This window comes from Nicotiana attenuata, chromosome 2 (genome assembly GCF_001879085.1).
Source record: "Nicotiana attenuata strain UT chromosome 2, NIATTr2, whole genome shotgun sequence".
Taxonomy (NCBI): domain Eukaryota; kingdom Viridiplantae; phylum Streptophyta; class Magnoliopsida; order Solanales; family Solanaceae; genus Nicotiana; species Nicotiana attenuata.
In genome coordinates, this window is record NC_031990.1 from 77,273,659 (window position 1) to 77,345,747 (window position 72,089).

Consider the following 72,089-nt stretch of genomic DNA (forward strand, 5'->3'; position numbering starts at 1 on the left):
GGCATTCATCTTTACAACCTCAAGGAGCAGTATGAAAAAAAGTTCATTCTGAAATACCCCGCCATAGTTAGTTTTATGCAGTCTAAACTTCTATCTGATGACAAATCGAGAGGCGGGAAATATGCCATGGTCATAATTCCAACGCTTCAACAGACTCACTCACTAGAGGATCAGGGAACGATGGCCATGCAGGCTGCCAATCCCAGAGTCCAGTTCCGACTGAGCAAGTTCTCAATCCACTCTCATTCATGGATTTTATAGTTTGGAATTGCTAGGATTCCCATTATGCTAAATTTAGGCACCACTTTAGATCTCTGTTGGACAATCATAGGCTAGTTTTGGCTATACTCCTGGAGACACACATGCAAGATCACATAGTGCTTCGCGACGATTTCCAGTTCAGTAGCATGTCACAAGTGCCTGCTGATGGACTCATAAGTGGTTTGGTCGTGCTGTGGTATGACACACTAATTATTGTAGAAGAGCTGAGGATGTCAGAGCAAGAAATTCACTACCTTGTCCAGGTATGCCCAGCCACTCCCAAAGGGTTATTATCTGCTATTTATGCTAGTAGTTATTATGATGTTAGACATATACTATGGAATAATTTAATATATTTCCATGATAACTATGTAAATGGCCCTTGGCTGATAGGTGGGGACTTTAATGAAATTCTTAGTGCAAATGAAAAATTTGGATGCCTGCCAATAAGTAATAATAGAGCAGACAACTTTGGTAATTTTACTAATCAATGCAGTTTGATGGATTTAGGGCTTAGGGGTAGTCATTACACTTGGACTAATAAATGCCGTAATGGAAATACAATCTTAGAACGACTCAACCGTATATTAGCTAATTATGATTGGCTTAATATATACCCAGAGGCAACAGTAAAACATTTACCAAGAACTTAGTCGGACCACTGTCCGCTTTTAATAACCCTGGAATCTAGGCGCCCTCATCATAAAAAGATTTACCACTTTGAGACAATGTGGACATCTCACTCTCAATTCCATCAATTAGTGCATCGAGTCTGGGGCATTAATTCAGACCTCATTCATATGACCAAATTATTTCAGGAAGAAGTCCTTCACTGGAATAAATACACGTTTGGAAATATCTTCTATCGTAAACGTAAGTTATTAGCTCGACTTACGGGCATCCAATCTTCAATTCACTATCCTACTAGTACCTTCCTTCAAAATCTAGAACAACAACTTACAAAAGATTATAGAAACATTTTGCGGTTAGAGGAAGATTTTTGGAAACTTAAATCTCGTATCGCATGGCTGAATGACGGTGATGCCAGCACTAAATGTTAGCATATGAACACACTTCAACGTCGACGAAAAATAGGATAACGACTCTAAAAGACTCCGTAGGAAATTGGACTTTCAACACTAATGAAATCCAAATGCAAATCTTTGATTACTACCAACACTTGTTTTCAACAGAACATACTTTTTCTTCTAAGGATATTCTACTGCCCCATTCCCACATAATCGAGCCTGCTGACTTCTAACCATTGGATTCAGCTCTTGAGGATGTTGAAATTATTAACGCCCTCAACAGGTTCAAACATTTCAAAGCTCCAGGTCCCGATGGCCTACATCCTTACTTCTATAAAAAATATTGGCATGAAGTAGGCCCTAAAGTTAAACGTTTTTGCCAACAAATTTTCACCGACAAGGTCATTCCCTCTGACCTTAATCGCACTTATATATGCCTTGTCCCGAAAGTCAAGCATGCACACACAATCCAGCAATACATGCCTATAAGTTTGTGTAATACTATCTACAAATTAATTACTAAAATATTAGTTAATAGGCTAAAACCCATTCTTCCAAAAATTAAAGGCCCAACACAAACTATCTTCCAACAGGGAAAAAGAGCTTCAGACAATGCAATAATAGTTCAAGAAATTATTTCACACTTCAATAAGATGAAAGGCAAATCGAGTTACATGCTTCTTAAGTTAGACCTTGAAAATGCCTTTGATCGTCTAGAATGGTCTTTTGTCCGGAAAACACTCTTATACTTTAATATTCCTAACTCCTTAACGGAATTAATCATGTCCTGTATTACCACTACAACTACGTCAATACTCATTAATGGAATACATACTTCCTACTTTTCTCCTTCACGAGGCATTCGTTAAGGGGATCCCCTGTCTCCTTACATCTTCATTATGTGCATGGAAATGCTTTACCGCATGATTAATCAGTCAGTAGACCATCTAAACTGGCATCCCATACGCATTTCCAAACATGGCCCTCATATATCCCACATTTTCTTTGCTGACGATATCATGCTATTATCAAAAGTAAACACGCAAAGCTGTCATGCTATTATTGATGTTCTAACTCATTTCAATTAAATATTTGGTCAAAAAATAAACTTTCTAAAATCTAAGTTCTTTTTTTCTAAAAATTGCTCCACTACTAACAAAAACATTGTACTTCAATCCTTTTAGATGAAGGAAGGACAATCTTTTGGTAAGTATTTAGGTTTCCCAATATTTACTAATCGACTTCGTAATAGTGATTTCCAGTTTATTCTTGACAACTTTAAAAGTAGACTAGCTGGATGGAAGACAAAATTCTTATCTATGACGGGACGAACTACTTTTATTAAATCTACACTAAATACTCTTCCAAACCATGCTATGAAATATATTCATATTCGGGCTACTATCATTAACAAAATGGAACGCAACCAAAGAAATTTTCTTTGGGGAACCACTGAGACGAGAAAAAAATTACACCTCCTTAGATAGGAACAAATTACTACTCCTATGATAAGGGGGGTTTAAATATACAAAACCTTAGAGCTAAGAATTATGCCTTATTAGCAAGCCTCACTTGGAGGAATTACAGAATCCTCACGCTCTTTGGGCAATGACTCTTAAATAAGTACCTACCTCGAACAAAGGTTGCAAATCATTCTGCAACTTGGCGTAATATTTTAAAGAGATGGAATCACTGTCAACGAGGTATTAAGTGGAAAGTGGGAACATGGAACTACATTAAGCTATGGGCTGATCCATGGATTAACACAGGAACAACTTTAAGATCAAACAGGACCACAACCACAGTTCCATGACACATTTACACTCTATAGTGTACTAAAAAATCAAGCATGGAACTCGGCAAATTTCAGTTTTGAAATACATGAGGGCATAGAAAAGTATATTAATAAACAATAACTCTTTATATATACACAGCAACAAGATCAACTGATTTGGGGTCTAACAAATAATGGACAATTCACAGTGCAAACTATGTACAAGGAGCTCACTACCAATAGTTCCTATCTCCCACATACAACAAATGATTTTGCTTGGATATGGAACCTACCAATTCAACCGAAATTTAAAACTTTTCTGTGGCTGCTTCAACATGATAGATTACCAACACTTTACTACCTCAATCATATAGGTATATCTACGACACCAAATTGCTAAGTCTGTCATGCTACTCAAGAAACAACAACCCATATCTTCATCAACTGCTATCAAGCCAAACAATACTGGGACTCCATATGACTGCGCGAACACATTAACAAGCTGTCAGTCACAAATTGTTACATCCCGTACTTTAATATTAGGATAAGTCGTAGTAATCCATATGAGCTCGAAGGGATTAAGACCATTCATGAGATTATAGAGGATTTGTGACTATGTTATTGTAAGACCCCTAAGTTTAGCAACCTTGATACCGTTATATACATTTGATATGATATTTTGAGTGGCATATTTTTGTAAAAAGTTTGAAATTATGATTTTTTGTAGTTATTAATATTACTACTTTCGAATATGCTTTAAATTTCCACATATATAATATGAGAAAGTTTATGAGATTTTTTTTATTGTAAAGATAGAGATTATTTTCTCACAAGAAAAGAAGGTTATCTTTTTACCATTTAAAGAATTAGCATACGAAAATTTGTACTCTTTATATGAGATTAGAAAAATTTTAAGTTGAGAAAATATATGTATTTTTACATAGATGTTTTAATGAAATAATAATGTATATATTGATTTTATATGATACCACATGACCATGATAGTATGTTAAATAAAGTGTGTTAAAAGTGAGTAGTAGTTTANGGACTTTTTTCTGGGACACAAAACAGAAAGATCCTCAGCAGCACTATAAGAACTTTCTATCTATATGCAAAAACTCCAAAGGCAACCCAACGTGACTCCGGAAGCAATCAGGCTATTATTGTTTCCATTCTCGGTGACAGGAGCTGCTCAGGTTTGGCTAAACTCGCTCCCCATAAACTCTATAGAAACTTGGGATGAGTTAGTCAAGCAATTTCACAACAAGTTCCACCCGCCCAACAAAACTGCTCAACAAATTGATGAGATCGTAAGTTTCAAACAGAAACCAATGGAGACACTACACGAGACATGGGGCAGGTTTAAAGGGATGTTGGTTATGTGTCCCTACCACGATGTTCCAGAATAGATGTTGGGACAACGGTTTTGTGTCATGACACGTAGACTGGTCAAACAGTCAAAGAATTAAGGTTGGTTAACAGATACGAGCAACAACAGATACGGACAAGTTAAATGGAGAAGGCACGAGCAGTCATACAAGTAATTCAACGCTCGTACCTATTCAAGACATTTAAAGGTCAAAGATCGTGAAGAGTCAAAGGAATGAATCTGACAGCAAAAAAGAGCCCAGATACAGCATTTAATGAGTATTAAATACTGAAAACGTTAGAAAATATGTATTTAACATATATGATTGCATAACGTAACATTTAAAGTCATTAATTGCCCATAATTATCTTATTCTGACAAAGGTAAAGTCTGTATTCCCAAAATGGCTATAAAAGGGAAAGTCACAAACAACTGTAAGCACGAAGAAAACACTATTGGAATATACTTTGATTTACTTGCTTTCTGATCATATTATTCACAAATTTCTTTCTTTATATACTCTTTTCCGATTATCAGTAACCCCTGTTCTTCTAAATTCAAGCTTTGACCTGAAATCTAATTTTTGGTTAAACAAATTGGTTCTGTTGCCGGGAATCTGATAATCAATTATATCTCAGCTTGATTTTCTTTGTGGAATCAAGTTTGTCGAACAACAATGACAATATTCAAGGAAACCCAATCAATCAGCAAAATCAGGGAGATCCGCAAAATGATCAAACTCCACGAGACTCACCACTACAATCTCGTGAAGGCACTCCTGAAAGATCTCACACAGAAGAACGAGGTCAATTTGAAAATGCTGAAGCTCTGGATGATGCCTTACAAAAACTTATCGCTACTCAGGTCAACAAAGCTTTACAAGCTTTTGTTAGTCAATTACCTGCTGCTCCACCCATACCTACTCCAAATAACAATACTTTGGAGAACCCTCGTTCTGGACTGGTTAATTCAGGCAGCAGTGGAATCCCCAGTGAAACACAGGAGGGAGACCCAGGCAATCCAATTAATTCTGATTTGCAAAATCTAGTGCTAACATTGCAGAAACAGCTTAGGGAGCAAAACGACCGCATAGAACAAATACCTAGAGTACCACCCGTGATCAAGGGAGTAGATATAGATAAATATTCTCAACAGCCATGGAAGCCAAGTGCCGCCCCTCTCCCAATTCCCAAGAAGTTCAAGATGCCCGATATTCCAAAGTATGATGGGACAACAGACCCACAAGATCATGTTACTGCATTTACAACAGGAGTCAAGGGCAATGATTTGACTAAGCAGGAGATTGAATCGGTATTAGTCAAAAAATTTGGTGAAACACTCACCAAAGGAGCGTTAACATGGTATTCTCTTTTACCTAAAAATTCTATAAATTCTTTTGCTGAGCTTGCAGATTCTTTCATCAAAGCACACTCGGGAGCTCAAAAATTGAAAAAAGAATGGAGGATATCTTCAAAATTAAGCAAGGAGATTCAGAGCTGCTTAGAGAATTCGTGGATAGATTTCAACGGGAAAGAATGACATTGCCACGAGTACTTGACAATTGGGCAGCCATAGCCTTCACCAGCAATTTGAATGCGAAGAGTTCAAAAGCCACGAGGCGACTCAAGGAAAGCCTTCGAGAATTCCCAGCAACAACGTGGAATGATGTCTACAACAGATACAGTACAAAGATGAGGATTGAAGAAGACATTATTTTAGGACATAAAACAGAAGAAAAAGTAAGCTCAAGGCGTATCGAAAATGAAAAGAGATCCAGTAAAAACAGGTACAAGCCTTACATGGGACCTGCGGGAAAGGACTCACTGTCAAGGCAAGATAATCAAAGGTACGATCACAAACCTAGAAATAGGGAATCAGGCTCTTCATCAAGGTTCGGGAATGATCGGAACACACGCGGGTCACGAGATGATGGTGGAAGTCTAAAGGCAAGGTTCGGTGGTTACAACTTCAATGTAAGCACCTCTGAACTCGTAGCTATTTTAAGAAGCATGGGAGATAAGGTACGGTGGCCAAAGGAAATGCGATCGAATCCAAACAGACGAAACCCTGATCATTGGTGCGAATTTCATAACGATCACGGGCATAAAATAGCAGATTGCAGGTTTCTGCAAGGTGAAGTTGATCATTTGCTAAAACAGGGGTATCTCACTGAGTTATTCAGTGAGAAAGGTAAACAAGCATACATGAAGAACAGGCAAGAGCCTCCAAAACCACCTTCACCCAAGAGAACTGTCAACGTTATAAGTGGGGGTGAAGAGATCAACGATGTATCATATAAAAAGGTTTCAAATGTAACAATTACCCACGGGAAGCGGCCTCGACATGTACTGGAAGAGGAGAATATTATATTCAACGATGCAGACGCCGAGGGACTCTTAACTCCGCATAACGACGCACTGGTATTATCTTTACTTGTACATGACACTAACGTGAAACGAGTTTTGGTTGATCCAGGAAGTTCAATATCATTTTAATACGAGTATTGTGCGAGATGCAAGCGGAGGATAAATTGATTCCAAAAGCACATACTTTGTCGGGATTTGACAACTCTAGTGTTGTAACAAAAGGGGAAGCAATACTTACTACATTAGCAGAAGGCGTCGTTAAAGATACCAAATTTCAAGTCGTAGATATGGAAATGGCTTACAACATGATTCTTGGGAGGCCATGGATTCATGAGATGGATGCTGTTCCTTCAACCTTACATCAAGTTATTAAATTTCCATCTCCATGGGGAATACGTCAAATCAGAGGCGATCAACAAACATCTAGAAACATCAATTCCGTTAGCAGATTCAACTGTTAAGGTTGAAGACAAATAGCAATTGCAGAATTTAGGTGAGGGNTCTTCTTTTGTATAAATCTATTACAAGGAAAACAGTTACGAGAAAGTTATAGATGTAATTCAAATACATGTAAAACATTACTCAAAACTTGTCAAGGTTCAGAAATAAAAACTTGTCAAATTTATTGCAAAAAACATGTGTGTTCCTATTTCTTTTATCGTATGTAACACCATTATGAAGTTGAGACGTCTTCTTCATTAAGTGTCAAAATATAAAAGGGCCCTCTTTTATACGACTCATGTTATTTAGTCATGGGATTAACAGAAGCATTTTTCAAAGAACAAAAATGCAGACTATTCTTTAAGTCCTTGAAAATAAAAAGGCAAGAATAGAACAGACGGAAGTTTAATGATAATAAAAACTTCTTAATATTTAAAAACTAAAGACTAAGTATAAACTTAGTCATCGAATTGTTTATACAAAATGCCCCATAACAAGACTTGGGGACTTGTACTTCTAAAAATCAACCCTCAAGTGCTAGCCAAGGGTTTGATTACAAAAATTCTCAAATGAATCCAGGAACTTTAAACACAGTTTTCCAAACAGGTACCTGCAAAAAGGGAATTTAAAACAGATGTAAATTTTTTCACTGAGAGGAAAGGACTGAAGAAGGATCATCAGTGGGCTCAACTGGAACAACATCGCCAACAGAAGCGGGTTGATTTTCAACCATTGGAGTATCAATAGACGAAGTTTCAACTTGACTTGCAACAAGAGGCACGGTTGAGCTTGAAGAGGGTGCATCACCCGAAGCAATTTTAGTGTTCATGGGGACTTCAACTGCATAAGTTTCAGCCAAGGGAGCCTCACTCACCGGAACTTCACCCACGGGAACATCAACTCCGGGAACTTCAGTTTCAAACACTTCAATCGCGGGTGAAGGGAAGTCCAGTGGTTGTTGAGATTTTTCAATAGTCTCCATCACCTTAGCTAACCCTGACTCCAGATTAAAGTTTTCTTGGCTAGCTTCAACTAAAGCATCACGGCGGGTGTTCAGAAAAGCCCAGCTTACATCAATTGCAACCTTATCTTCAAGAAGCTCATAATCTCTTTCCCAAGCAGCAATTTCATTCTTGAGACCTTCATTTTCATCCAAGGCTGAGTTGTAAGAGGATTGGAGAGAGGCATGAGATTTTTCCAAGCCCTACATCTTGTCTTTAGAAGTTCGCAGATTTTCTTGTGTCTGAGTCAAATTCTGTACCAAATCTCCAGCATAAATTTCTTTTTGACTTAAAAGAGCTCTCAGCTCTCTAATCTCTTCACTTTCCTTAGATTATTGTTCTGAGAAAGAAGACTCGAGACGCTCTCTTTCTTTCTCTGCCTGACTTGAAGAAACCTTGACAACCGCAAGCTCTGAAGTTAATGCTCTTATCTGCTGTTCCAGATTATTCTTGTTCTCTTGCAAATCTTCAATAGTAATTTGAGCACTATCAAATTGTTCCTTCCAATTGAAAGTCACGAGCTTCCCTCTCTGAATCAAGAACAGCCTTTTCAGAGTCACGTGCCACCTTCTCTAATAAAGAAATTCTGCTCATCAGCTCTGTACCAATAAGGTTGGCCTGAAAATGATAAGGGAAGAAAAATTAGAATTCTAGAAAATTCTGGCAAATTAAAGAAAGAAGGGACATACCTTCAAGGTGGAATGAACTATGTCATTCATCAGAGTCAGACAGCTATGGCTATTCAGTTTTTCTTTCTCAATTGGGCCTATTAAAGGTTCAAGCCAAACATCCGCCTGACCGGATTTCCTCAAAAGGCTGTTGTTAGCAGGAACTTCGATAGTCACGCTCCTCATAGCAATCCTTCTACTTGTAGAACCCACTTCTGTGTTGTGGACAGTAGAGGGAGGAGCGGTAGAAGAAGTAAAAACAGCATAGGGAGGTTCGGAAGCAGGTGGAATAGGTACGGAAGCAGATGAAACAGGTAAGGAAGGAACCAAAGGCACGACAGAAGAAGGAAGAGAAGGAACTGAAGATATGGGAGTTAAAGAGGAAGATAGGGGAAGTTCATCTAAAACAGGTCCTAACTCACCACTCTCAAAACCACTAATGAAGAGCTGGTTAATCGACTCATGAGTGTCATGAGGGGTGGCAACGTCATCATAAGAGACAAGATTAACAAGCCCGGTAGGAGAAAGATGATGAGAAACTTCAGCTTCGTCAGAGACGATACGTCTCTTTACTCTTGGCCTTGTCACCAAGGAACCATCCTCCTCTTCTTCGTCGGAGCTATCATTGTTTGTGGTTTTTCTTTTCAGAAGAATACCCTGGGCACTTTCTAAGGAAAGATGGGTTCCTTAACGAGAGGCCGCAACTGCTTCAGCAGTAACACCTCGAATAGCAAAACCTGACAAAGAGAAGGTTGAAAGTTAAAGCAACCAAGGGAAAACTTTTACGTATGAGAAAGACAAAAACTCATACCCTGAGTCTTTACTTTCCAACCATGACGATTGGAAATAAATTTCCAAGACCTAGCCTCCATAGGCGCGATCTTCAACAATTTATCTACCCAACCACGAAAATTGGGAATGTTCTCCACAACTCCCATGGTTGCTAAAAAAAAAAAGAGAGAGGGAAACAAAGTTAAAGAAATTGATAAATTCGAAGGAAAGAGGTACGAGAGAGATAAGAGACTTACGTGCAAAGTTCCACTTCTCAGGGAAAGGAACGTTTTGTTCACCCACTAAACCAACTGTGGGGGCAGCAACAAATCGGGCATACCAGCCACGATCCTTATCATCTTCTGGGCTCACCAAAACCCTCTTACTCCTAGCCACTAAGGTAAAGACGCCATTACGAAAAAGTCTAGGGGAGTATAAGTGAATTAGGTGAGGGAAGGTGAAATTAACGTCTGCCAAATTGGCCAGATGCCTTAAACAAGCAACAACCCTCCATACAGAAATCGAGAATCACTGGATCAATAGCTGGTTTAAAACCAAGAGTAAAAAGGGTATGTGTAAACAAAAGAAAGACCAGTCATATAGGAGGTAATTCTTTGAGTTGGATTGGGGATTACAATGGGAAAATCGTTACTCCAGTGACAATCTTTGCGGACTATGGGAGCTAAAATCTCTGTAATCAAAGTGGAGTAAGCATCGGTATGATCTAGACCAGAAACTTGGGTTTGAAGTGATTGTCTATCGTGGTGAAAAGATAAATCGTTAGGGACTATCTCTTCCACCAAGGGCTCCTGTAATGGTTCAGAGGCCTCCTTGCTCTTAGAAGATGATTTTTGGGTAAAAGAACCTCTAGTTCTAGAGGAAGAACCAGGGCTAGGAGAAGGCATGGCAGAACCGCCACCACGAGAGGATCCTAAGCTACAAAGTCTCCCACCCCTTCTATGTCTAACAGGGGCATTGGGAAAATTGTCTAAAATAGGAACTCTCTTAAGGGTTAGGGTTCGAAGAAGACATGATGAGGAAGAAGAAGTAAATAGAGATTTGCACAGTTCAAGTGTTCGAGGAAAAAAGTTTTATGTGGTAGAAGGTGAAAGGTAAAATTGTATTTATACTGATGGGTGACCGTCAAAAGTAAAAATGCAGTAATGGAAGGGTCACAATAATGGTAACTGGTACTTCATGAACAGTGGAGCCGAAAAGAAAGCCTGAGAAAGTGTTGTAAAGCTGTGGAACCAATAAGAAGATGACACGTGTCTAAAGCATTAAATGGAAGTTATAATTGAAGAGTCAACTCTGTCAGAGCATTAATGGTGACAAAAAATCTCCTTTAATGAATTTCACTTCCCAAATATTCAAACTGATGAATAAATGGAAAGTGGGGGGACTATCTGTATTGGGGAAAATTGTAGTTATATATATATGGTGACGTGTCATGACACGTAGACTGGTCAAACAGTCAAAGAATTAAGGTTGGTTAACAGATACGAGCAACAACAGATACGAACAAGTTAAATGGAGAAGGCACGAGCAGTCATACAAGTAATTCAACGCTCGTACCTATTCAAGACATTTAAAGGTCAAAGATCGTGAAGAGTCAAAGGAATGACTCTGACAGCAAAAAAGAGCCCAGATACAGCATTTAATGAGTATTAAATACTGGAAACGTTAGAGAATATGTATTTAACATATATGATTGCATAACGTAACATTTAAAGTCATTAATTGCCCATAATTGTCTTATTCTGAAGGTAAAGTCTGTATTCCCAAAATGGCTATAAAAGGGAAAGTCACAAACAACTGTAAGCACGAAGAAAACACTATTGGAATATACTTTGATTTACTTGCTTTCTGATCATATTATTCACAAATTTCTTTCTTTATATACTCTTTTCCGATTATCAGTAACCCGTGTTCTTCTAAATTCAAGCTTTGACCTGAAATCTAATTTTTGGTTAAACACTTATGTTCTTGATTCCCCATGTGTCATAGTATTCTATCATCTGTTCATGAGTCTCAGAAAATACGTAAGTTGATAAAGTTTGTTTTATGATATTAATCAGAGATATAATGGTCTTATGATGTTCCGAGAGATTTTATTGACGTACTTCTCATGCATTGCATTTATTTATACATGTACATTGACCCATGACTATACGGCGTTATATACGCGTATATATGTATATTATATGTATATAGGATATGGGAAAATGGTTACGGCGTTATATACGCACCACCACCTGATCAGCTGGGATACGTTGATGATTTTACCCACAGTGGCCGAGATGATATGATGGGATGCCCTCAGAGGCTTGATGATGTTATGAACATATGTACCTATGCATGACATGACATTCATACGCATATGCATGACACTATAAGTATTTCATGATTTACATATCTATCCAGACTTACAGGTTGAGTCCTTTATTCCATGTTTCTTCCATGCTCTTTATATATTTATTTATATGCCTTACATACTTAGTACATAATTCGTACTGACGTCCTTTTGTTGGGGATGCTGCATTCATGCCTGCAGGTATAGATAATCAGTTTGACGAGCCCTCATAGTAGACGAGGTTAGCATTCAGCGAAGGATCGGTAAGACTCCAACTCGTTCGGAGTGCAGCCCAGTCTATGAGTCATCGTGTCAGAGTTTGACTACGGACTTATGGGTAGGCCGGTGCCCTGTCCTGTTTGATGTTTAGTACTCTTAGAGACTTTGTAGACAGCGGTTTATTTTGTACAATATGTCAGGGGCCTTGACGGCCCATATGTATTCATGTTTTAAGAACAATGGTTCATTGATACAATCTGATAGGCTGAGCGAGTCCCTCAATAAACCTCCTCTTGTCTCTCTCGATGAGGAGTATAAGAAGAGCATGACGATCCAAATCAATAAACCTAGTCTCGTACTGGGTGACAATCATAGAAACCTGCTGAAGATGCTCGAACCGCCTATGGTATTCCTCTCTCTGAGTGACAGGAAGGAACTTCTTGAGAAATAGCTGAGAGAACTGGTCCCAAGTCAAAGCAGGCGACCCAGCTGGTCTGGCCAAACAAAAATCCCTCCATCATTTCTTGGCGGAACCTAATAGACGAAATGCAGCAAAGTCGACCCCATTGGTCTCCACTATCCCCATGTTCCGTAAAACCTCGTGGCAACTGTCCAAATAGTCCTGGGGATCCTCTGAAGATGTATCGCCATAGGTAGTAGTGAAAAGCTTGCTGAACCTGTCCAATCTCCACAAGGCATCAGAAGACATAGCTGATCCATCAGCGGTCTGTGCTACAACACCCGGCGGAACTACCCCAACTGGCTGAGTTGTTGGAGTCTGAAACTGGGGAGCCATCTGCTCCGGAGTGTGAGTAGCGGGAGTCTGTGATCCTCCCCCAGCTCGAAAGACGGCTGGTGCTACAGGAAGTACTCTAGCCTGAGTAACACTCTCCATAAGGCCCACTAGAAGGACCAGAGCATCCTGGAGTACCGGGGTAGCGATGAACCCCTCTGGAACCTGAGCTGGCCCTGCTGGAACGGTCTGTGCCGGAACCTCAGCATCAAACTCTACCTGAGGCTCTGCTGGTGCTGCTTCTCGAGCTTGGGCTGAGCCCTGCCCCTGCCCCTGCCTCGGCCTCGTCCTCTACCCCTCGTAGGAGCTGCCACTGGGGGCTCGGGTTGTTGATCAGCTGATGAAGTGGTACATGTTCTCGCAATCTGCGAAAGAACAGAGTAGAAGTTCAATTAGCATTGATAGATCAAACCGCACGACAGAGATGAATAGAAGTGAAATTGTTCCTAACTCTGTAGCCTCTGGGGATAAGCACAAACGTCTCCGTATCGATCCCTCAGACTCTACCAAGCTTGTTCGTGAATTGTGAGACCCAGGCAACCTAGTGTTCTGATACCATCTTGTCACGACCCGAAATTTCCACCATCGGGATCGTGATGACGCCTAACTATTAGAATGCTAGGCAAGCTAACAGATACAGTTCTAACACAAACATCATTAACCAAAACAGTAATTTATAATAATTAAAACTAAGCAGATATGAAGTGCGGAAATTTTTGTAACAGTTTAAATACTCTAGTACAAGACTATCCAAAAAATCTGGTGTCACAATCCACGAACGTCTAAGAATTTCTACAAACACTGGTCTCAAGGAAATACATTTGTTTTTCGAAATGAAAGAAAACAGGAATCTAAAAATAGAGGGAAGGGGACTCCAGGGTCTGCGAACACCGGCAGATCTACCTTGGGTCTCCTGTGGACTGAAGGCAGCAACCTAAACTCTGATCAGTATGGTCCAGTACCAAGATCTGCACAGAAAGTCCATAGTGCAGTATAAGTACAACCGACCCCATGTACTGGTAAGTGCCGAGCCTAACCTCGGCGAAGTACTGATAAGGCTAGGACACGACAAATAACATAAATCTGTGCAGTTAAACAATATACTAACATAATAACAATTAATAGAAGCTAAGCAGAAATTAACGGGAAGGGGCAACATGCTATGGGGGGGGGGGGGTACCAAAATAAAGAATCACAACAGTAGAAGAATTTAAACAGCTAGTACACTTTAAACCGGTAATAACAAGTAAACACAGCAAACAGAAAATGCACGGCATCACCCTTCGTGCTTTTACTCTCAATCTCACCAGGTATTCAATAATAGAAACGTGCACGTCATCGCCTTTCGTGCTTTACCACTCAACCTCACCATATGAATAATAAAAATGTGCACGGCATCACCCTTCGTACTTTACCACTCAACCTCACCATATGAATAACAGAAATGTGTACGGCATCACCCTTTGTGCTTTATCACTTTTCCTCACCACATAAGTAATAGAAATGTGCACGGCATCACCCTTCGTGCTTTATCACTCTTCCTCACCATAAGAAACAACTGAAACAATAACAACCCGGCAAGGGCATCATAATTTAACAACTTCGTTTCATCACTTACACAACACAAATCTCAACTTGAGCCAATACTCAACCAATATCCAAAACCAGGAAAAACATAATAAGATTTGTTTAACATGAGTAATAACCAGTTTAAACAGGAACAGAACGTATAAAGAAACACAACGGTTACAAGTATAAGACTCACTCGCATGCTATGACCTGACAACAACGTATAGATACTCGTCACCTCACCGATACGTCGTACTTAACAACTAAACATATAGAAAATAAGGCAAAACAACAAAAATTGTCTTTTTAAGCCAAAAATCATCTTTTCTTAAATTTTTCACATTAAAGCTTTCCGGTTACGCGCCCGGATTGCACACGCAAATCGAGAAAAGATAAATAGAAGTTTTTAAGGCCTCAGAACACGAAATCGGATTCTAAAACAAAAGATGACCCTTTGGGTTATCACACCTTTCCACAAGAAAAAAGATTCCTTTATTTCATATTATTTATGCACAACGGGGACCACAGAATTTCTAATTTTCAAAATTAGTATCCACCATAATTAATTACGAATTATTCCACTAAAAATTCGTACTTGCACTCCTTACTCAATTTCGAAATTCATTCATTAAATCTTATTTAACTCCCCATGTTAAGATTCTTATACTAATCAATTAAATTAAATTACTGACGATTTAATTTATTGATTATTTTCTTTAGACTTTCGCCTAACTTATTTCATGTGTTGGATACAAAATTCACCGACCGGGTTTACACATGAAAACTTTTAAGCTTTCATAAAGGTGTATCAACAATCTCTGAACCGAGACATGGATTCCATCAACTAACTATTACTTTGCCAATGTACATTTTTATTGTCCAATTTACCAGGCATATTGACCCACGAAAGAATCTCGCCTTTTAATAAATTAAAATAATAATAATATACACAACTAATAATGATTATATCAATATTAAGAGTATAAGTACATTTAATGGCTAGAGAGTTTATTTTATTAAGTCAGTATAAAATACTTATCTCAACATGGTCCGTTCAATACATAAAAAATGTACTAGCACAAGAAGTTAGAATTAAACCATTCCCATAATCAAGATAAATTATATTTAATCTTGTGCTACAATCATTGCTGATGATTTGTCCAATCCCATCATTAGATTGTGAACTCAAACATTATACTTATAAGAACCAATGATTTAATCTTCCGTGTATAAACTAAACTATATACACTAAATCATCTACTATATAAGTAAAGGACACAGTATATGATCTATTTAAAACTTTATTAAAACTGAATATAATTATTTCATAATAAATACTATTTCTAAACCTAACCCATAGTTAATAGTATATATCCCAACAATTTTTATTGCTATTGATTCAATTTTTCCCCCCGTTTTTTACATATATTTTAATCATGCATATATGATAGTAGAGATTTTTCATGATTCAAAAAAATGACAAGTCTGAATTCCACCATTAATATATTTCATGGATTGAGATTTTAGTTACTATTTTTTCCAGGATTTGAATTGAACATCTTATTCTGCTAACTACTACTGCAACTATTTTAAATATGGAAATATCTCAAGAGTCTGATTCTTGATAAGTGATGAAAATGAATTTTTTTCTCAAACAGTTAATTTTTGTAAAAAAATGGATAAATTATTATTTGTTTTCAAAGACTTTCCGAATGAACATTTAATTTAAGCTCATCCACCATGGGTAAGTTAATCATTTAAATAGAAACGAACAAGAAAAATAAAAAAAATGAACATTTAATTATCAGAATGTTTTTTGAGACACCAAACTTTCCTGGAACTCTAACATGTTGATATACAAAAAGGAATTGTTTATGCTAAGACAAATTACTTTTTAGCATACCTTATTATGTTTAGAGAAGTTATTTTCATGTTGCTTTTGTTAAAATTTTACTTGGTAATTAGTAAAAGTTTCTACTTACCAAAAAAAAAAAAGGTTACATTCTTGGCATTGACTATTGATTCTAATGTATTTTGTTTACTCATAATGCATAATAAAGAATTAGTAAAAATGTCAGTGGCATGTTTTACTGGACCAGGATTAGCTATATTATACAAGAAGGTGCGTAAAGGATTAGAAAATACAAAAATATTATAAACGTACATAAAAACTAAAAGTTGTGCTACCTTTTGTAGTACTAAGGTTTTGTTGAGTTATACATATAAAGTAGGGGATGAAAAAGCTGGCGTGACACATCTCTTTGGCTTTTATACACATATATTTTTTTTCTTCTGGTTTTTTCGTTTTTTACTTTATTTTAGTATAACTATTTATTTACTCAATATGAATTATAGCCTTCTTGATAGCTCCAATAATTTCTATCATAAATGAAATAAGGGAAAGGAAAGAGATCTTTTGGTACGTTACTTATTTTTGCAATTACTCAATATTTACGACCTCTGTAGTACTATCACAATTATAACTTTTAAGACTATGACCTTCATTTTAGTAAAAATAAATATGGCACCCAAGAGTCAGTCCCTTCAAATAGTCCTGTTCTCAACTATGTTTTTCATTCCTTTTGGCATCAGATCAATCCCTTTGGAATCTTTTTTTTTCTTGCTCTTTAATTTTTTTGTAATATTTTGACTTACAAGATTATTACTCTGGATGTAACACTACTTTTGTTTTCGAAGATGTATTAATTTCCTTATAATAATTATTTTCAAATGTTATTTTGTTCTCTTGAAATTTTAATTTGGTGGATGTAATTCTTTTACTCTGTTTTGTTTTTATATTTTATTGATTCAACAATATATTGTTTGTAGCAGATTATTATGGTTTTCAATTGATGTTGCTTTCTTCTTCTTTGTTTCGTTCTATTTTGGACATGAAAGTGGAACATCTATTTGATTTTTGATGATTATGAGTTTATGAAGTGAAAGCAAGTTTGTCAAGGTATTATAATCTTTAATGCAAATTGTCTTATGTTTCTTTTTGATATAATTTATACATCTTATTTTCTCCATTTTGGAATACATAAATAGCTAAAATACTGTCACGATCCCAAAACCAACCCGGTCGTGATGACGCTTATCATGGAACTAGGCCAGCCGACACATTTCCAAAGTAGTTCACATTTCATTAAAACTTAAATAGCAACCTTTTTCAACTGAAATTCCCATAAAAATATAAAGTCATATACCAAAATAAATGCGGAAAATAAAAGCCCGACCTCGAGTGTCACTAAGTCATGAGCAATGCTACAAATGTTCCGAAACATAACAAGACCAAAATAGTCTGAAAATAGCCAAAATATACTAGAAGGAAGATAAAGAAGGAGAAAGGCGGAACTGCAATCGCCAGACAGCTACCTCGCTATCTCCGGTGATAACCCGCGACTAGAATAGTCAACAGCCGCTACCGTGCCCTGAGGTACCTGGATATGTGCACAAGGTGCAGGGGGTAACGTGAGTACACCAACTCAGCAAGTAACAAGTCCAACCAATGGACTGATAGGTAGTGACTAACTAAACCTCAGCAACTATAGCATATTTAAATAGTACAGTAAAGTAGGCATGCTGGCAATTCAATTATTCAACTCAATAGTAAAGCAAAATACCAATCCGAACAGTGTGGATTATAAAGCTCAGCAAAACTCTACATGTAAATGCCAGAAATGTATGAAAATGCACTGTGTGCTCCTACTCTCAAGTGCTCAACCAGTCGGTACCACATATGGCCATTCGACCCAAGGAAATCCATCCCGGAATATATACAACACTGACTACAAGTCATCCAGTACCGAGGAAACAAGGGTAATCCAACCCTGAGGAGAAATCCATCTCCAGGTATAAGTACTTCGGACAGATCCATGCCCAGGGAAATCCATCCCTCAATAACATCATCCGCGCTCACTGGGGTGTGTAGACTCCGGAGGGGCTCCTCTCAGCCCAAGAGCTATAAGAAGCTAATGAAAGCATAATCAATAATCTGCTGCGATATGCAGCCCGATCCCATAACTGTCACTCATAATCAGGCTCTTGACCTCACTCAGTCATCACTCTCCAGTCTCACACACACGGGCTCACAGTGATATGAAACTAGCCCGAAACAATGATATGATGTGCCAAATAACAACAACCAAGACTGAGACATGATATGATATGCATGAACAAGACTGAGTACAGAATATCAATGAAACTAATGAGATGCCAGCAAGAAACGACCACTCAGGTCTCAACAGTATCGGCATGAAGCCCTAACATGGTAATTAGCCTGATTTACAGCTTATTAACTTAATCTCATAGTTACAACACAGATATCAACAAGAAAGAGTTACTAAGCGGTGCCATGGAAAGAACCAGGCTACAATTCACATGGTGCACGCAAATTCCCGTCACTTGGAATTTGCGTCACCTCAATACGAATCATATAGCACGATGTTTGGGGTTTCGAACCCTCAGAATCAATTTTAGAAGCATTACTTACCTCGAATCAAGCCAAAACCTACTCCGCTACGCCTTTGCCTCTGGAATCGGTCTCCAAATGCTCCGAACCTAACTAAAATCAGTATATTATCATCAATATACGCCAAAGAAATGAAATCCACACGAAAATTACCAAATTAGACAAAAAATCACGAATTTGGCTCAAACCCGGCACCCGAGCCCACGTCTCGGAATCCGAAAAAAATTACGAAACTAGAAATTCTTTTCACTCCCGAGTCTATATATACCAAAATCACCAAAATCTGACCTCAAATGGTCACTCAAATCCTCAATCAAAACTCTCCAAAACTCAAGCCCTAACCCCTTCAACTTCTCCCCAAATTCCCACTAATTCCATGTTTAAACAGTGGAAAAATCATCACAAACACAAATAATAAAGCCCAAGTAACATACCCAGCTGACAACCTTCAATTCTTCTTGAAAATCACTGCCTTAAGCTCCAAAATCATCAAAAAATGGTGAAGAATGGGCAGAAATTCGCGAAGTGAGGCTTTTATAGTTTCTGCCCAGAAGACTCGCACTTGCGGTACAAATGAGCGCACCTGCGCTACCGCATCTGCGGTCAAACAAGCGCACCTGCGGATTCCACTTATCCGCAAGATTCCGCATTGCGGCTACACACTCGCACCTGCGGCCTCGCTAGTGCGATCAAACCGCCGCACTTGTGGTCAATCTCCAACAGGTCCAAAACCGCATCTGCGGCCTCCCTCTCGCATCTGCGACCTCGCACCTGCGGTCCCCAATCCGCAGGTGCGGAAATAACAGAAGCAGCAACTTCAGCTGCTCAATCCAAGTTCCAATCTTTTCGTTAACCATCCAAATTCATCCCGAGGCCCTCTAGATCTCTACCAAAAGTACCAACAAGTCATATACCACTATTCAAACTTATTCAAACCTTTGGAACACTCCAAACCACATTGAAACACCAAATCAGCCTCAGATTCATGCCTAAGAACTCTTAAACTTCCGAATTCCGCAAACGATGCCGAAACCCGTCAAACCTCGTCCGAATAACCTAAAATTTTGCACACACATCACAAACGACACCATGGATCTACTCCAATTTCCGGAATCCCATTCCGACCCCGATATCAAGATTTCCACTACCGACCGGAAAATACCAAATTTCCAATTTCGTCAATTCAAGCCTAAATCTACCACAGACCTCCAAATTATATTCCGATCACGCTTCTAAGTCCAAAATCACCTAACGGAGCTATCCGAACCATCAAAATTCACATCCGAGATCTTCTACACATAAGTCAACATCTGGTTGACTTTTCCAACTTAAGCTTCTAAATAAGAGTTCCTCCCAATAATATTGCTTACACTCCCGCACGAACTTCTTTTTTTGATAAGCTTCCAATTCGTTGGGGATAAATTCACTAACCAAGAAGTTAGCGATGTAGGCATACCAAGGAGTAAAGGTGCTAGACAATGCCAGTATGTGTTCATCTGGGAAGGAATCATCAATTTCAAGATCTTCTTTTGGTCTCCCTGCCTCTTCAAGCCTAGATAGGTGATCCACAACTTGATTCTGTGTTCCTTTTTGATCTTTGACTTCAAAGTCAAATTCTTGTAACAAAAGAACCCACTTAATCAATCTTGGTTTAGCATCCTTCTTCGCCATAAGGTAGCGAAGAGCAGCATGATTGGTGGAAACTGTCACTTTGGATCCCAACAAATAGGCTCAGAATTTTTCAAAAGCATAGACAATAGCAAGAAGTTCTTGCTCCATCACAGTGTAATTCATTTGTGCGCCATTGAGTGTCTTGCTTGCATAGTAGACAGGATGAAGAATCTTGTTATGCTGTTGACCAAGTATTGCTCCAATGGCTACACCACTAGCGTCACACATGAGTCAAATGGAAGAGACCAATCAGGTGTGACAATAATAGGTGTCGTGGTGAGCCTTGCTTTCAATTCCTCAAAAGCTTTGAGGCATTTCTCATTGAACTCAAACTTCGCATCCTTTTCAAGGAGCTTGCACATGGGACTTGCAATTTTTGAGAAATCTTTGATAAACCGCCTATAAAAACCGGCATGCCCCAAAAAGATCCGAACACCTTTTACCGAAGTGGGAGGAGGAAGCTTGGAAATGATCTCGATCTTCGCCCAATCAACCTCTATCCCTTGTTTGGAGATTTTGTGGCCCAGAACAATACACTCGTCCACCATAAAGTGACATATTTCCCAATTGAGCACAAGGTTTATTTCCTCACATCCTTTGAGCACTTGCCGAAGGTTGTCAAGGCAATGCTTAAAGGAATCACCAACCACAGAAAAGTCATCCATGAACACCTCTAGGAAATCCTCCACCATGTCCGAGAAGATTGACATTATACATCTTTGAAATGTAGCCGGAGCATTGCATAGCCCAAATGGCATCCGTCTAAAAGCAAAAGTTCTATACAGGCATGTGAATGTTGTCTTCTCTTGATCTTCTAAGGCGATGTTGATTTGGTTATAGCCAGAATAACCATCCAAGAAGCAATAAAATAACCTTCCCGCTAGCCGATCAAACATTAGATCAACAAAAGGCATAGGGAAATGGTCCTTGCAACTAGCACTATTGAGCTTCTGGTAGTCCATGCAAACTCTCCACCCGATCACCGTCCTCGTTGGGATGAGCTCATTCTTATCGTTCTGAATGACGGTCATGCTTCCTTTCTTTGGCACACATTGCACCGGACTCACCAGGGACTATTGGCAATGGGGTAGACAACCGCGACATTCAACCATTTAATAGTTGCTTTCTTCACCACCTCTTGCATGGAAGGGTTTAACCTTCTCTGATGCTCCACGCTAGGTTTGCTTTCTTGCTCCAGTTGTATCAGCGAGAATCCCTCGGATGTCCGCTATTGTCCACCCAATGTCTTGTCTGTGCTCCCTCAAGATATTCAACAGTTGTTCAACCTGCACATCATTCAACAAAGAAGAAACGATTACAGGTAAAGTGTCATTAGAGCCAAGAAATTTATACCTTAAGTGCGGTGGAAGTGGCTTGAGCTCAAGTTGTGGCGGCTCGATAATTGAATGCTTAGCGGGAGGAGTGACTCTATTCTCTAAGTCAAGAGAAAGTTTCTTTGGTGCAAAAGTGTAGGACCCATTCCCTTCCAATGCATTCACCAATTCCATGTATCCTTCCATATCTTCACCATCAAAGTTTACCAAAATAGCCGCCAATGCCTCACCAAGGCATTCCTCTTCCATCTTCACCTAGACTGCATCCTCTACCTCATCAACAACATTAATGATTGAGATACTCTTGTATGCACGCGGCAATTTCATACCCTTACTTGCTTGAAAGGTAACCTCTTCATCATTAACTCGGAACTTGATCTTATTTCGTTCCGAATCCATGAGTTCTCTTCCGGTAGCAAGGAATGGTCTCCCTAAGATGATATGGATTTCTTTATAAATAGCACAATCAAGGATAACAAAGTCGTTAGGGAGGAGGAACTTCCCCACTTTCATAAGGACATCATCAACAATTCCCACCGGTCTCTTTATTGAACGGTCGGCCATTTGCATCCTCATATTTGAAGGCATAGGAATATCTAACACCTCTTGCTTGTAAATAGCAAGAGGCATTATGTTTATGCTAGCCCTATTATCACAAAGGGCTCGTGCAAAATTGCGCAACCCAATAGTGCATGGGATGGTGAAAGCTCCCGGCCCCTCTTTCGTTTGGACCGTGGTTGTTACAATGATTGAACTAACCCGGTGAGTCGCATTCACCACTTCATTATTGGTGGTTCTCTTTTTAGTGATTAAGTCCTTCAAATACTTAGCAAAAACCGGCATCTCTTGAAATGCTTCCACAAATGGAATGTTTACCGATAATTGCTTGAGAATGTCATAGAACTTTTCGAGTTTGGTATCATCAACCCTCCTAGAAAGTCTTTGAGGGAAAGGAGGCGAAGGCCTAGGAATTGGTGCTAGTGTTTTTGGTGCCTCTATTACCTTTTCCTTAACCTCCTCATGGTTCACTTCTTGAGTTCTCACCTTCTTCGGGAGTCTTTCAACTTCAACAACAATTGGAACCTCAACTTGTGCCTCAACTTCTTGTTCGGAATCTTCCATTTCAACCACTTGTTCATTCTCTCCTTGAAGTAGTTGGGCCACTCCCACTACCTTTTGGGTTTGCAATTGTGTCACTTAGGGGTGTGCCCTTTTGCTTCGGATTTTGCTCTCTTGAGAGATCTCTCATTTGCATCTCCAACTTTTGAATAGATGCGGTATGAGAGCCCACAAGCTCGGTCATATTCTTTAGTGAAGTGTCAGATCTATCTTGATTTTGCAATACACGTTCAAGCATGTTTTCCAACTTGGACTCACTCGAAGAACTTTCTTTCCAATGTGGAGAGTTTGAATATTGCCCCTTTGGAGGAACATAGGGGTTGGAACTCCGATTTGAAAAATTGTTGTTGTTGTTACTCCAATTTCCTTGATTTGAATTACCTTGTTCATTTTGCCACTGTTGGTTGCCTTGCCCGTGCGGGTTAGGCCTCCATTGGTTTTGTTGTCCTGAACCTTGGTAGGTTTGCCTTTGATGACCTCCTTGAGAGTTGTTGACATAATTTGCTTCCTCGTAATCCTCATTTGACATGGGTTGAACATCTTCCACCACGTTCACCTTTATTGTTTGGCTTTCAGTGAACATCTTTGTCAACACATTGACGTTGGTGACAAGCCCGACAATTACTTGATCTCTTTCTTGGTTCTCCTTAATCATGTTGGTCAAGGAAGGAGTACCAAATAAAATTCCACCTGTGGTGTCCTCTGAGTGCCAAGGATGGTTATGTTTTGCCATTTTGCCAAGGATTTGTGTGATCCTTGCAAATGTTTTATCCATAAAGGATCCATCTGCTGCATTTTTGGCTATGGATTGATTCATAGGATCCAAGCCCATGTAAAATTTCTCCAACAAGATAGTATCCAGAAAACCATGATTCGGAGACCTTACTAAATATAGCTTGAATCAATCCCATGCCTCATGTAGATGCTCTCCTGATAATTGCTTGAAAAAGAAAATTTTATCCTGGAGCTCAGACTTCTTGCTCTGCAGAAACCATTTTGCTAGGAAAGCTCGGACAAGCTCGGGCCAAGTATGAATGGAATTAGGCGGTAGATTTTGGATTCATTGTCTTGCCTCTCTAGTTAGAGAATACTTGAACACCCTCAACCTTAGGTCATCATCTGAAACGTGATTCTGCTTGTGCATCACACACACACCCAATAAATTTCTGTGATGTTGTGTCGGATCATCATCTGTGGAATTTCGAAAAAACCCCTCTGCCTTGAGTATTAGGATTAGACTGTGTTCCACCTTGAAGGTAGCAACATCAACTCTAGGAGAGACAATGGCATTTGTATCCTCAATATACTCATCTATATCAAATATTCTCTTCTTCCGGCCGGCCCATGTTTACCTAGAGACACTAAGCAATGCAAGCAAGGTGTGATGAAATAGAAGAAGACGTAAAGTAAAGCACACATTAATTAGTAATTTCAAAACCATATTCCCCGGCAGCGGCGCAAAAATTTGATACGCTCAAATTATACTTAAATAAATTGTGCAAGGCGGTCGATGTCAAATATAATAACCCAACAAGGTTGGGGTCGAATCCCATAGGGAATAGGTGTGAAAAGGTTACTTGAATAGTGTGAAACTTGACCTAAGTTGTAATTCTACTCCGTTAGCTTAAAAAGAGAATGTTGTAATTGTGAATTAACAAGATAACTATTTTGTTATGAGAGTGTAATAAAGTTGATTAAGAAAACCAAGGTTGTGTCCCCATTAATGGAATATAATGCTATCAGTGTGAATATGATATATTTCTAATGGAAGGTCCTTTGATATACAAATGGTTCCTAAATGACTACCCAATATTTCCCAATAGTTAGGTAGCATTTCCTCTTTATAATTTTCCCAATATAAAAGAGTTGCAATTAAGGACAACTAATTTATGACAAATAAAACCCACTTTTCCTAAGATATTCTATTAAACAAGGTTTGAAGCCTTGAGTTTTGTTATTCAATTCTACCAAACCCTAACCCATTTTTCCAAGTAAAGATAGAGTGAAATGGCATTAGTCAATGTTTGCAACCATCAACATTAATTGAAGCATGAGAAATGAATAAATACCAACCAACCATTATATATGTATTCAAAAGTAAATACCCATTAACATTACACCCATTTAGGGTCCACAGCCTTAGTAGTTAAAGCTAGATACTCGTACTAGAATCCAAGAACAAAGAAATAAATAATGTCATAAAGATTACAAAGATGACAAGATTCTCTTCTTCAATAGCTTCCGAAACAGTAGTGTATTCAAAGCCTCTTTTTCAGACAAGATACCCCCACAAAACCCTAGTTATTCTATTTATAATGGGCTAAAAGTCGGGGTCAAGATGTGACAAAAATATCCCTGCAGATCACATCTGCAGCCGTAGAACACTTTTGCAGTCCGCGAAATCACAATTTCCATCGCAGAATTGAATCTCCAGTTTCCCAGTTCTCCATCGCAGAATCATTCTGCGGTCCGCATATGGATTGCGCGATCTAACTTGATGTCGCAGAACTGCTCTCGTAGAAATTCTCTTTTTAATTCTGCGATCATTAATGCATACGTGTTATGCAACCGCACTACAAAGTCAATTTCCAAATTGCGGCCCCCACATCACTTTTGCGGTCGCAAACCTGCCACATTTCTACCCTTCTATGGATTTTTGTCTTCTTTTCCTTGTTCTTGATTCTTGAAGACTAGGCAAAACACCAAAACTACATAATAATTGACTTAATATGCTTTAAAAGACGAGCTACAACCTATGTAATTAGTATCAAAAGTGCCGCAATTCTACGACACATCATGTACACGGGCTAAATGTGGTAATTGACAGATTTTAGCTACGTAGATTCCTTTCATACCTTTAATTGAGTTGCCATACATGTTATATTCATCATCATTTGTCTATCTTCACATGCTTTACTTGACATTGTTAATACTTGTCTTATATCTTACTTGCTAATTTCATTTACATGCTTAGTTGAAGTTATTGTTGTCTCATTTCTTTATTCATTATTTAACCATTGAGTTCCTTTACTTGAAGTAGTTATTTCTTGGAATATCCGATTGTTGGTTTTTGGTGTTGAAGTTATAAAGGTCGTGATTCACATTGAGGCAAGGTTGTAGATTTGATGAATTACCATTCTTGTTGAGTTATTCACTTTCGGTTGTTATTGTTGAGACTCTTATATATCGTGGCTAAGCCATGGGCTATTTATTGTGGAAACACTATTATTGTTGACTTGTTTGGCAAGTTGTGGTATTGGGCACCTGAGGTGCATTTGTGATATTGATACGCATGCGATGGTATAAGGATCAGGGTTGAAACACATGCGATGAGATAAGGTGGGCTTGATACGCGTGTAGCTAGTAGGGGAACTACTTGAAGCCATGGGTGAGTCGAGCTTGGATCAAAGACTTCAAGGTATACCTTCTGGCATCTGCAGGCCTCGGAGTCACCCTCTATCTAGTTCTATTTCATTCTCCTTTTATTAGATGTTTTGTATAGGGATGTTCAGTATGCTCATGTAGAGCTTATGACTCGGTATCACCGAATTTTGGGAGGTATGTTCAGTTGAGTTGCGGAGTCCTTTTATGATATCTATTGGTCAAATTGAAAGTTTTATTACTATTTCAGTTATTTCTACATGAATGTTAGGCTTACCTTGTCTTAGAGGCTAGGTGTCATCACGATATCCTACAAAAGAAAATTGGAGTCATGACAAATTGGTATTAGAGCTCTAGGTTCATGGGTATTATGAGTCACAAAAACGTTTTGCAGAGTCTCATGGATCAGTACGGAGACATCTGTACTTATCTTCGAGAGGCTAGAAACTGTTAGAAACTTCACTTCTTTGATTCCTTATCATGCAAATTTGAATTTGGAAACTTTGTCTTCTATTCACTCACAGATAGTGAGGACAAGCACCGCTGGATTCGATGATCATCGGCTTGCGTCCCATGCTAGAGCTGCAAGAGGCCAAGGCCAGGGCAGAGGCCGAGGAGTGGCTCGTGGTGCAGCCAGAGCACCTACCCGAGCTGCAACAAAGGAGCCACCGGTAGTTCTAGTAGGGGGCAGGCACTTGAGGCGCCTGTCGCTACCGCTACACTTCAGGAGACCCTCGCACAGTTCTTGAGTATGTTTGGTACTCTAGCTCACGCGGGGTTGATCCCACTAGCACCAGTCGCATCTCTGGCTGGGGGAGGAGCACAAATTCCCGCGGCCCATACCCCAGAGCAGCGGTTTCATGTTAACCAGGTCCTAGTGGTTATACCGGTGCAGCTGGTTGTCCCAGTTCAGCCCGAGGTTAAGGCAACAATATCTGAGGAGGAGCAACTCAGACTTGACAGGTACAAGAAGTACCATCCTCCTACTTTCATCGGCCTAGCTAAAGAGGATGCACAAGGTTTTTTGGAGGTGGTCCATCGTATTCTCTGTACCATGGGTAAATTGGAGACGATCGGGGTTGCTCTCACTACTTTCAAGCTATCGGGACTAGCATTCCAGTGGTGGCGGGCTTATAAGGAGGGTAGCCCAACCGAAGCAGCTCCACTCACATGGGCTCAATTTTTAGAGATTTTCCTAAGAGAATTTCTTCCCTAGAGCCTTCGGGATGCATGGCGCGCAGAGTTTAACAGTTGAGCGAAGGTGTTATGATCGTGTCAGAGTATGTGGTCCGATTTAGTAAGTTGTCCAGACATGCACATGCCATGGTTTCCACAGTTAGAGAGAGAGAGAGAGAGAGAGAGAGAGAGAGAGAGAGAGAGAGAGAGAGAGAGAGAGTCCGTCGATTTATCTAGGGGCTCAACTATGGTATTAGATTCAGCGTGGTTAGAGAGTTGGAGACAGATACTCCATATCAGTAGGTGGTAGAGATCACACGGAGATAGGAGGGTATGCAGGGCCGGGAGAGGAAGGACAGGGAGGCCAAGAGGCCTCGTGATTCTAACGGATATAGTGGTGCTCGTGCCTCAATTGCAGCCCGTCATGGTAGAGGCTATGTGAGCCGTCAAGTTCATTATGAACTTCCAGCTTCTAGTGGTACTCCGGCTACTCCTAGGCCTCGGGTTGCTCCTTATGCACCGCCACTGTCTAGTGTACCTCCTGCACGGGCTGCTTTCAATGGTCAGTCTAGCCGACCAGGCATGAGCCAATTTCAGCAGCCACATCCTCCGAGAGCTTGTATTTAGTTTAGTGATACTCATCATATGGTGAGGGACTGATCCAGACTCAAGAGGGGTGCACCTCCATAGACTAATTAGGCTCCACGTATTCCACAGGGTCCCGATAATTCTCAGGCCATGGTTACCGCACCAGTTTCCGCTCCACCTATACAGCCAGCTAGGGGTGAATGTCTAACTAGTAAGGGTCACCCTAAAGGGGGAGGCTAGACTAGATGTTATGCCTTTCCAGGTTAGACGGAGGCGGTTGCATTAGACGCAGTTATCATAGGTATTTTTCTAGTTTGTCATATAGATTCATCGGTCTTATTTGATCGAGGCTCCACTTATTCATACATGTCATCTTACTTTGCTCCGTATCTGGGTATATCTCATGATTCTTTGAGTTCTCCTATTTATATGTCCACGCTTGTGGGAGATTCTATTGTTGTTGACTGTGTGTATCGGTCGTGTTTAGTTGTTATTTGTGGTTTTAAGACCAAAGTTGATCTATCATTTCTTAGTATGGTAGATTTTGATGTTATTCTGGGCATGGACTTGTTGTCACCCTATCATGCTATTCTTGATTGTAACGACAAGGCGGTGATTGCTATGCCAGGTTTAACACAGTTGGAGTGGAAGGGTACCTTGGATTTCGTTCCTAGTAGGGTTTGTGTCCTTCCTGAAGGCACATCGGATGGTTGGGAAGGGGTGTGATGCATACATAGCCTTTGAGAGAGATGTCGGTATTAATAACCATACCATTATTTACTTTTTTGCCGGGCACTCAGCCCATTTCTATTATACCATATCGTATGGCCCCGGCGGAGCTGAAGGAGTTAAAGGAGCAGTTGCAAGAGTTGCTTGATAAAGGCTTCATTCGGCCTAGTGTGTCACCTAGGGGTGCTCCGGTCCTATTTGTTAAGAAGAAGCATGGTTCTATGCGCGTATGTATTGATAATCGTGAGTTGAACAAGGTTACATTGAAGAATATATATCCATTACCACGCATTGATGACCTATTTGATCAGCTACAGGGTGCCAAAGTGTTCTCAAAGATTGATTTGCAGTCAGGCTATCTTCAGCTGAAGATTCTGGAACCACATATTCCGAATATTGCCTTTAGGACTCGGTATGGTCATTACGAGTTCCTTATGATGTCATTGAGGCTGACCAACTCCCGAGCACCAATCATGCACTTGATTAACAATGTATTCCAGCCCTATCTTGATTCATTCGTTATTGTGTTTATTGACGATATCTTGGTGTTCTCATGGAATCGGGAGGATCATGAGCAACACTTGAGGGTCGTGCTCGAGACCTTGAGAGAAAATAAGTTGTATGCACAACTTTCAAAGTGTGAATTTTTGCTTGATTTGGTGGCTTTATTGGGCCATGTGGTGTAGAGTGAGGGGATCAAGGTAGATCCGAAGAATATCGAGGCAGTGTAGAGTTGGCCTAGACCGTCGTCAGTTACTGAGATCCAGAGCTTTATTGGTTTGGCATGGTATTACTATCATTTCGTAGAGGGTTTCTCATCTATTGTTGCACCTATGACTAGATTGACCCAGAAGGGTGCTTCGTTCAGATGGACTGAGGAGTGTGAGGAGAGGTTTTAAAAGCTCAAGACTGCTTTGGCTACAGCCTTTGTGTTGGTTTTGCCTACGAGTTCGGGGTCTTGCACTGTGTACTGTGATGCATCACGTGTTGGCCTTGGCACGGTGTTCATGTAAGATGGCAGGGTAATTGCCCAAACGTCTAGGCAGGTGAAGGTTCATGAGAAGAATTATCCTGTGCATGACCTGGAATTAGCCACTATTCTTCATGCCTTGAAGATTTGGTGTCACTATTTGCACGGTGTCCCTTGTGAGCTCTATACCGACCACTGGAGTTTGTAGCACCTATTCAAACAAAAGGATCTTAACTTGCAACAACGGAGGTTATTAGAGTTTCTTAAGGACTATGATATCACCATTCAATACCATCCCGGGAGGGCCAACGTGGTGGCCGATGCCTTGAGCCGAAAGGAAGAGAGTTTTGGTAGTTTAGCATATCTACCTGCAGCAGAGAGGCCATTAACATTGGATGTTTAGGCCTTGGCCAACCAATTTGTTAGATTGGATGTTTCGGAGCCGAGTCGAGTTCTGGCTTGCGTGGTTTCTCGGTCTTGTCTATATGACCGCATCAGAGAGCATCCGTATGACGACCCCCATTTGCTTGTCCTTAAGGACACGGTACAACACAACAATGCCTAGGAGGTGTTTATCGGAGATGACAGTGTGTTGCTGATGCAGGGACAATTATGTGTGCCCAATGTGGATGGGTTACGTGAGTTGATTCTTTAGGTGGCCCCAGTTCATGGTAATCCATTCATCCGGGTGCCACTAAGATGTTCAGGATTTGAGGCAGCAATATTGGTGGAGGTGAACGAAGAAGGACATAGTGGGATATATAGCCCAGTGCCTAAATTATCAGTAGGTGAAGTATGAGCACCAGAGGCTAGGTGGGTTGCTTCATAGAATTGAGATTCCTTAGTGGAAATGGGAGCGAGTTACCATGGATTTTGTTGTTAGACACCCATGGACTTAGAAGAAATTTGATGCAGTATATGTGATTGTGGATAGGTTGACCAAGTCTATATTCACGAGGTTGACTACTTATTCTTCAAAGCAGCTTGCTCAAGTCTATATTCGCAATGTTGTCTGACTTTATTGCGTGCTGGTATCTATCATCTCTGTTTGGGGTACGTAGTTCACATTACAATTCTGGAAGGCCGTACAGTGTGAACTAGGCACACAGGTTGAGTTGAGTACAACATTCCACCCTCAGACGAACAGACAGACCGAGCGCACCATTTAGATACTGGAGGATACGCTGCATGCATGTGTTATGGAGTTTGGGGGTTTGTTGGGATCCGTTCTTTCCGCTTGTGGAGTTTGCATACAACAACAACTACCAATCGAGTATTCTTATAGCTCCATATGAGGCCCTATATAGGAGACGATGTCCCTCCCTAGTTGTTTGGTTTGAGCCGCGAGAGGCTAAGTTATTTGGCAAGGATATGGTTCGAGAAGCGTTGGAGAAGGTCATGTTATCAAGGACCGGCTTCGTACAACCCAATCTAGGCAGAAGAGTTATGCGGACCGAAAGCTTCGTGATATTGCATCCATGGTTAGAGAGCGGGTCTTGCTCCGGGTTTCGCCCATGAAGGGTGTTATGAGGTTCGGGAAGAAGGGCAAGTTGAGCCCTAGGTATATTGGACCTTTTGAGATTCTTGAGAAGATTGGCGAGGTGGCCTACTGTTACACCCCATATTTTCGTACGTGGAAGTACGCCATAAGTAAATTGATATAAGATCGGAAATGAGATGTTACATCCTGCAATTTTGTATATTAAAGTTTCGTCGTATGTTAATCGACATAAGCTCGGGAATGAGATTATTTTTGAGGTTATAAGTATTATGCTATTTCAAACAAGGGATAAGTAAATTTGTGAAGGTGAGAGGGTAAGCGAATCGAAGAAAATGAGTTCGTCGAAGTTTGACATTTTGAGATAAAGCACGGTCCAAGCTATAATACCCCATAGTTATGGACTAGTGCCATACAAGGTACCACGTGACCATGATAGTAAGGTATATAAGGTATGTTAAAAGTGAGTAGTACTTTAAGTAATTTGAGATAATTCTTAATTATGTGGATAATTGGATAATTATTGATTTTTAGTGGGAGATTAACTAATTAATTAAGCATATTTGGATAAGATTGATGGGCCTCAACGTGGCAGCAATTGAAGTCTTGATCAAAGTCAATTAGTGACTCTTGATCACATTGCAAGGTGGCAAAGTTAGGGGAATTTCGGTGGCCAAGTCTTACAAAGTGGGGCCCACATCACCAAGACTTAAAAACCAATCTAAATCACTTAAGAAGATGCTTGCATCTCTACAATGAAGTGAAGGGGAACTTCAGCAAAGTCACACGAAATTATTTTGTGTAATGACAGTGTAAGATGCAATTCTAAGAGAGCAGGGTACAATCTTTTTCAGGAATATCATACAGAGTTTTCCCTCCTTCAACCCACCGTTACATGTTGTCGCAATTGACGTGTGTTGGAAGGATTATCAAGAGAATCGGCTCAGGTATGTTAAGGCTATCCCTTCTTTCCTTTTGGCATGATCCATATGATACAAACGAAATGGGTAAATGCACAACTTTCATAAATGACTATGCATAGAAGTGCCAATGTTCTTGATTTCCCATGTATCCTACTATTCTATCATTTTTTTCACGGATCCTAGAAAATATGTAAGTTGATATAGTTTATTTCATGATATTAATCAAAGGAGTAATGATCTTGTGACATACCGAGAAATCTTATTAACTCACTTCTTATGCATTGCATTCAGTCATGCACATTGACCCACGACTAGATGGCATTATATACGCATATATATATATATATATATATATATATATGTATGTATGTATATATATATGTATGTATGTATGTATGTATTTGGGGTATGAGGAAAGGTTATGGCGTTATATACGCACCACCACCCGATCAGTTGGTATACGTTGATGATTTGTCCACAGTGGCCGATATGATGCAATGCAATGCCCTCAAAGGCTTGATGATATTATGTACGCGTATACCTATGCATGGTATGGCATTTATACGCATATGCATGACATTATAAAAATTAAATGATTCACAGAGCTATTCAAGCTTACATGTTGAGTCTTTTACTCCACGTTTCTCTTATGTCTATTATTTACTGATTTTCATTCCTTACATACTCGGTACATTATTTGTACTGACGTCCCTTTTGCCTGGGGACGCTGCGTTTCATGCCCGCTAGTCCCGATAGACAGGTTGAGAGTCCTCCAAGTAGGCTATTAGCTCAGTGAAAGGTGTTGGTGCACTCTATTTGCTCCGGAGTTGCCTATTTGGTCAGTATTATTAGTACATGTATTGATTGGTATGATGGGGCCCTGTCCCGACCTTTTTGATATTATGTACTCTTGGAGGCTTGTAGATAGATATCATGTATACGGATAATTGTATGGCGTTGTCGGCCTATGTTTTGAATATATAAGGGATCATGTCGGCCTTATAGGCCCGTAACATATGTATAAGTCGGTATATCATGTTGGGTCATCCTACGTCAAGTATTCCCTCATGTTTTATTCTAGTTATCTCTTGACAACCTTTCCGGCTCATTTACCTATGATAGTATGACACGAAATATACGTTATATTGGTACTCGGTTGAGTAAGGCACCGGATGCCCATCACGGCCCATCGGTTTGGGTCGTGAAACCTACAAGCTTGCATTGCAACCTAGTCTAGCTGTGGTTCATCCGGTATTCCATTTTCTATGCTCCAAAAGTATCACGGTGATCCGTCCCATATGTTAGATTTCAGCTCAGTCCAATTAGATAAGGATTTACCTATATTGAGGAGCCGGTGGCCATCTTAGAACGACATGTCCGAAAGTTGAGGTAAAAAAGCATTGCTTCAGTGAAGTTCAATGGAGGGGTCAACCAGTCGAGGAGGTGACTTGGGAGACCGAGCATGATATGCGTAGCCGTTATCCTCATCTTTTCACCACTTTAGGTATGTCCCTATACTCGTTTGAGGACTAATGTTTGTTTTAAGAGGGGGAGGATGTAACGACCCGAACACTCGTTTTGAGTAATTTAGCCCCATTCCCCTATTCATTTCCTCCACTATGTTGTATTGTGGTATTGTGACTTGCCAAGGTGTTTGGTTTTGGTTCAGGTGAGTTTCGGAGTGAAATGAGACACTTAGTCCCAAAGTTGGAAGTTTAAGTTAAAATAGCTGACCGTAGTTTGACTTTTGTGTAAACGACCCCGAAATTGAATTTTGACTGATCTAATAGCTCTGTCTGGTAATTTGGAACTTAGGAGCGTGTCCGGATGTTGATTTGTAGGTCCGTAGGTCGTTTCGACTTGAATTGGCAAAAGTTAGAAAGCTGAAGGTATGGAAGGTTGAGAAGTTTGACCGGTAGTTGACTTTATTGATATCACAGTCAGATTTTGACTTCGGAAGTTGGAATAGGTCCGTTGTGTCAATTATGACTTGTCTGCAAAATTTGAGGTCAATCGAAGTGGGTTTGGCATGAATCGACGTTAGTTTTGGAAGACAGATGCTCACAGTTTCAATACGCTTGAAATGGGTTGTGATTTGTAGAATCGGTGTTATTTGATGTGATTTTAGGCCTCGAGTAGGTCCTTTTCGTGTTTATAAACTTGTTTGTATATCGGATGGGGTCCCGGGGGCCCCGGGTGTGAATCACATTGAAATGGGGAGTACTTTGGACTTAGTTGTCTGCTTAAGGACAGTTCTGGTGGTATCGCACCTACGGTGGGAATGGTCGCAGGTGCGGACTTGCTGGTGTGAGTGAAATATCGCAGAAGTGCAAGGGTTAGTCCAGGCCACGGTTGCAGGTGCGGACGCCTGGGTGAAGATGCGCATCCGCAAGTATGGCGTTGTTTTCGCAGAAGCGGAACTGGGAGGGATTTATGAAGGACCACAGGTGCGGTCGAATCTCTACATAAGCGGGCTCGTAGAAGCGAGTATATGTCCACAGAAGTGAAGGGGGCTAGACCTACGTGAGGACCGCACGTGCAATGGAAATTTTCGCAGGTGCAGAGCCGCAGATGTGGCTGATGGCTCGCATGTGCGAGATCGCTGGGTAGAAAAGGGCTGGAGACGAGGGTTTATTTCACTCTTCATCTTTGAACCTAGAGATCTCAGTTTGTGGCAATATTTCGAGGGATTTTCAAGGAAATCACCGGGGTAGGTGATTCTAACTCGGATTTTGCTATTATAAATGAATCCATTATTATTTGTGTCATCTAAGTAGTGACTTGAGTTGGAAAATTTGGGAAAAATTTGTGAAACTTCATAGACCAAATTTTGGGGAGTTGAAAGGCTATTTGAGATCGGATTTGAGTAATTTTAGTATGGTTGGACTCGTTGTAGACCGGAATTGGCTTTTTAAGTTGACTTTTTTGTTTCTCTTTAAAGACTGCAACTTTATTGTTCAGAGTAGTTTCCTATGGTTTGTATTTATGGTATAAAATTGTTTTGGCTAGATTCGAGCCGTTCGGAGTTGGATAATCGCGGAAAGGTCTTACCAGTGGATTGAGTTAGCGTGTTTTGAGGTAAGTGCCTTGCCTAACTTTATGTGGGGGAATTACCCCTTAGGATTGGTGTTGTTTGTGTTAATTGTGGTATGTGGAAGCCGTGTAGGTGACGTGTGTGTAGACGGGTTAAATATGGTAATTGACCGGTTTTAGCTATGTAGATTCCTTTCAAACCTTTAATTGAGATGCCATAACATGTTATAATCATCATCGTTCGTCTATATTCACATGCTTTACTTGACATTGTTAATACTTGTCTAATCTCTTACTTGCTAATTTTCTTTACATGCTTAGCTAAAGTTATTATCCTCCCATTTCCTTATTCATTATTTAACCATTGAGTTCCTTTACTTGAAGTTTTTATTTCTTGGAATATCTTATTGTTGAATTTTGGTGTTAAAGTTATAAAGGTCGTGATTCACATTGACGCAAGGCTGTAGATTTGATGAACTAACATTGTTGTCGAGTTATTCAATTTCTGTTGTTATTGTTGAGACTCATGTATATCGTGGTTGAGCCATGCACTATTTATTGTTGAAACACTATTATTGTTGACTTCTTCGGCAAGTTGTGGTATTGGGAACCTGAGGTGTGATTTGTGATATATTGTGAGATTAATACACATGCGATGGTATAAGGATCGGGGTTGAAATGCATGCGATGAGATAAGGTGGGCTTGATACGCATGTAGCTAGTAGGGGAACTACTTGAAGCCACACGGTATGATAAGGTGGGATAAAACACGGGTAGCTATTTCGGGAAAATGATTTTCAAACTAAATGGATCTTGTACTGGTTGGGTCGTTAAATATTTAAGGCTAACATGTAAATTAATAGGTTCTTTTTTTTGTTCTCATTCCAGGTAATAAATAAATCCAAATATGTAAGATAATGAATTCGCAACCATAGCAGAGATTAAGACAAATTATACAATCAATCTAGAGTTAGAGTTTAAGAAAGTGTACTGTTCAACTCCACTGATTCAGCAACGACAACAAATGATGATTAAGACTGAGACCAACTTCCACGATCCACTAATTACCCGTTCCCACATCCTGGAGAACTTTACTGATGGGACGTTTACCGTTATCACGTATTCAAGAGACATAATACACTAGAGTTTTCTAATAGCTAGGGATTGAGGGGTTGGCCTCTATTTATAAAGAGTGCCTATCTATCAAAAACCAAAAGTTATTGATCCTCACTTATCCACACACACAATAATTTAATATTCGGCCTTTTCTTTGTCTAGCACTTGGGCCACATCACTATCCCTTCAGGCTATAAAAAATTCACGTAAGTCCAAATTCCAACATTCTCCCATCTGGACGGCAACATTAATTGAGAACAAGAAAACAACTTTAAAACCTTTGAGTTTTGAGAAAATCATTTTTAAAAAGATTTTAGACTCTATAGTTGAATACTACTCACATATCCAAGGATAGAATAGCCCATAAAACAATCCATCTAGTCTAATGGAGAAACTAATAGTGAATCGTAGCAAACACCACACCATTTCAAGATATGAATTCTATCTATGATCAAAATATGCTAAAATTTTCATCAACATGGATCAAACATGTAGCTACTCTTTGCTCCCTTTGTTGTTCTGTGGGGTGTTTTTTCTCCTTTTCATTTTTAGACCTTCATAGATATAGAGACTGTGGTTTGGAATGGCTCTATACCATTTACAAGCCACAGGGTAACTATCAAACTTTTTATAATGAGAGTAGGGTCATGTCCTCGGGGAGGTCGGGTGGTGGGGAGGGGGGTAGGGCAAGGGTCAGGGGGTGGGACGGGGCCCAAAGGGGGTAAAGGGAACAAGGTAGCCTGTAGGTTGAGAATTGGATCGTGGAATATAGGGACGTTGACGGGTAAGTCTATAGAGCTGGCGAAGATTCTCCAGAAGAGGAGGGTCAATATAGCGTGTGCGCAGGAGACTAGGTGGGTAGGATCGAAGGCCAGGAATGTAGACGGGTATAAATTGTGGTTCTCAGGAGTCGTGAAGGGCAAGAACGGAGTGGGCATTTTGGTGGATAGGGAGCTAGAGAGTCGGTGGTAGTTAGACGGGTAAATGACAGATTGATGGCGATTAAGGTAGTAGTTGGAGGGAGCACTCTGAATGTCATTAGCGCTTACGCGCCAAAAACGGGCTTGGATGAGGAGGCTAAAAGGCTCTTCTGGGAGGCGCTAGATGAGGTGGTACGGGGTATTCCGCCTACGGAGAAGCTATTCATAGGAGGGGATTTCAATGGTCATATTGGGTCGTCTGTTGGTGGCTATGGTGAGGTGCACGGTGGCTTTGGCTTAGGTGATAGGAACGGGGGTGGTACCTCACTGTTGGATTTCGCTAGAGCTTTTGAGTTGGTGATCATGAACTCTATGTTTCCGAAAAGGGAGGAACATTTGGTTACTTTCTAGAGTATGGTGGCTAAGACTCAGATTGACTATCTCCTCCTCAGGAGGTGTGATAGGGGGTTGTGCAAGGATTGCAAGGTGATCCTGAGTGAGAACCTCGCAACCCAACATAGGCTCCTGGTGATGGACGTCGGTATCTTGATGAAGAGGAAGAAGAGGTTTGTACGGGGTCAGTCCAGGATCTGGTGGGGAGCTTTGTCTAAGGATAATGCGCAGGAGTTGGAGGGGCCGCTGACGAATATGGGTGCCTGGAAGAGTGGTGGGGACGCTAACGCTATGTGGACGACGACGGTGGACTGTATAAGGGAGGCAACTAGAGAGGTGTTGGGAGTTTCGAAAGGTTACTCTGGAGGGCACCGAGGTGACTGGTGGTGGAATGACGTGGTTCAAGGTAAAGTGGAAGCCAAGAAAGCAGCTTACATTAAGTTAGTAGAGAGCACCGACGAGGATCAGAGGAGAACGAACAGAGAAAGATATAAAGAGGCTAGGAAGGAGGCGAAATTAGCGGTCACAGAGGCTAAGACTGCTGCTTTTGGTCGGCTTCATGAGGAACTTGGGGGCAAAGGTGGGGACAAGAAGTTATTTCGGTTGGCCAAAGCGAGAGAGAAGAAGGCTCGCGACCTGGATCAAGTGAGGTGTATCAAAGACGAGGACGGTCGAGTATTGATGGAAGAGGCCAAGATTAGGCAAAGATGGCAGTCATACTTTAATAAACTTTTGAATGAAGAGGGGGATGGAAACATCGTGTTAGGGCAATTGGGGCACTCCGAGATTCATCGAGACTTTAGGTATTGTAGGCGCATTAAGGTTGAGGAGGTCGTGGGTGTGATGGGTAAGATGAGTCGGGGAAAAGCGACCGAACCAGACGAGATTTCAGTAGAGTTTTGGAAATATACGGGTAGAGCAGGCTTGGAGTGGATGACTGGGTTGTTTAATGTTATCTTCAAGACAAAGAGGATGCCTAATGAGTGGCGGTGGAGTACAATGGTTCCGGTGTACAAGAACAAAGGGGATATCCGGAATTATAACAACTATAGGGGTATCAAGTTACTAAGTCATACCATGAAAGTTTGGGAGAGGGTGGTGGAAGGGAGGATAAGGAGGGCTGTGTCAATATCAGAAAACAAGTTTGGGTTCATGCCGAGTCGTTCTACTACGGAGGCTATCCACCTTGTCAGGAGGTTGGTGGAACTATACAGGGATAGGAAGAGGGATTTGCATATGGTGTTTATTGACCTAGAGAAGGCGTATGACAAGGTCCCTAGGGACGTCCTTTGGAGGTGTCTGGAGGTGAAAGGTGTGCCAGTGGATTACATTAGGGAGATAAAGGATATGTATGATGGAGCTATGACTCGGGTTAGGACTATGGGAGGTGCCTCAGAGCCTTTTCCGGTGGTTATGGGATTACACCAAGGATCTGCGCTGAGCACGTTCTTATTTGCTCTGGCGATGGACGCACTGACACACCATATCCAAGGAGAGGTGCCATGGTGTATGTTGTTCGCTGATGATATAGTTCTGATTGATGAGAGGCGAGGTGGCGTTAATTGGAGACTGGAGGTATGGAGGTAGGCCCTGGAGTCTAAAAGTTTCAAGTTGAGTAGGACTAAGACGGAATATGTGGAATGTAAGTTCAGCAACGTGATGGGGGAAGCGGATGTGGAAGTCAGGCTTGACTCACAGGTCATCCTCAAGAGAGAAAGTTTTAAGTACTTAGTTCAACTATCCAGGGAGATGAGGAGATCGACGGTGATGTTACGCACCGTATTAGGGTGGGGTGGATAAAATGGAGGTTAGCATCTGGAGTCTTGTGTGACAAGAATGTGCCACCGAAACTCAAAGGTAAGTTCTATAGAGCGGTGGTTAGACCGGCCATGTTGTATGGAGCTGAGTGTTGGCAAGTCAAGAATTCACATATCTAGAAGATGAAAGTAGCAGAAATGAGGATGTTGAGATGGATGTGTGGGCACACTAGGCTAGATAAGATTAGGAATGAAGATATTCGCGAGAGGGTGGGCGTGGCTCTTGTGGACGACAAGATGCGGGAAGCGCGACTTAGATGGTTCAGACACGTGCGTAGGAGAAGCCTAGATGCACCAGTTAGGAGGTGTGAGCGGTTAACTTTGGCAGGTACGAGAAGAGGCAAAGGGCTTCCTAAGAAGTATTGGGGCGAGATGATCAGGCAGGACATGGGACGGCTTCTGATTTACGAGGACATGGCTCTTGGTAGGAACATGTGGAGGTCGAGCATTAGGGTGGTAGGCTAGGGGATAGTCGAGCTAGGGGGTCGTCGAGAGTTCTTCCCTTTTTGTACCGGGTAGCCTGATAGAGTTTTGTTTAGGTTTGTAGCGGTCTATGTTGTATTCACATTGTTGTTTTGCATAGTTTTGTGTTATTGTCCTTTCTCTTATTCGTTGTTGTTATTTTCTTTCTAGCATCTTTTGTTGTTACATGCCTTTTCTTTTGTTTCTTTTCTGATATTAATTGTCTCTCCTGTTGAGCCGAGAGTCTCCTGGAAACAGCCTCTCTACCCTCTTTAGGGTAGGGGTAAGGTCTGCATACACTCTACTCTCCCCAGATCCCACTAGTGGGATTTTACTGGGTATGTTGTTGTTGTTGTTGTATGGATCAAACATGTGTTCCAAGCATATCATCTTTTTAATAAAGGTGAACAGAGCCACACTGTAACGATCCAAAATTCCACCTTAAGGCTGTGATTTCGCCTAGCCGTACTTGCTAAGCAAGCCAACTCATAATATACAAAAAATATAGTTAGATACCTTTAATTAACTGTTCCATACTATAAATAAAGACAGAAATAGTCCAAAACAGTAACAATATTCGATATAGTCATAACATGGCCTAAACACGGCCAATACAGTACAACCCTCAAGACCAGGTGGCACAAGTTCAAGAGCAACTACGAAAATAGAATAAGTCTATATACATAACAAAGCTGGCTGAAATACAAATAGACAAAAAATAATAAAGGAACAAGGACTCGGAAGCTGGCCGAGTCTCCGTGCTACCGCCTAAGCTCAACGGAGGCTCCGCTAGCACTAACCTGAGGATTTGCACAAAAGATGTACAGAAGCGTAATTTGAGTATACCACAATCGGTACCTATTAAGTAACAAGTCTAACCTCGAAGAAGTAATGGCGAGGCTAGATGTGTCCAAATGCTTACAACACAGATATAATAACAAAGCTTTGAAATGAAATAGCATGTAATCCCATTAATAACGAGAATAATCGAAGATATCAATAGTCGAGCAGTATAGAGCATGCTTTTCCAATACAAAAGATGATCACAAGGCTACTTAGATATAACACTTAAAGAAAAAATGCTTCAATCACCGGAATCGAGGCTCCCATCTAGCATATAGAGATATCATGCAATAATTAGTAGCTAAATGAACAGCTCTGAATGTTTCAAATATATCTATCCATGCTCAAACCAGTACAAGATCCATGTAGCATGACACAAAATACATGTATCATCATAACCTAATACGAAATTTATGTATCGCCCCGATACAAAATTCATGTACCGACCACGCTCACATGGCCCAAAGTAACATGGGTAATCACTTGAATTCAGAGGGACAAATCCAAGTCCAAGTGCAAAGATGAGTTTAAAAGCTCACTCATAATTAAATATCCGATCATCATGTCCTGTATGCCATAACTATATCTCATCAATACGCCTTACCTTTCATGCGAAAATTGTCAATCCAACCTAAGTATCCCTATACAAAAAAGTATGCACGTGTTCAAGGATTTTAGATAAAAGATACACAAGGACTTAATAAAAATCATATAGATATGTGCTCATGAAATATCTACATGACTACAGGTAATTCAAGCAATATAACATTTAAGGTGTCCTAATGTACCTTAAATACTAGGTGGCGACTTCATAACTCTAATTAACCTTGTAGAATACCATAACTTGTATTTTGTTTAATTCGTATAATATAGGATGCAACACTTAGTAGCCTCAAGATCATAAGCATAGGCACCTACATTCCTAATGTTAGGCTTAAAATCCTTATTTTCCATATAAATTGCTTGCATTCTCCCTCGACCTTGTTAAATTTAGTGAAAATATTTGTGACTCGAGCTTAATAATGATATTTTTATGTATAGAAATCAATCGGAGGTGATATATAAGGATTGTGCATAATTTTAAAGCTAAAATGGAATAAATTAGAGGATTATGATTTTTTGCCGTCCAGGTTTGAGCCAAACACAGTTCAAAATACAAAAGACAGCACTACACAGAGTTGTCCATCCAGCTTTGTGCCATGCGCGATTCAAAACGCCAAAGCGGGAAACTTTTCTTATTTCGGCTAGGACTTGGTCGTTTCGATCCTACACACCCCCAACATGTAAGAAAGGGATTCTAAATCTACTTTTTATAGGGGAGACATTATTGGAGAGGAAAAATACCATGGAACACTTGGAAGCAACGAATCACAAGAATTTTTCTCTCCATTCTTCCTTAATCTGTATTTTATTGCTTTCGGTTATTAACATGATTGTTAGCATGCCTATGAGTAGATAAACTTTTTTATCTAGGGTTTGATGGAACCTCTTTGAGGATGAATTTTTTATACGTTTAATATATTTTAGCTTTTAAATTTGTCTACTTGTTTAACTACATACTTATTTTAGTTGATTGAATGGCTCTCAATTGACTACGCCTATTTATTGTGTATTTCTTGGAAAAGGGTACACATTTAGGTAGTTACTGAACAACATCACTCCTAATGTATGTGAGAAATCAATATTGAGGGTTTAAATGTAGGATTAGAAATAACGAAACCTTGGTGCGATCTTAGTGAGTAGTGAACTAGTGCTAGCTAGTGTAGTTCAGAAGAATATGTCTAGTAAATTGTGGTAGTTGCTCAGAAGAGAACTACGACACCCGAAGTACTCACGATCGGTAGAGAATACTTGGGGGAATTTATAGAAATTGTAGCGGGGAGGATTTCGAACATTGAAAAAATCATACTCTAGGCGTCCTTAATCTTTTCTCCAACTCTTTGATCTCCTTAGTTAATAATTTTATTGCTTTTAATAGATGCTAGTTAACTAATTTAAAATAAAATTCGCAATCTTTGTAACTTAAGAATTGCTCGAGCTTGTCTTCTTAGTGATAATGAATAATTATAGTAAAACCTTAGTTCTCTGTGCGATTCGGCTCTCGACTTTTAGATCGGATTATATTTGCAGCGACCACTTATCTTTTTTAGGACTAGAGTTGGGCGTGATCAATACCCATAAACAAAACTTTAGTAAAAATTACTCTATGACCCAAGACTTAAAGCTTAAGATATGATACTAATTTTGTCACGGCCCAGATTAGGATAATAACTGGCGCTTAGTAGCCAGCCAAGTAACCTCATCAGTATTTTATATAAAATCAAACACAATTTTCCCTATTATTTAACTATCAACAAATTGTTTGCCCTAGAAAGTAACAACAAAACCATCCAATTTGCCAAAATAAGTCGTAATGTTTATCCACCAATCAAATAGTTCTCCACCATTATTATCACGACCCGGGTTTTCCACCCTCGGGAGTCGTGATGGTGCCTACTAGTGAAAGCTAGGCAAGCCAATTATTTCAACTATTTACCTTTTTATCAATTTTAATCCTTTAACAGTTATGAATCAACATTATATAATCAGCGGAATTAAATAAGCGGAAGAACAAATTATAACAATTTAAATATTACCAATACAATTCCTTAAAAATAGACTACCCAGAACTGGTGTCACAATTTCACAGACTGTCTAAGAATACTACAAATAAGGGTCCGAAAGATAAATACAACGCTGTCCCTGAAATACATAAAAGAAACAGAATGAAGGGATAGAAGGAGACGCGGCCTGCGGACGCCAGCAGGACTACCTCGGGTCTCCGAATGGATTGAAGGCAGCGACCCAAAGCTAAGGTCCGTATGCTCCAGTACCGGGATCTGCACAAAAGAGTGCAGAGTGTAGTACCAGCACAACCGACCCCATGTGCCGATAAGTGCCTAGCCTAACCTTGGCGAAGTAGTGACGAGGCTAGGACCAGACTACCAAGTAAACCTGTGCAGTTAAATCATATACAACGGAAAATAAAGGCAAAACTGTTCAACTAAAGACAGGAAGGGGAAATCATGCTGCATGGAACAACAAGTATCAACAGAAAGCCAACAGTTGAATGTAGAGAAACCATAACTCAGTTATCAATAAAAAATCAGGAAATCAAAGACAAGTGCACGGCATCAGCCTTCGTCTTTTACTCTCGTCTTCACCATAAAATCAATATAATCGGCATGGCATCACCCTTCGTGCTTTAACACTCTCTCACAAATATCATGCACGATATCACCATTCGTGCTTTACACTCTTCCTCACCCAAGTAACAATCACAAAGCAAATTGGGAAATGGAATCAATAATATCACAATAAAATCAAGTAAACAACAGAAAATCAGTACACCGACGTAAGGAACACCATAATTCAATTATCAGCAGAATCAGGAAAATCAAGGACAAGTGCACGACATCACCCTTCGTGCTTTTACTCTCGTCCTCACCATAAGAATCAATATAATCGGCACGGCATCACCCTTCGTGCTTTTACCTCACATAATCATGGCACGGAATGATCCTTCGTGCATTATCACTCATATAAAGGCACAGAATTGTACATCGAGCGGCACGACATCACCCTTCGTGTATTAACACTCTCTCACAAATATCATGCACGGCATCACCCTTCGTGCTCTACACTCTCTCACCATTACAATGCACGGCATCACCCTTCGTGCTTTAACACTCTTCCTCACCCAAACAACAATCACAAATAATAAGGGCAAGGAAATAAATAAAATCACAATAAAATCCCTTCAAGGAAACAATAGTACAACAATCATATCCCGGCAATGGAAACAATATCAAAAGCAACAACATCCCGGCAAGGGAGATAACATAAAAAACAACATCCCGACAAGGGAGACAATATCATAATCCTCTTTTTTTTCACATTTGCTTCACAGCTCAATTCACAACTTGAGCCATTGCTCTATAACGTTCAATTGCCAATAATACTTCCACAAATCATTTTACCACTCGAGCCAACGCTCTTAAATGTTCAATTAAAAATATTACTTCCACAAATCATTTTACAATTTGAGCCAACGCTCTTCAATGTTCAATTACCAATATTACTTCCACAAACCTCGTTCAACAATAGAAATCATCACATAAATCTTGAATATTACAAAACGGAGTCACATTAATCATACTATAAGACTCACAGGCATGCTTGACACCAACGTATAGATACTCGTCACCATGCCTATACGTCATACTCAACAATTAACACATAGCAAATAAGACACGACTCCTAATCCCTCAAGCTAAGGTTAGACCAAACACTTACCTCGATGCCACAGACACAATTCAAGCCTCAATTACACCTTTACCTCTTGATTCCACCACCAATTCGTTTGTATGTAGCCACAAGTTACTTAACTATATCAATAAATGCTAAATGAATCAATTTTAATGCATGAAAATAGATTTTCTAAAGTTTTTCCCAAAAAGTCAAAAATCGATCCCGGGCCCACATGGTCAAAACCCGAGGTTCGAACCAAAAACCGATTACCCATTCACCCACGAACTCAAATATATATTTTGTTTTGAAATCGAACCTCAAATCGAGGTCCAAATCCCCAAAATTCGAAAATCCTAAGTCTACCCAAAACACCCAATTTCCCCCATGAAAACCCTTGATTTTGAGCTGAAATCATGTAAAAAGATGGATTAGATTAAAAGAAATGAGTTAAAAATGACTTACAATTGATTTGGAAGAGTAGTTATCTTTGAAAAATCGCCCAAAGGTGTTTAGGTTTTGAGAAGGTTTGAAAAATGGCTGAAAATGCGTCTATATGTCAATTAACTGGTCTCTGATGTCGCAATTGCGACCAGGGTTCGCAATTGCGAACCCCTCAGAAACTCTTCACTTCGCAAATGCGAAGCTTTTGTCGCATTTGCGACCAAGCACGATTCCGGTCACCTTCGCATTTGTGAGGGACCCTTCACAAATGCGACATCGCATTTGCGATATAAACGTCGCATTTGCGACCAAAGGTAGCCCAGGTCGACTCTCGCATTTGCGAGCCAGGCTTCGCATTTGCGAAGCCTGCAGACCTGCAACATACCAGCAATTTCCTAAGTTTAAATTTCACTCCGTGGCCTATCCGAAACTCACCCGAGCCCTCGGGGCTCCAAACCAAATATGCATGCAAGTCCAAAAATATCATACGGACTTGCTCGTGCGATCAAATCATCAAAATAACATCAATAACTATGAATTTAGCATCAAAATCAAAGAAAAATCTCATGAACTCTTAAGTTCAAATCTTAACAACCGAAGGTCCGATTCACGTCATTTCAAGTCTTTTTCTTACCAAATTTTACAGGCTCGACTTAAATACCATATAAGACCTATACCGGGCTCCGAAACAAAATTACGAGCCTGATACCATTGAATTCAATTACATTCAAATTTTCAAAAACTCTAATAATTTCAGTTAAATAATTTTCTTCAAAAATTCATTTCTCGAGCTTGGGACCTCGGAATTCGATTCCGGGCATACGCCCAAGTCCCATATTTTCCTACGGACCCTCCGGGACCGTAAAATTACAGGTCCGGGTCCGTTTACCCAAAATGTTGACCGAAGTCAACCTAACTTCATTTTAAAAGCAAAATTTATTAATTTTTCACAGATTTTTACATAATGGCTTTCCGGATACACGCCCGTACTGCGCATGCAAATCGAGGTGAGACAAAAAGGAGGTTTTAAGGCCTCGGATCATAAAATTTATTTCTAAAACAAGTGATGACCCAAAGGTCATCACATAATCCACTATGCAAAATAGTAATACTCAATCCATCTCTGAATAAATATGATATGAAATTTTAATACTAGTTGCAAGTCCATAATAATAAATGAATACTCACGACACTATAAAATGACTATAGTACGACTCTAGGAGTTTCAAGGAAAAGACAATAACAAATAAATAAATTCTTTGCCAACGCGAATAAGTGTGGGGTTCACAAGGAACTGTCAACTCGTAGGCTCTAATTATTGAAATCCTTGCTGGCTTTAACTGTAGTCTCTGTAAAATAAATAGTAGGGAATGAGTCGCTAGCTCAATCAGTAATAACACTTAACCACAATCATTTTTAATGGGGTTAAGTACGAAAATATGCCAGTGTAATAATGATAAAAAATATCAAAAAAATACCCTTTCAGAAATGGTAACAGTAATCAGTTTTATCTGTTTCATGAAAATAAAAAAAATATTAATAACTTGGTAATAAACTCTATAACATGTGCCATATCAAATATTCTTGTTCGGAAGGTTTTTATGAACGAATCATGTAGTCGGTATAACCGTGGGCCTCTTCATAATAAGCCAAATATAATGGTGGTCTCTACCCAAGGAAAATCGGTAGCACGATGCTAGTTTTACCTTCCTACTAGCCAGTGCTATAATGGTAATCGGTAATCCAGAATTTGTAAGGTGCACCAGGTCTAAAGGACCCGCCTTTAGCTACGGGATCCTTTCAAAGTCTCGTCCCATTTATACTTATCTTTGTGTACATTAAATACTCGTATGTAAATATTTTTAAGACGATACATAGCATTTTAGTTCTTATCAAATCAAGTAAAATTTCATTTCGGTAACGTCAATCATATTTCAAGTAACAATAAAATACGTCCAATAACAGTAAGGACATTTATAATAATGGTAAAGATCTCAAATATGATTTCGGTATCATATCAAGTAAAGGACTTGTCCTTCTTGCAAATTTAAAATATTCGATAACATATTCATTTTAAAAATTATGTGTAAATTATGAAAGAAATAAAATTCAAATTGCGGTAAAGGTACTGCTCACAATACCCATGCCAAAATACCAAACTCATCCCTTTAAGTGACTCGTATGACTTCCTTCAATCTATAATTACATCATATCGACCTCCCATTAGTTTCTTGTTTAGTCTAATTTATAATTAATTTAGAATACCATACTGTCGAGGTTTCATTGTCTAATTTTCAACTTGTAGAATTATATTGATTCATGCTACGGATAACATAAAGAAATACATAATGTTCTAGTAAAACTGTTGTCATATGGTTTATTCGTGGTATTGCTAAGTAATATTTTTTATAAATATGTAAATGAGTCCCAAGCTCAATTTGCATTGCTGTCCATCATATGCTTAATGGTATATCATTTTCCATACCCCGTGGAATTATCCAAACACAGGAACAAATTATTAAAAAATTACTAGAAGAACTCAGAGAGTAACAACCAGTAAGTGTTAAAAATTTCTCAACTTCTATTAATATGGTTCAACGTAACGTAGTGGATGAGATTCTTCCTTCTTCTTCTCCCTTCTTTCTTTCTGTCTTTCTCTGTCTATTTTGCCCTAGCTTCTATTTTGCGTTGCCAAGTATAAGAGATGCCCAAAACCTTTTAGTTTTAATTGTTAAAATGGGAAGCCCTTGTTCAAGAGTGTGCCCACGTAGTTTCTCTTTTCATTAATTTCTTTTTCTGTGTATCTTGTTTATTCGTTCATGTCTTTCTTTCTTTCTGTTGATGACTAATATGACCTTGTTTAAATATGGGGTATTACACCAGTCCAACCTGCCGCTTGCCCACACATCTCCCCACATGTCCACCCCTCCCACCCCCATAGTTTGTCCTAGATTATATATAAAATTTTTGGGATAATATTTTTTATTTACTTATCAAATACAAAAAAAAAAAACCACTATTTTTATGGAAAACATATTCTGTGAAAAATATTTTCTTACATACAATAAACACCATTGTTTGACCTAAAATTTAGATCTAGGTTTAAAAACATAGATATTCATAACAAGATGGGATTAATCTTAGCCAACAATAATATCAACCGAATTATTTAACTAATGCCGTGACAAAATATTTCAAGATCCGTGATAATAGTGGTAAATTTATAATAATGAACAAGACTCAATGGCGCAAATATGAAGTGAATGGCACTCAATAGCAATAAATGATGTTTAATGGTATTATGTAAATATATGTAACAAAGATGACCGAAAGAGAAGATGAAGTCGTTTAATATTCCTTCTGACAATGATAAACGATTGATAAGCCTTAAATATTCGGGTTCTCCTTGGATCGTGGGAGAAAAGTTAGATACAGTTCTCAAGAAAAATTTATCTTTTATATGTATGTAATAAAGCAAGAATGTCAAAGTGTTGTTCTTTTACAAATGAGTGTTCATTGTCCCCTGTAACTATGTCCCTTTCTATTTATAAGGGGACATATGCCACAAAACCCTAATAGTACATATCCACAGAATATTCATTGGAATATTCCCTTTACAGTCTAATCCTAAAACTATCCATTATTACTCTGCTTAAGGAGAGTGCTCGTCCTCGACCTTGATCTCCGTTGACTCCTCGACCTAGCCCTTCATCTCTTATCGGACCACTTCGACCTTGAACCTGCCTCTTGTTGGAATCATACTAATGACACGAGGCAGCCCTCGAAGGCCTTCTTAATGCTGAAGTGGTCTACTAAGATAATTTTTGGCCTACACAGTTAGTCCCTCCGCGTGTTGAGGTCGTCTTCGCGGCGAGTTTAATGAGCGGATAATGTCGTTCATGGCTGAGCTTGTCGAACAAATAATATGGGTCGTGGTCGTTGTAGCAAGCGGGCAACGTGGCTCTCCGTTGGCCGCACAGTTCAAATCCCTTAAATTTTCCAGGTGACTTGTTGGAGCAATCTGGTCCAACAGAAGAGGTGACGTCATAATGTCATGTGTTATGATGATGTTTGTTCCCGATGCATTGCGTCGATTTGCATGTGACCTTTGATTGGATCTTCCATTTCGTTCCAGTGCCAATTATGATGAGTCGTTTCGGGTTTGGTTCCCTTTATGACAAACGTTTCCGGATTTGGTGCCTCAATCTCTATAAATAGGGATGGCCAAACCCAAATTTGAAACTTTATTCTCCCAAACTTTTGAGACATCAGACTTCTTCTCTGCACTGTTGCTCTCTTCTTTATTCTAAAGTCTCTTCCTAGTTTCCTTCTTTACTTTCTCATAATCATGTCGAATGTATCATCAGATGTTGGTGAGGGGATTTACGCCTTTCCATTAGCAGTTGTGTTCCCTGATCAAGGAGAGAATGCAACTGCCACCATAGAGGATGAATCTTTTTCCTCAGTGGAGGAGATCGTCCCCCATAACCCCGAAGCCAGGTCCGATTTCCAACGATCGCCGGGCGCAGTGCTTGGAAAATTCTCGTCGATAATGGCACCCAATAATTTGGCTGAATATAAAGCCAAGTTTGGCTTTCCCGTTATATGGACTGATCCCCACTGAGGGGGATGAAGTACATGTTCATCGCCCCGGGTGCTATGCTCTATACGCTTACCTGTTCGCTATTGGTTACTTGCTTCCCCTTCTCCCGCTGGTGAAGGAATTTTGCTGTCACTATGGCATTTTCCCGGCTCAGCTGACCCCTTACGTTTATAAGGTCATCAAGATGCTGACCAAGTTTGTTGAGCTTGCCGGTGTCAAGGTGATAGTGCGGTATTTAGTGCGCTTGTTCGCCCCTACCTTTTATAAGGGGATAATATTGAACCTCCATCACCGTGGAGCAAAGTGCTTGGTGATAAAAATGGATGACAAGGCCAGTCGTTAATTCTGGCTCGATTTCTTTTATGTCAGAACCGATGATGTAGTGGCCAATGTTGACGGCTTCCCCGAGGCTTGGGATTATACACGTGAGTGTCTAAGTTTTCTTCGTTTTTACCTTTTGTATCTCTTCGCCTATTTTGGGCTAGTCATGTAATTATTCCTTTCTTGTAGCCAACAACGGTCTTCCCCCTCTAGCCATACGTATCGCCGACTGGGTCAGGCAAATTCTCCCTTATACTGTAGGGATTCGTCATTGGCCGAGATTCTTTAAGAAGTTCAGACCGGCTCTCCTTTCTATATGTAACTTCTCTTTTGGCCGTGGTCGTTGCCTCTTTTTGTATGTTGGTCATCCGACTTTGTTAACTTTTATGTTTCTCTCTTTCTCAGGTCCGTAAGGGGATCTTCTTGTAGGAGAAGGGCACTTGTGTCCTCGTTTAGGAGAAGGGCTGCTATGCCTTTGGTTTCTACCCCCCTTGCAGCTACTGCGCCTTCGACACCTGCCACCATACTAGCTGCTATGGCCTAAGAATCTTCCCCTATCCCAATTGTTATCTCTGCTCCTCAACTATTTTTGTTGATTGACAAGGACGACAAAGTCTCCCCTAGCAATGGGGATCAAAGGCCTCGCAAGAGGAGAGTTGTGGATGCCGGAGGGGAACTCTCGTTTGCCATTAATTTGACAAAGGATTACTTACTTTTTAGAGAGATGGCGACGATTCATAAAGGAGAAGATGCTGGGGCGAGCACCAAGACCCCACAACTGGAAGAGGTGGCCACAGACGTGCTGGTATGTCCCGAGGGAGAGACACGATTCCAATGGATCATGATCTGCTTGTAAATACCGAGGAGGTAGTCCCTGTCCTCGATCCTCTCCGTTCTGACGTCGAGGGTGGGACCCTCAGGAAGATAACCGACAGTACTTTGTCAAAGAGTATCGCTGGTCACGCTCTCAGGTTGAGTACAATTGTTACCCCCCTTCCTTATGCCTTATTTTTTTTCTTTAAGTTCTAACCTATTTCCTTTGATTTGTTGACGGTCATTCTGGATATCGAGAGTGCTCATAGGGAGGAAAGGCAAAAAGAGATTGTCGTGAAGCTGAAAGGAAAGTATACCTCATACCACGGGAAATACCGGGATCTCTGAAGTCAGCTTTCTAAGGGCGGAAATGTGCGGGCATTGAGAGAAGACTTGAAGAAGAGGGACAAGGAGCTGATAGCGGCCGTAGAAAAGTGCAACGTCCTCGAGGGAATGTTGAGGAGCAAAGAAGAGGAGCTTGAGCTTAGTAAGGGCGTGGACGCCTAATGTAGCGACCTTCAAGCTCAAGTGGTCAAACTACAAGGCCATCTAGAAGAGTGCCAGTTCCAGCTGAAGGCTCTCGGGGGTGAGATTGTCGAGAAGCAGAAGAGGCTTGAACAGGCAGAATCTTCTCGGTTGGATGCTCGGAGGAAGGTGGACATCCTTGAGCTGGCAAACAAAACTCTTCGTGCTGAGCGCGAAAATGATCAGTCGACGGTGAGGGCTAAGGAATACCGGCTCGAGGAAAGAATCAGGGAGCTAGGCAAGGAAAACTCTGATCTATATAATCGAGTTGTTGCTCTGGAGGCTGAGAAAACCCAACTGCTCGCGCGGCCTTCCTCGTCTAGTGTTTCTGATTTCCCCAACGTACCTTGGGAGCTATATGAGTGTGGATTCATGCTGAAGCCTTACTGGATGTGTTCCGTGACCCGCATGAAATAGGCTCCGTTTCTGAGGTGGCCCTCGAGGATGCTCGGGTCAAGGCTCGAGAGTCTCGGGTTTCTTGAGACTATGATTTTGTTATGCCCCGATCTTGTTTCGAGGAAGATAAAGACGAGGATGAGGATGTGGATTGACTCATGGACGATGCTTGGTATGATTCTGCCTATGATCAAGGATGAAGAGGGCTTTCAAGGTCGATACGGCGATAGTGTTAAAGATCGGGGTAGTGATGACGTTGAAGGACTAGACGGCGAGGGTGTCGAGGGCCGTGATGGCGATGGCCAGTAGTTTTGTTTTAACCTTTTTGTGTATTTTTGTTGGCTTCTTTTAGTGCCTTTGTAAAAACTCTTTAAGTATGAATATCAAAGTTGATCTTTGTTTTACATGTACCTTTTTCATTTGCTGCGATTTGTTTCAGTACTTGTATGTTTTGCTTCTTTATCCTTTTTTTGTTGTCAACTACTAGCTGATCGTAGCCTTTGAGCCGAATAACCATGGGCATATATGCCCTTTGTTTAGATAGATTGAGTATGCCTCTTAGTTGAGATTTGGCCGAGGGTCGATAGGTGTTTGTTCGAGCTTGGTCAAACTTGGCCTTTCTTTAAGTTGTGGCCGAGAGCCGGTAGCTATTGTTAGAGCTTGGTTGAACTTAAAATTTTGTTAAGTTGTGGTCGAGGGCCAATAGGTGTTGTTCGAGCTTGATCAAACTTAACCTTTCATTAAGTTGTGTCCGAGGACTGGTAGGTGTTGTTCGAGCTTGATCGAACTTAACCTTTCGTTAAGTCGTGGCCGAGGGTCGATAGGTGTTGTTCTAACTTGGTCGAACTTAACCTTTCGTTAAGTGGTGGCCGAGGGCCGATAGGTGTTGTTTAAGCTTAATCGAACTTAACCTTTCGTTAAATCGTGGCAGAGGGCTGATAGGTGTTGTTCGAGCTTGTGGGTGGCAGTGAACTTGACGCCGTTGACGGAAGGCATCGTCATTGCCACTAATAATCATATTGATGGTACGAGCTAGTGAAGGTGGCTACGGAAGGCCTTGACGTTCTCGACACCCAGAGAAAGTGCTTCTTCCTCTATCGCTCAGCAGCTCTTTGAGGTGCCCTTGCTGCAACATGTTTGCTACCTCTCACCTTAGGGCGATGCAATCCTCTGTTTTGTGTCTGCGTTCTTGGTGGAACTCGTAGAGGGCGTCGGATTTCCTAGTGCTCGGATCGTACCTCATCTTGGGCGGCCACTTTACCTTTGTTTCGAGCTTTTCAAGGGCGTAGACAACCACGCAGGCGAAACATGAAAATTGTGAGCAGATAACAAAGGGGGGGGGGATACCTCTCTCGTTCCTGTGAGCCCCCATCCTCGGCCTAGACGAGCCATCATCATAGTGAAAGGAAGGAGGGGTGGATGCCCTGACATAAGGATGATGTCGTTCCATGTTTGGACTTGGAACTGGGTGATCCCTTCTCATATTATCTCTTTGTTATTCCCTGGGCTCGGTTTGTACCGAGATGGGTCGTCGAGTTGGTCTGTTGAGGTCGTCATCAGCTGCTCCGACCTAAGCACAATAGGCATTATGGATTTCATCCCAAATAGTTGGAGGATACTTTATCAATTGGCTCAGCAGATTTCTGGTCGCTCTTGAACCCTCTCTACTCAACCCATTCTGAAAGGCTACGACTGCCATTCCTTCGGACATATTTGGTAAGGTCATCCTTACCTTGTTGAATCGGGTGAAGAGGTCCTCTCCTAGGGATTGCTTGATGGCGAAGATGTCGTTTACTCTCGTTTGGCTTTCTTCGCCCTTACATGTGCTGTCATGCACTTGTCGGTCATTTCTTTGAACGTTTTTATGGAGTAGGCTGGTTGTTATGAATACCATGTTAATGCCCCTTCAATAAGGGTTTCACCGAATTTCTTCAGTAAAATAGAGGACATCTGTTCCTTGGTGAGGTCGTTTCCCTTCACGGTGGTGGCGTTAAGCTTCAGGGTCTATTGTCCCATTGTATATTATGAGATACGGTGGTATTTTGAAGGTCCTTGGTATGGCTTGTGGGGACGCATCCTCGTTATACGGATGTTTTACGAACCTGTCGGCATCACTTTTCAATGTAGCTTAGGGGAACCCGGTATCTTGTCTACTCGTTCCTAGTGTTCCTTCATTTGGTCTCTGAGTGCCTTGTTCTCATTCTCCATTTCTTCCATTTTCAAAACAGCCACGAGGAAGCTATCACCTGCACTGTTAGTAACATTGTGAGTTATACCTGGAGTTGGAGGGTCTGGTTGATCCCCATGTTCATCCCCTCGCTACACCGTGTGGGCTCTTGTGGTTTCTATGGTCGTGCATGGAGCTTGTTTGTTGAGCACGCTTACTAGGGTGTCGGTTAGCCATGCTTCGAGGAGCTTTTTCATGGTAGGTGGCATCCTTTCTCCTCTACACTTGGAAGCTCCTTTCCTGTTTGGTTTTGTTGTGCTGTAATAAGGGGGAGGTGACCTCTCATGCCAGGGAAGGCAGTGGGCGTCACATCCTCGCCCTGTATTTTATAGATCTCGTTGATTGCATTCATGAGGTTAATAGGGACATCACCTATCGCCCTAGTCCCGTTACCCTGGTTACCTGCCATGGAAATTTTTATACGTGCAGAGAGGAGAAAAACTTTGTGACCCGTTAGGTTAGCAAGTCACGTGAGTTAGAGATCTAATGAAAACTAAGAGATTATCTAAGAAATCCCCACATACGGCGCCAAACTGTTTGACCCAAAATTTAGATTTAGGTTTAAGCAATTAGATTTTCTTAACAGGATAGGGTTAATCTTAGCCAAAAATAATATTCACTGGATTATTTAACTAATGTCGTGACAAAATGTTACAAGATCTGTGGTAACAGTGATAAATTTATAATTATGAACAACACTCAACGACGCAAATATGAAGTGAATGGCATTCAATAGCACCAAATGATGTATAATGATATTTATGTAAATATATGTAACAGAGATGACCGAAAGAAAAAATGAAGCTGTGTAATATTCCTTCTAACAATGATAAACGATTGATAAGCCTTAAATATTCGGGTTCTACCTGGATCGTCGGAGAAAAGTTAGATAGGGTTCTCAAGAAAAAGGTGCCTTTTGTATGTAAATAATAAAGCAAGAATGTCAAAGTGATGTTCTTTTACAAATGAGTGTTCAACGTACCCTATAACTCTGTCCCTTTCTATTTATAAGGGGACATGTGTCACAAAAACCTATTAGTACAGATCCAGAAAATATACACTGGAATATGCCGTTTAAATTCTTATCCTAAAACTAGCCGTTATTACTCTATTTAAGGAGAGTGCTCGTCCTCGACCTTGATCTGTATTGACTACTCGACCTAACCCTTCATCTCTTATCGGATCACTTCGACCTTGAACTTGTTTTTTGTTGTAATCATACTAATGAAACGTGGCAGGCCTAGAAGGCCTTCTCAATGTTAAAGTGGTCTACTAAGATAATTTTTGGCCCATACAACCCTGAGTGAAGGTGTTTTCTCAAGAAAAAAATATTTTGATCAATTTACCAGATATTGAAAAATAATTTTATCTAGAAACATTTGGCTCGTGGTTCTTGTAATATAGTTGGTTCTTTTTGTCCCCCCACGACAAGTATTATCAGTTTCTTATGTTCTCTCAAATTATTGCAAAGACAAAAAGAAAGTCAAATAAGATAACACCCAAAATAATTTATTTTTTATTCTCAATATTCAAACCATTACCATCACCATCATCTTCATCTTCACTAACTTTACAAAAGTGCCATTTTTATGGTTCTTTTTCTAAGGATTCAAGAGCTCTGGGTGTGATTCTTCAAAGATATTATATTTTGCATCTATGTGTGTATAAAGTTCGTTTGTTGTATACATGTGCCTTTAATGCCTCCTTCTCTTAACTTCTAGCACTTTTACACTTTCTCCACCTTGTTCCAATTTATTAAAACCAAAAAAATAAAAAATGAATAAACGTTAAAAGGTTGTGTTCCATGTTAGAATTTTTTTTTTTACAAATTGATCACTTAGGTGGTTCATTGATTTATAAAGAGAAAGGGGGCGGATTTCCAGGTAATTTTTCTTTTTCTTTTTTATGAATCTGGGAATCATTTTACGTGTAATAAGTATTATACAAAGATAAAAAAGAGTCCAAGGTTTCAAAAGATACTAATGGTTCTGTTATTGTTTTTACCAGGGGCATTGATTTTAGCTCAAAAGAGTTGGAAATGAAATTGAAAGGATTTGCCTTTGATGAATCTAGAGATGTATGATTCTCACATTTTGCTTCAGATAAACAAAGTTTTCCTTTTGGTTTCTGAATCTATTTTGGTATACAAAAATGTGACTGATTTGGGTGTTTAAGGGAAGGAAGAAAAGGACTTTTCATAAAGATTAGCATAGGCCAAAGGGTCCCTAATCTGTCCAAAAGATAAATTTTTGAGTAGTCGAAAGAAACGATTCAAAGGGAGTAGAATGGATATTAAGTATTCATATAGATGACCTGACTAGTTTAGGATTGAGACCTAGTTCTTGTTGTTGCATTGGCTTAAGGGTGGTTAAAAGAGTGGAATGAATATTTAGGTTTTATATAGCCGATTCCAACTAATTTGGAACTGAGGCGTTGTTGTTGTTGTACAGACTGAAGGGTGGTGAAAGGGAGATTTTTGGCAATTGAATAGGATGGAAGCTCCAGCAATGCAGCCGGTGGCGCCCCGAAAAAGATGACAAAACAATTGACAGGGAAAAGGGATGACAGTTCCATGCATGCAGCAGCAAGAGCTGGAAATATTGTTGCAATAAGAGAGATTCTTGAAAAAGACAGGGAGAGGAGATTTGGCAGAGTTGATGATGAAGCAAAATTCAGCTGGGGAGACATGCATTTGATGTTGCAGCAGAATATGGTTATTATCAGTTGGTTAGGGAGATGATCCATTACTATGATCTTGTTGCTGCTGGAATCAAAGCGAGGAACGGCTATGATGCTTTGTGTTTAACCAAAAAATGAGATTTTTGTCAAAGCTAGAATTTAGAAGAACTCGGGTTACTGATAATCAAGAAAATGAATGAAAAGAAGAAATTCTGGATAGCAAGATGATAATCAAGAGAAACAAATAAATCACTGTCTATTCCAATAGTATTTCGTGTCCTTACAACTGATCATACATCTCCTTTTTATAGATACCTTTGGAAATATACGTTTTTCTCATAATGAGGCTATTATGAGTAATTAAAAACATTGAATGTTACGTTACACAATCATTACATTTAAAATATATTCTCTAACGAATTCAGCATTTAATACCCATGAAATGCCGTATCTGTACTTTTTTCCATTGTCAGATTCATTCCTTCTGATTCTCGAATATAAATGACTTAAATAGGTACGGGCGCCGAGTTAATTGTCAGATTGCCCGTGCCTCTTCCTCTTTCTTTGCTCGCTCCTGTTGCACCTCATGACTCTTGGCTAATTGCAATTCTTTGACCATTCGACCAATCCACGTGTCTTGACACGTCACCTTTATATATAAATATAATTTTTCCCAATACAGATAGTCCCCCCACTTTCCATTTATTCATCAGTTGAATATTGCAAAGTGGATTTCACTAAAAGAGAATTTTTGTCACCATTAATGCTCTAACAAAATTGATGCTTCAATTGTCACTTCCATTTAATGTGTTTTTACACGTGTCATCCTCTTATTAGCTCTACAGTTTTGCAGCACTTTCTTAGGCTTTCTTTCCGGCTTCCCTATTCATGAAGTGTCAGTTATCATTATTATGGTCCTTCCATCATTGTACTTTTTCCTTTTCCCGGCTGTCCATCAGTATAAATATAACTTCTTTTCTTGTCTTTTACCACATAAAGCGTATTGAACACTTCAATTCTTCAAATCTCTATTCACTTCTTCTTCACTTCAATCTTCTTCGCCATGACTTCATCAAACCCTAACCCTAGGAGAACTCCTATTTTAGATAACTTCCCCTATGCCCCCATTAGGTATAGAAGAGGTGGTAGACTTTGTAGCTTAGGGTCTGCTCGCGGTGGTAACACATCCACGCCTTCTCCTAGTTCTGGTCCCTCTTCTAGAACTAGAGGTTCCTTTTCTCAAAGGTCTTCTTCTAGGAACAAAGAACCCTCTGAGCCTTTACGTGAGCCTTTAGTTGAAGAGATAATCCCAACAGAGCTATCTTTTCATCATGAGAGGGAATCTCTTAGGAACCAAGTTGCCACTTTAGATCGTGCCGATGCTTTCCCTACTCAAATTACAGAAATTCTAGCTCTTATAGTTCGTAAGGACTGTCACTGGAATGATGATTTTCCCATTATCATTCCTAATCCAAATCAGAGGATCACTTCTTACATGATTGGATTCTCTTTTGTTTATACATACCCTTTTACTCTAGGGTTCAAACCGGCCATTGACCCAGTCATTATAGATTTTTGCCATTTTTTGAACATTTGTTTGGGTCAAATCGGTCCAATTGTATGGAGGGTTGTCGCCTGTTTGAGGCACCTCACCAACATGGCAGATGTTGGCTTTACTTTCCCTCACCTAATTCACCTCTACTCCCCTAGGCTTTTCCGCAATGGCGTTTTTACCCTAGCGGCCAGGAGAAAGAGGGTTTTAGTGAGCCCTGAAGATGACAAAGACCGTGGCTGGTATGCTCGGTTTGTTGCTGCCCCCACTACTAGCTTAGTGGGTGAAGATAATGTTCCCTTCCCTGAGAAGTGAAATTTTGCACGTAAGTGTTATATCTTTCTCGTGACTTTTTCTTTCAAGCTTATTAATTTCTCTAATGTCGCTTCTTTTCTTTTCTCAGCAACCAGGGGTGTTGTAGAGAATGTGCCCAACTTCCGTGGTTGGGTAGAGAAATTGTTGAAGACCGCTCCAATAGAGGGTAGGTCCTGGAAAAACCTTTCCAACCGTTACGGTTGGAAAGTAAAGACTCATGGTAAGAGTTTCTATTTTATCTTTCACGTATATGAATATTTTCCTTTATTGTTCTAACTTTCTTCCTTCTTTTTATCAGGATTTGCTATTCGGGGAGTTACTGCTGAGGCAGTTGTGGCCTCTCGTGATTCTTCGGGTACCCGTACCTCTTTAGCCCGAGAAATAGTCTTGGGTTCTTCTTCTGCAAAAAGAAAAGCTTCTGAAGAAGAAGACTCAGAAGAAGAGGATGAAGGAGGCCCCCTGGTGACGAGATCACGAGCTGGAAGACGTATCGTCTCAGATGATGAAGCTGAAGTCTCACCTCGTCTACCTCTTCCTGAGCTTGTTGATACCCCAGTTGTTATTCCTGATGATGACGTCACTCTTCACGATACTCGTGAGTCTATTGATCAACTTTTTATCAGTGGTTTTGATAGTGGAAATTTAGGGTCTGTTTTAGATGAACTTCCCTTATCTTCCTTTTCTACTCCCGCGCCTGTGATTCTTTCCTTACCTGCCTCAACTGTTTCTGTTCCTCCCTCTACTATTTTTACTCCTTCCACCGCTTCTCCTTTGACAATTCCCCCACCTATCGTTCACCATACGGAGGTGGGTTCTTCGAGTAGAAGTACTGCTATGAGGAGCGTAACTATTGAAGTTCCTGCTGATAGCAGCCTCTTAAGGAAGTCAGGTCAAGCTGACGTTTGGCTCGAACCTTTAATTGGACTAATCGAGAAAGCAAAACTGGAGAGCCATAGTAGCCTGACTTTAATGAATGACATAGTGCATGCTACTTTGAAGGTATTTTCCTTCTTTCTCTTCTTTACTTTGTAAAAATTTCTATCTTCGAGATTCTTATTTTCCTTCCTTTTTTCTTAGGCCAATCTTATCGGCACTGAGCTGATGAATAGAATCTCCCTCTTAAAGAAGGTAGCACGTGACTCAGAGAAGGTTGCTCGTAATTCTCAGTTGGAAGCAATCAATTGGAAGGAATAATTTGACAGTGCTCAAATTGACATGAAGGATTTACAAGAGAGCGAGAGTAACTTAGAGCGACAGGTGCGAGCATTAACTTCGGAGCTAGCGGTTACCAAGGCTTCCTTGAACCAAGCAGAAAAAGAAAAAGAACGCCTTGAATCCTCCTTTTCAGAACAGCTGTCTAAGGCTAGCGAAGAGAACAATGCGTTGAAGGCTCTGCTGAATCAAAAAGAAGTTTATGCTGGAGAGCTCGTGCAAAACTTAACTCAAGCACAAGAAGAGCTTCGAGTCTCTGCTGATAAGGTACGTGCTTTAGAGAGCTCTCATGTTTCTCTTCAAGCTTCTTGTAACTCCGCCTTGGCCGAAAATGAAGAGCTCAAGAATGAGGTGGCTACTTGGGAAAAGGATTATGAGATCCTTGAAGAAAAATTTGATGTTGAGGTAAGTTGGGCTTTTTTGAATTCACGTCGTGATACCCTAATTGAAGCTGGTCAAGAAAACTTTGACCTGGAGTCAAAATTAGCTAAGGTTAATGAAACCATTGAACAAGCTCAGCAAGCACAGGACTTTCCTTCTCCCGTGATTGAAGCTCCCGTGGTTGAAGCTCCTACTGATGCAAGCCAAGTTGAAACTGCATCTGCTAATGCTCTTGCTCAAGTTGAGTTAGTTGCTGTGAATCAAGATCAACCTGCAACCGTTGATGCTCCTATCCAAGTTGAGCCCGTTGTCGTTGATGCATCTTCTTCAGTTCCCACATCTTCTTAGTGAAAAATTTATGTTGTCTTGAATTCCTTCTTTTTTGCAGGCACCACTTTGGAAAAATGTGTTAGAAACTCTTGACTTCATTTGAGGGTTTATTTCAGAAAATTGTAATCAATCCCTTAACTTCATTTGAGGGTTGGTTTTGGAACGTAAGTCCCCAAGTCTTTTATGGGGCAATCTGTATAAACTATTTCGTAGTTTTATGACTAAGTTCGTACTTAGTCTTAAGTATTTAAGAAGTTTTTTTATGTTATTATCTTAGACTTCTGTTTATTCTATTCTTGCCTTTATTCTTAAGGACTTATAGAATAGTTTGCATTTTTGTTTTTCGAAAATGCTTCTGTCAATCTCATGACTAAATAATTTAAACATGAGTTTTATAAAAGAGGGTCCTTTTATATTTCGACACTTAATGATGAAGACGTCTCAACTTCATAATGGTGTTATCATACGATAAAAGAAATAGGAACACACATGTTTCTTTTGAAATAACATTGACAAGTTTTTTTTTATTTGAACTTTGTCCAGTTTTGAATAATGCTTTACATGTATTTGAATTACATCTATAACTTTCTCGTAACTGTTTTTCTTGTAACAGATTTTTAAGAAAAAATAATAAATACGAGGTTTTTCTTTATAACCCGTTTCAGAATAATAAACGCAAGGTTTTTCTTTATAACCTGCTTTAGTACATAGCTTTTACCCTAACTACAGTAAGGTCTTGTTTAGCCTTGGCTCGTGACTTCGTGACTTTTACTCTGCACTTGACTTTTTCAGGCTTGATTTCTCTTCAATCTTCTTTGCCTTCTTTATACATACTCGTGTCTATTATGTAGTCCCCCAGGTGTTTGAGTGTTGAAGTATGAAGCCTCGAGCACTTGATTGTTTCTCTCTTTTGGTCCTTTTCCTGAAAAGGAAAATCATACGGGACTCGGAGGTGCAATTTTAGATGAAGACTGCCTAACCCGTTTATATTTCTATCAGAATAATTGTAACCCTAGGCCAGGAATTTTAGTTTATTCCGGGTGCCTTACAGGTCGTGACTCATCATTTAGTACGGGTTAGTTTTTTTGCCTAGCATCTAAAATCGTTAGTAAAATTTTAACAATTCAAAAAATTAAATGAAAAATGGTGATACCTGACCGTGGGTATTCCTTAGAAGTAATATCTCTTCAAATGAACAACATTCCAATGTGAAGGTAGTATTTTGCCATCCATTGTCTCCAATTCATATGCTCCCTTTCCTGCAATATCACGAACTCTATAGGGTCCTTCCCAAGTTGGACTTAGTTTACCCGCGTTGGCTGCCTTTGTAGACTGGAAAACCTTTTTAAGTACGAAGTCCCCAACTTTAAAGAATTTGAGGCGTGCTTTCCTGTTGTAATATCGTTCTATGACTTGTTTTTGTGCTGCCATTCTTATTAATGCAGCTTCTCTCCTTCCTTCAAGTAAATCTAGATTGACCCGCATCTCCTCATCATTAGATTCTTGTGTCGCTAGTGTGAACCGTGTGCTTGGTTCTCCTATTTCAACTGGAATTAAAGCCCCAGCTCCGTAAACCAATGAAAATGGTGNTCCAACTAATTTGGAACTGAGCGTTGTGTTGTGTACAGACTGAAGGGTGGTGAAAGGGAGATTTTTGGCAATTGAATAGGATGGAAGCTCCAGCAATGCAGCCGGTGGCGCCCCGAAAAAGATGACAAAACAATTGACAGGGAAAAGGGATGACAGTTCCATGCATGCAGCAGCAAGAGCTGGAAATATTGTTGCAATAAGAGAGATTCTTGAAAAGACAGGAGAGGAAGATTTGGCAGAGTTGATGATGAAGCAAAATTCAGCTGGGGAGACATGCATTGTATGTTGCAGCAGAATATGGTTATTATCAGTTGGTTAGGGAGATGATCCATTACTATGATCTTGTTGCTGCTGGAATCAAAGCGAGGAACGGCTATGATGCTTTGTGTTTAACCAAAAAATGAGATTTTTGTCAAAGCTAGAATTTAGAAGAACTCGGGTTACTGATAATCAAGAAAATGAATGAAAAGAAGAAATTCTGGATAGCAAGATGATAATCAAGAGAAACAAATAAATCACTGTCTATTCCAATAGTATTTCGTGTCCTTACAACTGATCATACATCTTCTTTTTACAGATACCTTTGGAAATATACATTTTTCTCATAATGAGGCTATTATGAGTAATTAAAGACATTTAATGTTACGTTACACAATCATTACATTTAAAACATATTCTCTAACGTATTCAGCATTTAATACCCATGAAATGCCGTATCTGTACTCTTTTCCATTGTCAGAATCATTCCTTCTGATTCTCGGATATAAATGATTTAAATAGGTACGGACGCCGAGTTATTTGTCTGATTGCCCGTGCCTCTTCCTCTTTCTTTGCTCGCTCCTGTTGTACCTCATGACTCTTGGCTAATTGCATTCTTTGACCATTTGACCAATTCACGTATCTTGACACGTCACCTTTATATATAAATATAATTTTTCCCAATACACTTTGCACATTGCTGCCAAACAAGGAGATTTAGGTATGTTGATGTTAGTATGAGCTTTTACCGACCCCTAACTTGTTTGGGATTAAGACACAGTTGTTATGATGTTGTCGTTGCTGTTGATGTTAGTATGAACTGCTCAGGTTTGGTTTTCTATTTTCTGATGTCCAATTTAATCGATTTTAAGGAAGTGTATTTGCAGTAAAAAAAGCTGATGCACCTAGAAGTACGAAAATAGTTCTACGATTAAGATGTTTAATACTAATAGTAATATTTAAGTGTTGTAGCTATAGAACAGAATGTTGTTCGCCTCTTGACCGTTGGAAAGGAATGATTTTAAACTGTCGTTTCAATTCATCAAGGGATACTATCCAACTTTTCATAATTATCAATGTCAATTGTGGACTTAAATTGTGATGTTGCAGAAGTGGTGAAGGTATTAATGGAAGCACATCCAGAGCTTACAATGACCGTCGATGTTTCAAATACTACAGCTTTGCATACAGCTGCAAACCAAGGGCATATAGAAGTGGTGAATTATCTATTGGAGGCAGAGAGCAGTTTAGCCACCATAGCTAAAAGTAACGGGAAAACGGCGTTGCATTCTGCTGCAAGAAATGGACATTTACAGGTCCTAAAGGCACTTTTGAGTAAGGAGCCAGGAATTGCAACGAGAATGGATAAAAAAGGACAGACTGCACTTCACATGGCTGTCAAAGGACAAAATCTTGAGGTTGTGGAGGAACTGATTAGAGCTGATCCTTCATTGGTAAATATGGTAGACAATAAGGGCAATACTGCTTTACATATTGCTGCTCGGAAAGGCAGGGATCAGGTATTTTCTTTCTCTAATACAACAATCAATAATACATACTCCTCAATCCCAAGTAAGTTGGGGTCGGCTCCCAGTCCATGTCGCTCCATCTGAGCTCCTCTCAGTCCAATACATGATCATTTTCTAATACACGGATCCATTTTCTTCTGTTGAGTCTTAAAAAATTTTGTTTTTGACTTGTTTGTTCATCTTCTACTTTCTTGTTATTTTAGCATCCCAATAACTGTTGGAAGTGTAAAAGCATTAACTTGTACAGATGGTCAAAAGTAACTATGAAAAAAAGATAAACTAGAAATACAGATTGATCACTGTGGATGCAAGGTTTGCGCGAAAATGTCCGCTGTGTACACCAGTAAAAGGTGAAATTTTCACATGGTATGGAAAAGAATGCTAGATACACTCTTTATACCGAACCAGAAAATGGAATTGTCTAAGTACTATTTGCCATCGCAGATAGTGATTTCCTAGCTGATCTTGAAAAACTCTCGAGGTTTCTACAACCAGAAATCCAAAGAATTTGCTCCTGATTTTGTTCCTATTTTGCTTATGGAATAAATTGACAGTCATTTCACACTTATTCTGTCAATAATATATCACTTGTCTATTCCTTGATTTGTAACAGATGTCATACGAGCCTTGTTTTGTTGATTAGAGTGCTAAGATTTATCTCTTGAAGTTATTTTTCTTTTGTTGTAACCACACTTCAAAAGAGCCCTGAACTTGATCTTCTATTTCAATCTCTGCATGCTTAGAGCGCGCTGCTAGACTAATTATCTTCAGCTTCTTCTACTTTGAGCATGATGCTTCTAAATCTCTTTAGTAAATTGAATGTTGAAAGGCTATTTCCTCTTGAAGGAAAATTGACATCAACATTTTTTATGCATAAGAGAAGACATAACTAAATCACTCTTAAAAGAGAAGAAAGATACTAGTTAGTTAAAACATGAGTCATAAAACGTCACTTGTCCTAAGACCAATATATCAAAACTGAATTATTAGAGCTTATTTGTGGAGAAATTGTTGAACGGATTGATGAAGCGTTGTACGCGCGAGGGGAATATATTGAGAGCTCATTTCATACTTGTTTTGACATATGCAGATTGTGAAGCTGCTACTTAGGCAGAACGAAACAGACACTACAGTCGTCAATAGGACAAATGAGACAGCCCTTGACACTGCAGAGAAACTGGGACAGGCTGACATAGTAACCATCTTGCAGGAACATGGTGTTCAAAGTGCTAGATCTATCAAGCCACAGGCAACAAATCCAGCAAGAGAGTTGAAACAAACTGTAAGTGACATAAAGCACGGGGTGCACTATCAATTAGAAACGACACGCCTTACAAGAAGACGCATACAAGACATCGCCAAGCGCGTGTACAAAATGCATGCAGAAGGCCTTAACAATGCAATCAATTCTACAACAGTTGTTGCTGTGCTCATTGCCACAGTAGCCTTTGGTGCAATTTTTCAAATCAATGGCCAATGGGTCGATGATCCGAATGATATCCCACCTGATCATTCCCTTGGAGAAGCAAATATTGGTCCAAATCCAGCATTTCTGGTTTTCTTCGTCTTTGACTCAATATCCTTATTCATCGCTCTTGCTGTTGTGGTTGTGCAAACTACGATCATGGTAATAGAAAGCAGAGCGAAGAAGAAGATGATGTCAATCATAAACAAGCTAATGTGGGTGGCTTGTTTGTTTGTTTCAGTGGCTTACTTGTCCCTATCGTACATTGTTGTTGGCGACGATAATTTGTGGATGCCTATATTAGTATCCGTAATTGGAGCAAGCATAATGGCTACAACTATTGGAACAATGTGTTATTGGGTTGTTATGAATCGGATAAGGTCCTCGAACAAGAGAAGCATCCGAAGGAACTCTCTGGCAAGCAGGTCGCGGTCCTGGTCAGCATCAGTCCTCTCAGATTCAGATGCTCTAAACAATGAATACAAGAAAATATATGCTATATAGAAAGTTTCCTGGTGTATCCATCCCCATGTTGTAATTTGTTTTTGTGGGGTAATCGGAGCCCTTGGCTTTATCTTCATGTGCACACTTGAATTGAAGGTAGGTCTTTTATCTCTGAGAAACTTTTGGTTAATCCTTTTGCTCTAAGTGACAGTGAATAGCTAGCTCACTATTCAATCTCAATTCTAGTATAAGGGGGTCGTTGCACTTATTCAATTTGTACCCTTAGCAAAGACAAAAAATAAGCTAGGTGACTTAACGAATTATTTTCATCAGCATAAGTTTTGGTGGGTAGAGTTACTTGATACACGTGATGGCTGTTTACCCGTAAAATGGTACAGTTGAATTATTACGTGGTTTATAAACATTCGAACTGATTTGATCCAAAATGGTAAATAAATAAGATTAAAAGTAAGACTTAGCAATTGAAATTGAAGAAGATAACAAGCCCGACTCCGAGAGCAGTCTCCGAGGAAAAAAATGAGAACAATGTAAAACAGAAATAAAGTTGTTTAATTGAGAGTGAAAATGAAATATAGCATATGGTTTTCCCAGAATTTCGTGTCTTACAATGGCTGCTGAGCCTGCTATTTATAGCTATGCCTAGGGAAACAAGATCTTAAGATCAAGCCCCGCTTAAATGATAATAAAGGAGTTGTTGATGAATAAGTAATGCCAGACCATAAATGCTAATATTTTCTGTAACGGCTGGCCATTTAATGTTAGAGGATATTCTTCATTGAATGTTATCTGATGGCCAATATACGATATGTTCCTGTTGACCATTCTCCCTTCGGGGTTTACCCGATGTGAATTGCAGATGTTGTTCCCGGCACTAGTTGTTACTTGATTCGCCTTTTACCTATCTCTGGTTCCACGTCTCATGCTATCATTCGATCATTTATTATATATCAATTTTACCTATACAGATAGTCCTGCTTTTTGGTGACATATCTTTGTGTCACCGGGAAGTTGGTGAAGATCCCTTTCTTGGCGAGACATCTCCTGAATAGTCTATGATGCTTGGAAGGACGCACGTCTTCTTGCATTTAATATCCCGAACACGTGTTCCCCCACGATTCACAATATTTTCGCCGGTTCTCGAGGTAATCATAACCATGATTTTTGCTGTCTATATCTGTGATGACCCGGCCGGTCGTTTTAAGGGTTGTAGCCCCGTTCCCCCATTTTATTGCTTGTTTTATGTTTTACAACTGTTATATGACTTATCGGATTAGTTGGTTCGGGTCCGGAGAGATTTCAGAGTGAATTGAGACACTTAGTTTATTAATGAAAGCTTAAGTTGGAAAAGTTGACTGGATGTTAACTTATGCGTAAACGACCTCGGATTTGAATTTTAATGATTCTGTTAGCTCTATTAGGTGATTTTGGACTTAGGAGCGTGTGTGATTGTGATTTGAAACTCCGTAGTAGAATTAGGCTTGAAATGGTGAAAGTTGGAATTTTGAAATGTTTGACCAAGAGTGTACTTTTTGATATCGGGGTCGAATTGGATTTCCAGAAGTCGGAGTTGGATCGTGGGGTCATTTATGGCTTATGTGCAAAATTTTAGGTAAATCGGATGTGATTTGATAGGTTTCGGCGTCGTTTCTAGAATTTGGAAATTTCAAAGTTCATTGGGCTTGAATCCGTGTGCAATTCTTGTTTTTGATGTTGTTTGAGGTGATTTGAGGGTTCGACTAAGTTCGTGTCGTGTTTTAGGACTTGTTGGTGTGTTTGATTGAGGTCCCGGGGGCCTCAGGTTGATTTCAGGTGGTTAACGGACGTGGTTTTGAGTTGCTGAAGCAGCTGAAGTTTGTTATGGCTGGTGTAATCGCACTTGTGGAGTGGGAACCGCAGGTGCGAGCCCGTAGAAGCGGGGCAAGGGCCGCAGAAGCGGCCAAGCGAGAGGTGAGCAGAGGTCGCAGGTGCGAAGATTTTTCCAGCACCTGCGTGGTCGCAGATGCGGGCAGAAGGGCGCAGATGCAGGCTGCTTCCACAGGTGCAATGGCATTTTCCGCACCTGCGATATGCACAGATGTGGTCCAAGGCTCGCAGAAGCGAAGGCGGCTCGTTAATTGGATTTCGCAGAAGCGGAGATTTTACCAAAAAAGTGGTTCCTGTAGGTGCGGAAATATGGTCGCAGGTGCGAACAACCTGGGCAGAATGATTAAAAATGAGGGTTCGCGATTTTGGCTTCATTTCAACATTTTCTACTCGGTCTTAGGCGATTTTGGAGAGGATTTTCGAGGGGATTCTTAAGGTAAGCTTCTTGTACTTGTTTTTGGTCAATAATCTTGTTTCCCCATTGTCTTTTCCACCTAGATTGTGTGGTTTTGAGGCGAAATTTGGGGGTTTGAGGCTAGGGATTCAGAGAGTAGATTTAGGGTTTTAGGTGACGATTTGGTGTTGGATTTTGATAGAAGTTGTATGGTTGGACTCGGAGTGAATGAGCTTTCGGGTTTTGTGACTTTTTTTGGATTTTGAGACGTGGGCCCTTGGCCAATTTCGGATTTAGGCTTGTAACTTTGTATTTTTCTTGTGGAATTGATTCCTTTAGCCTGTATTTATTGTATTGTACTGCTTGTGGCTAGATTCGGGACGTTTAGAGACCGATTTGATAGGCAAAGGCGTGTTGGAGTAGAGTTTATGCCAGGATTGAGGTAAGTAACACTTTCAAACTTGGTTCTGAGGTTTCGAAACCCCCAATTATGTTTATATGATTGGTATTGAGGTGATGCACATGCCAAGTGGCGAGCGTGCGGGCGTGCACCGTGTGAATTGAATCCCGGTTGGTTCCGTGGCACTATAAAGTGAACCTATCTTTTTGATATCCATGTTTTCACCATGTGATAAAATAACTGAGCTGTCAATCATGTTAGAGATCATAGTGGTCATTTCATGATGTTGCCTTACTGATCTCATTGATATTTTGTACTCAGTCATAGTCATTCATTTCATATCATATCTAAGTCTCTGTTGTTATTTATTGATACATTATATCATCATGTTCGGGCTAGTTTCGTGACATTTGTGAGCCCGTGAGTGAGACTTGAGAGGTTGATGACTGAGTGAGGCCAAGATCCTGATTAAGAGTGACATTTATATGATCGGGCTGCACGCCATAGTGGTGATACTGATTTATGATAGCGCTAGGTTGAAGGAGCCCCTCCGGAGTATGCACACACCCCAGTGAGTGCAATTGATATTATTGAGGGATGGATCTTCCATGGACAAGGATCTTGTCTGAAGCATTATATACCAGGAGATGGATCATCTCCACGGGCTGGAATGGCCCTACTCGGTACTGGGTGACTGATGATCAGTGATGTATATATTTCGGGATGGATCTTCCGTGGGCCGTATGGGCCATATCTGTGCCGGTTGAGTTCGTCACTACATTTTAGTCCAAAGGTTGGAATTGTTACTTATTGAGTTGGTAGTACTCACGCTACACCCTGCACCTCGTGTGCAGATCCGGGTGCTTCTAGTCGCGGCTTCTCCTAATTGAGGAGTCAGGATCTCGGAGACTATTGAGGTAGCTGCATGGTGCTCGCAGGCCTTGACTCTGTTTCACTATCTTTATCTATATTTTAGTTCTTATTCCTTAGACATTGTAGTAGACTGTAGACTGTATTCCGGTATAGATGCTCATGTACTCGGTGACACCTCGGCTTTGGGATAGATTGTATTGTGTTGCAGATTTATTTATGTTTCAAAAAGGGTTTTCTTAAATATTAATTGCTTCCATCTTTATTTTAAAAGCCTTTACTGTGTTGAGATGTTGAGTAGCGGCTTGCCTAGTTCCACGATAGTCGGTATTGGGTCGTGACAAGTTGGTATCATAGCCTAGGTTACATAGGTCTCACGAGTCATGAGCGGGTTTAGTAGAGTCTTGCAGATCAACACAGAGACGTTTGTACTTATCTTCGAGAGGCTGCCGAACATATAGGAAACTTCACATTCTTGAATTCTTGTCATGTGAATCTGTTGATTTTGGTAAATAAACTTTTGTTATTCTATTCTCTCACAGATGGTAAAGGACACGTACTATTGGGCATGACGGACAGCCACCAGTACCACCAGTCAGGGCCGCGAGAGGCTGAGGTCGCGGCAGAGGCCGCGGTAGGGGCAGAGGTGCAGCTCGTACAATAGCTAGGGCAGCACTTGCAGATTCACCAGTTGCCCCAGTTCAAGAGCAGGTCCTAGCTATGGATTCACCAGTGGGGCCAGCTCACGCACTAGCTGCGCCCATCGTGATTCCAGGCCTTCTGGAGGCCTTAGCTTAGATTCTGATCGTGTGCACCAGTCTTGCTCAGGCAGTCTCTATTCTGACCGCGACAACGACTTCTGAGGCCAGGGCAGGTACTCAGACTCCCACCGCCCGTACACCAGAGCAGGTGATGCAGGGACTCCAGAACTTGGGGGCACTACCAGCCCAGCCGGTGGCAGCAACTCAGGCCCTTGTGGTTCCTGTTATGACCGATGACGAGCAGCGGAGACTAGAGAGGTTTGGTAGACTTCAGCCTCCATCTTTCAGCAGGACAGAGTCGGAGGATGCTCAGGGTTTCTTGGACAAGTGTCAAACGATTCTATGTACATCAGGTATTTTGGAGACCAGTGGGGTGTCGTTCACTACTTTTCAATTTTCTGGGTATGCCTTCAACTGGTGGGAGGTTTTGAGAGGCGTAGCCCGGTCGGTGCAGCGCCACTTACATGGCAGGAGTTCTCCATTTTCTTCTTGGAGAAGTATGTGACGTAGTCTCGCAGAAAGAAGTTGCACAGATAGATCTGTTTGAGCAGTTACGTTAGGATGATTTGACTGTGACGTAGTACAAGATAAGGTTTTCTGAGTTGGCCCGTCATATAGTTTGGTTGGTCCCCACTGATAGGGAGAGGATCAGGAGGTTCATTGGTGGCCTCACATTTCAGCTGCGGGTGCTTATGACTTGGTAGAAGGTATCTGGTGCTTCTTTTGATGAGGTTGTTGACATTGCTCGGCGGATAAAGCTGGTCCTCAGCCAGGAGCGGGTTGAGAGGGAGGCCAAGGGGTCTCACGGATCTGGTAGTTTTAGTGGTGTTCCTTCTGGAGGTCAGTTCTACCACGGCAGGGGTCTTCCTAATAGGCATGCTTAGACGGCTTGTCCAGTTCATTACGGTGCATCATCTGGCCATGGTTCACATTGTTTTCAGCAGGGTCACTCATCTCTAAGTGCCCTTCCAGCTCAGAGTTCATGTCATGCACCACAGCTCAGGGTTCATCTATATCGGGTCCTTCTAGAAATTATCTCGATTCTCGGGGCTCCCTTCAGTCCCCACGTCCATTCACAGGGAGAGGTTGCTTTGAGTGTGGAGATTTGGGTCATATAAAGAAGCATTGTCCCTGCCTTTTAGGAGGTTCAGCTCAGTAGAGGAGTCAACCTACGACTTCAGCACCCGCCCAGCAAGCTCGGGGTGGAGCTAAGTCAGCTCGGGGTCACTCTAGAGGGGGAGGCCGATCAGGTGGCGGACATGCCCGATTCTATGCACTCCCTGCCAGGGAGATGCTATGGCTTTAGACACAATGATCACAAGTATTGTCTCAGTATTTCACCGAGATGCTTC

At 40.4% G+C, this 72,089-nt stretch overlaps 2 protein-coding genes and 1 pseudogene across 2 annotated transcripts; 1 reads left to right on the forward strand and 2 right to left on the reverse strand.

The window, feature by feature from the left end:
* Nucleotides 22,345-23,211, reverse strand: LOC109221280. The gene has a single exon (XM_019385747.1). It carries the CDS (start codon nt 23,209-23,211, stop codon nt 22,345-22,347), a length of 867 nt encoding a protein of 288 aa, XP_019241292.1.
* LOC109221290 (serum response factor homolog B-like) lies at nt 23,225-24,040 on the reverse strand. Its single transcript, XM_019385755.1, has one exon. It carries the CDS (start codon nt 24,038-24,040, stop codon nt 23,225-23,227), a length of 816 nt encoding a protein of 271 aa, XP_019241300.1.
* LOC109223044 lies at nt 62,854-66,488 on the forward strand (annotated as a pseudogene).

What these genes read in the sequence shown, in the direction of transcription:
- LOC109221280 (XM_019385747.1), bottom strand. Translation starts at nt 23,211, where the DNA reads ATGGAAGATTCCGAACAAGAAGTTGAGGCACAAGTTGAGGTTCCAATT.
- LOC109221290 (XM_019385755.1), bottom strand. Translation starts at nt 24,040, where the DNA reads ATGGGCTTGGATCCTATGAATCAATCCATAGCCAAAAATGCAGCAGAT.